Below are 72,089 nucleotides of genomic sequence, written 5' to 3'. Positions count from 1 at the left end.
GCTTGAACGTAGGGCCTTGATCCTGCCCAGTTTGCTTGTTCAGTAAGCCACATCTCCACTCAGTGATTTGTTCATTAACTGGAGATGTAACCCTTGGAGTTTACTGCCCTGTGTGGCCTTGAACCTCAATCTTCAGGCTCTCAGCTTTCTGAATAGCTAAGCGTATATACGTGAGCCACCAGTGCCTGGTGAAAATGGACAGGGGTAGTACGGTCCTCAGGTGGCAGACAGACAATAGGAGCACAGGTCAGGAGCTGTGGCTAGAGAGGGGTGGGGAGGCCGGATGGAGGGAGCCTTCCCTTTGTCCTATGAAGCAGGTTCTTAGGATTTTAAAGGGTGGCTGTCAATCCAAAATGGAGTGTGCCCTCTTGCCTACAGCCTCTTCCCTGTCCTGATTGAGCTGAATCAGCAGGGCATTGTGGAGTCCAGTTCCATGGATTCTGATTTGTCCTCCAATTAACTTCTCTCTTTTTTTTTTTTTTTGCCACTCCTGGGGCTTGAACCTGGGCCTGGTATGTCTCCGAGCTTCTCTTGCTCAAGGCTAGCACTCTACTACTTGAGCTGCAGAGCCACTTCCGGCATTTTCTGTGATTTCATCGGAGATCAGACGCTCACGGACTTTCCTGCCTGGGCTGGCTTCGAACAGAGATCCTCAGATCTTAGCCTATTGACTCTGGCTAACTTCTCACTCTGGACTGAATCAACCTGATTCTAGGATTTTTGTTCTAGGCTTATTCCGTGAGATGGAGGCTACTGACGGTCTGAAGCAGGGATCATATGAGGAGTGAAGTTTCTGGACTAGGCCAGCCCCTTTACCGGAATAAGGGCTCCTGACCTCATATTCTTAACCTTGTATTGTTTTCTTAGGGGTTATATTTCCTAAGCATCTGGGGGTTGGGGGCTCCATGCTGCTCAAAAGAACAGAGGCTTTGTTTTGGATGACTTGGAGTAGACAATATCCCCATTCAAGGGATCAAGGTGGCTGGGGAGGGTAATGCATCAAGGAAGAAAGGAATAGCTCAAGTGTGAAAATTCTGGGCCAGACAACTGCTCCAAGCTTCCTTCCAGTGGACCTGGCCCTTCCCAGAGAGATGCACGGCCTGAGCTGCAGCTCTGATGCTTTTGAGATGAATATGAAGCCTGCACCATTCCAGAATCAGCTTGGGGGCAGGCTTCTCTACGTGTGGCTGATCATCTCTTACCATGACGGGAGTGAAAAGAAGGCACCGGAGTTACTGGAAGATCTGCACCTACCCCCAGTAGACACCAATGTTCCTCCCCCTTTTTTAGCCTCTTTCTCTCGTCATTTCTGTCCTCCATCTGTCACCCCTCAACTCCCTAGAGAATGAGACACTTATTTGTGAGCCAAGGCCACCACATGTCCATTCTTTGAACACTGAAGAAAGCTTTTCTTTCTTTCCAACATTTGTCTGTGGCTTTTTTTTTTTCAAATGGGATAAGCTTCTGACCTTGGGTTTGGTAGCCTAAGGACTTTTCCAATCCTCAGGTTCTTTAGAAGAGAATGATTGATATTGCTGCTGTCATTCCTTCTATTTGGGGAATAGATAGGGAAATCCACAGAGATGAAAAGGAAAAGGATGATGTTCACAGATGGAGCACTGGGCGATTAGTATCAGAAAAGACAAAAGGGGAATTCAAGAGAAGGCAGGATTCTCTGCTCAGATTTTGTGTAAAGCTGGTCAAGGATGGTCTGCCACACACCAAATCAGTTCAGTGCCTACAATCTTGTGCGGCCTTCACAAGGCACTCTCCCAGTGTGCGCTTGCATCCTGATGCTGACTGCATTTCCTCCTATCTTAAATTATCTCCCATCTTTATGTTATCCATTAGGAAATAAAGATGTTCATCTATCAATGATCTCATGCTGATAAGCTAATTGCAAAGAGAAAAACACCCCATCTCACGTAGAAAAGGGCATTTTAACTGTGTTTCTATCTTCTAAGACACACTAGTCCTAGGGCTGGAACTCAGGGCCTGCACACTATCCAGGGATATTTTGTTCAAGACTAGTGCTCTACCACTTGAGCCACAGCTACACTTCTGGCTTTTTTTTTTTTTTTTTTGAGGAGTTCAAGAGTGTCATGGGCTTTTCTGCCTAGGTTGGCTTCAAACAAACCTCAATCTTCAGCTCCTCTGTATCACCTGAGCTACCCCCTTCAACAGTTGTCCCCTAGAATGAAACACCTCCAGAAACAACAGCCAAATTCATCTCAGAACCACAAGTGTCCCCTCATTATCCCTTGCACCCAACCCATACCATAGACTTTGTATGTTCTTCTGAGGACCATGAGAGCAGCTGGAAACAATCAGCCTAGGGAGACCAGAAGACCACAGGGCTCCAGGACACCAGCACCAGGGAGATGAGTGGTAGACTGAGGCCTGGCTCAGGCCCGAGGTGCTCAGGAGGCCACACAGCACTGCTGGGTAAGGCAGGGACATGGCTGAGCACCAAAATGATGTGCAGCATTTGCAATGCAGATATTAGCACGTGTGAGTTCAAATGCCATTTGGAAAGGTAAGTACACTCATCTGGGGAAAGCATAGTCTCCCCAAGTTACGCAGCAGCTTCACAGCAACTCCAAGACCCAAAGGAAGCACACATTCCTGGCATCATTGCAATCCTGGGGGGCCAGCCAGCCCGAAGGAGCTGCACCCCCCATCCTCAGTGACACTAGAGGAACTCCATGCTGCTGTGACTGACTACTACTTGCATTCATGTTCCTTCCTTCCTATTCTCTCTGGTGACTGATTGCTTTGGCTCCTGACACTGCCATTTTCTCCCCAGGCTGTCTTACTTCTCACTTCCCTCTGACACTTGATCCAGGCAGGAGAGTTTCCTTAAGCCTCTGCCACCACCCAGTTCTGCTTCGCCTGAAACTCTACCCATGCCCTTGTTTGGAGCCAGGGACAATCCCTGCACTGGGCACTTTCCTCATCTCAATTATCTGCTATTCTGTGTGTGTGTGTGTGTGTGTGTGTGTGTGTGTGTGCTGGTACCCAATTATCTGCTATTCTGTGTGTGTGTGTGTGCGCTGGTACCAGGATTGAACTCTCAATTATCTGCTATTCTGTGTGTGTGTGTGTGCTGGTACCAGGATTGAACTCTCAATTATCTGCTATTCTGTGTGTGTGTGTGTGTGCTGGTACCAGGATTGAACTCAAGGGGCCTTTTGCTTACTGGTCCCTCCCTCCCCCAGCTCAAGGCTGGTACTTTATCACTTTAAATAAGTTTCATGGGGCTTTCTGCCTGGGCTGGCTTTAAACCAGGATCCTCAGATCTCAGCCTCTCAAGTAACTGGGACTACAGACATGAGCGACCGGCACCATGCATTCCATTATAGCTAACTTCTGGCAGTCTTGCACAGTCTGTTCTACATGGATAGGTTTGAAACAGACTTCCGGTTGCCAGTCCTCAGCTTCCTGCCCTGTCATTGAGGTCACATGGCTACCTTCTGACTCCTCACCTGTCTTGCTGGTCTCCTCTCATCTTCCCAACTTCTAGAAGCGGGAGAGTCCAGGGTTGAGTCCTTAAACCTCATCTCTTCTTTGTCTTTACTTATACTTCAGGTGGTCTCATGAAGTCTCGAGGTTTAAGTGTCATTTATAGATGATGGTTCACGCCTTTAATCCTAGCTACTCAGGGAGGCTGAGATCTGAGGATCTGAGAGAGAAGCAAATGTTCTCTACGATGACATCTCCAAATTTCTAGACCTTCACTTCTGTCCTGCTCATTTCTTTCTTTTTCTCTCTTTTTTTTTTCTTCGAGAAAAGCCATCATAAAGCCCTTTTATTGCAATAAAGCTCATGTGTGGTGCAGGGTGGGGAAGTGGAATAAAGCAACAGTTTCTTTCACCAAATCACTACACCAGACTGTCCTGCTCATTTCTAAGCAGTGAATTACTAAGTCCAATCCATAAGTAATGGAATTAAGCGGTCCACCTCTGGAACAGAGTATGGAGGAATTCTGGCCATTAAATTTAAAAAATAGCCATACATTAGCTCACTAGTATTAGTGCTTTTCTTTTTTTTTTTTTTTTTTGGTTGGTCATGGGGGGCTGAACTCTGGACCTGGGTGCTGTCCCTCAGCTCTTCAGCTCAAGGCTAGCACCCTACGTATTAATGCTTTTCTAGTTATTACATTGTTCATACCTAGAAATCCTTTTGGTTTCAAGCCTGCCAGTCATTTCCCATAGAACAGCATTCCTTATACACCTAATGTCTTATTTCTTTAAACCCAACAAATTATTTTTCACTTTGTAACTGTTGACTCTAAAATATGAAGTCTTCATGATGTCTTGTTCTGATATGTTTTATTTTGATGGTTTTGACTAACAATATCATTTACCAGTTACTGATTTATTCAGTAAAAGCCCTCTGTTCCTTCATCCTTACGGCAGAAAGTAACTTCTTCCACATTTATGTTTCCATAATACTTTGATCACATTGGCATTCTAGTACTATGTGTGGAAAGTTTATCTATCACGACAGTATGACCTTTCCAAGAGTAGAAACCATACCATTTTCTTCTTTAAATGTCTAATCTTACTGCCTGGAGTAAGGAGTAGGTAAACAAATCATTGTTCACTCAATAAATCAATGGATGATGGATGCTATTGAAATATCATTTTCTAAAATGACTTTCATCAACAAGAAAAATAATATAAATATAACATGACCTTTGGCTCTAGAAAAAAAAAAAAAACCCCACTACAATTGTGACAATAAACGCAGGCTTACACTTCAAGAAATGGTTGTTTCTACAAAAAGAACTCCTATTCATGACCAGGAAGGAAGGACAAGATTTCCTTTGCTTACTCCTGGAGACCTCTGGACTTACTAATTGGTTTTAATGCTTGAGTCGTGGCTCCAGAAATAACCCAGTTTCTGGCAGCTATGTGGCTCATACGACCTTGGGAATTTTCAGAAAGGCTGAGCAGAGTTCTGAGGATGCAGTGGAGGTATCCTTGTTATTCTGGCAAGAGTTCTTTTGGACTTCACTCAAGCAGCATGGAGGGGCACACACACTGCCCCTGCCTGGGGCTGTTATCCACAGCTCCTGGAAGCAGGTTCAGCAGTGCCCAAGCCTGCTGCCAGGGAACAACGTCCTTCCTTCTGGTCACTGGACATATGGGAAAACAGAAGCTCCCTACAGATACATACATGCATGTATTCCCCATATTTAGCCAACACTTTTCTAACAAGTCTGGTGTCAAAAAAAATTCCTAAAAATGTATGTGGCTTCATTGATTCCATCCATAGGAAGTGTTGAAACGCTTTGATGTGATCTGGTTTTTTCAAGGCAGATCATCCGATAGTGTACGAGTTTGATAAAGACTTTGATTAGCCCCAAAGGTCTAGACTTGAGCTGTCTACAAGGAAACAGCAAGAAAGAAAACAGCATTCTCCAGCTGGGCTGATTCATGGGTGTGCTAGCTAAATGCTTCAGTATTTTCTAAGTCTCTAAGTTCATTGTTCATATCATTCTCTTTTGTGTATGTTGCTCAGAAGCTGGAGGCCAGGTAACAGAGTTATATTCCCTAACTCTCCGTTCCAATACTTGGCACACTTAAAAATCTCTAACATTTTCCCTTGGCCTGACGTGCCCGTTATCAACATGATAAATGAGTAGGTTTGCTGGTAGGAATGTGGAATGGATAAAAAACATATGCTTGGGTGGGGTGGGGTCAAGGGGAGAGAGGTAGACAAGAGAAGGGGAGAATACAGTTAAAACGCCAATGTATATATCCTACAAAATTATTAAGAAGGAAAGAGGAGGTAGGGGAGGGATGGGTGAGAATGTTGAAAGTGGTGACATTGATCAAGATATATTATATTCATAAATGGGAACTTGTTTATACAACTACCTAAAGATAATAAAAAATTTAAAAAACATATGCTTCATTATATTCATAGATGGAAAACAAAGAGCTATTTTAGAAGAAGAAAATAGGAGAAGATCATGGAAAGGAAAACAATGAAAAATGCTGTACAACTAAACAAGGAATACAATCAGGAGGGAGGCTCTAGAGACCAAAAGTTCTTATTCAGTCTTAACCCCATCCCCCCGCCTGAACTCCCACACAGCCTGCCTCCTGGTACATGGCCAATCCCTGGAAATGTTTCTGATCCTTAATGGAATCCTTGGGCCATTTTCCATTATTCATTTATTTCTTGCCATACCTTGCCAATGTGAGATGAGAGGCTTAGTGTATCTGTTTCTAATTGCTGCTTGTAACGTTACCCCAAATGTAGGGAATTAAGCCACACAAATCCATTAATTATTACTTTATGAGGTTTTGAATTCAAAGCTTCAAGCTTGCTAAGGAGACACTTACCACAAAGCTATACCTCCCTCCCTGATTTTTGTGCAGATACTTATCATGCCCCTTTTGGGTGTCTACTAGTGTTAAGTATAGAGGATTTAGTATGATTCTTATCTATACTGACAAAAAAGTATGAGAGAAAGGGAAATGCCATAGAACAGTGTGTTTATAAAGTTCTGTATCTCAGATGGCTGTGATTCCTATGAATTGACTAAAAAACTTGCAAATATGAGGACAGAAAATATGAAAACTAAAAAACACCTCAGCAGCATACTCTGTTAGGCTGCACCTGGAAGATGACATAGGAAATTATATCCAATGACAGAAAGGAGAACAAATCATTGCATTTTATTAAAAATTTCCAATTTATAACCAAAATATACAACCACTACATTTAAAATCAGTTGTACACTCACAGTTAAAGTGCTAAGAAAAAACAGTTACAAAAAACTTGACATCGTCTACTGTAAACAAAATAAATCTACAAGAGCAGTGTGAAGCACGAGGGCTGATGTGGAAGCTCCGCGCATGGGCCGTGCAGGCGCCAGTCCCGCGCATGCGCCCCACACGACGACGCTTCCCACCCATTCCCCACAGGAGCCAGAACCTCCGCGCACACGCGCACACGGCGCGGACGCACAAAGACCAACGCCGCCAAGGCCCAGGTCTCGGCACAGACACTTTCCAGCAAGGGGTGTGTACCATGAAGCAAGACGAAAACGAAGACCGGACTAAAATCACCTCAGCAACTAAATGCAGAACGGGGCTTTACAAAGAACATGGCAACGACCAGGTGTTTAGAAGTAATAGGCTGTTTTAAAAGATAAAAACGAAGAGCACTGTCTTTCCTACCCTTCTCGCTCTGTCTGAGGCCAGGTCTCTATGCAGCCCAGGCTGGCTTCACACCTATGAGAGCAACTCCGCTCAGCTCCTGAGTTGCTGGGATTACAGGTGTGTCCCACCACGCCAGCCACCCTCCTGTGTCCTCAAAAACTGTCTATGATGGCAACGTGGAGAACGACGCTTCTATACGAGCCTGGACAGCATTCCTCTGAAAGTTTCCTATTCTTGAGCACAGATGGAAGTAGGCCTACATGTGAAGTATGATGGAATGCGCGGGAAACATGGACAATCTTAAAAGAGGCCTGCCTCAAGAAGATCTAGGATGTCCCAGACAATCCCTTGACAGAAGAGAAAAGCATGAGTAGCCCAGACATCAGCAGACCCCAAACCACATGAAATTACATAGTACTGTCAGACAGCACCTGGCTTCAGGGAAAAGAGGCAAATTTCTAAGTCCTCCCAACACTAACAAGATAATTTCCATTGAGATTAAATTGATTTTTAACTTGTTTATGTGAGGTGAAAGGCTGTAGTCACTCACACTTTGAAATGAATTGGTTAAAGCAAGTATCTTTCTTCCTGCCACTTCATAGGGGTTGGGCTTTGGAAGTACTGAGAAGATTACTGGGGATGGAATGCAGGTGGGAAGGTTTGGGGGTTGTGGCATTTGAAAAACAGGTCAGATAGAACATGAATAAGGGCAGGTCCAGGGTACTGTGAGCTTTTCAATGAGGAAGTTTACCAAATAATTATTGTGTTCAAAGCTAATTTTCTCCAGTGTAAACATTTATCCAAAACCAAGACACCTAGAGTGTTTTAGAGTATACTAGGTACTAAATTAATAGCCTCTGTTGGTTTAGCTGTTATCTATTATTCTTAACAATGTAACTTACCTATATAGCAATATGGACTCTGATATTGGAAAAACCTAATTCACAACTTTTTAGATCATAAAACTGAAGTTTTCCTGTATATGAGTTTTATATTTTTATACTCTTCTTTATACTCATCTACTTTTATTCTTAGAACCTGAGATAGGTATAAAGAAAAGCTTTAAGTGGCATTTTATGGCAGATTTGTTGGCTATATTACAGAGTAGTCATTATTTTTTTTTAGTAGTCATTATTTTCAAAGCCTACCAAAAGAATAGAATTCTATAGTTAGCAAAATTTCAGTTTGTATTAAATGTAAAGAGGGAGAATTATTTTACCTCTAAGTGATATTTATAGACTAGCCCCTTGATAATAGGACAGTAGCTCAAGTTATAAAAACTTGAAAACCACACACAGACTCAGTGAAAGGCTTATAGACCATGTATTCCCTAAAGGCATTTGCTTTAAATGGATGAAGTATCTTTGAAAATGGAGAAATTTAGTAAGAAGACAAAGCAGTTTCTTTGAAGAAAACTTGTGATTTATATAGTTTTTTAAAAAGTTAATTTTATTTACTCTTTGATTATGTGGTACCAAGGATTGAACTCAGGGCCCCATGCATGTTAGGCAAACACTCTACTACTAAGCCACATTCCCAGCCCTGATTCCTGTAGTTTCTAAAAGCCTCTGAGAGGCTGGTAAGAAGAACTGGGATGAGCTCTTTACTTAAGCCATACATCCAGTTCTAGCCTTTTGCTGATTAAGTGGAGATAAGAATTTCTAGGATTTGACTGCCTGGGCTGTTTTTGAGCCAGTATCCTAAGATCTCAGCTTCCTGAATAGCTAGGATTATAAGCATGAACCATCAATTCCTGGCTACATTTAGTCTTTTTTTTTTTTAATTGCCAGTCATGGGGCTTGAACTCAGGGCCAGGGCACTGCTCAAGGCTAGTGCTCTATTACTTTGAACCACAGTTTCATTTCTGGTTTTCTGGTGGTTAATTGGAGATAAGAGTCTGGAGGGCGCTAGTGGCTCATGCCTATAATCCTATCTACTTAGGAAGTTAAGATCTGGGAATCATGCTTCAAAGCCAGCAAGAAAGTCCATGAGACTCTTATCTCCAATAAACCACTAGAAAACCAGAAGTGGGGTCGTGGATCAAATGGTAGAGCACTAGCCTTGAGCTGAAGAGCTGAGGGATAGTGCCCAGGCCCAGAGTTCAAGCCCCACGACCGACAAAAAAAAAAAAGTCTATGGACTTTCTTGCCGTGACTGGCTTTGAATCATGAGCCTCAGATCTCAACCTTCTGAGTAGCTAGGATTACAGGCATGAGCCACCAGCACTAGCATTATGGTCATTTTTAACCCACAAAACACAAAAAAATCTTATATGTTCAGAAAAATTTACCCGAATATATGCATGTAGCAAGAATCTTACTGGCCTGCTTCTTACTGGTCTGCCAAGAATGGATTGAGATAATAAGCTAACATATAGTAATGTAAAATAAAATGAAACTTTTAAAAAGCTTCAAAATCAGCTCATATTAATGAAATATGAGCTTTGGGTACTGCATAGTATAGCAAGTGAAATAACTAATCATTACTATTAATTGAAGACAATTGATTATAATTCTCTAAACTGACATCAGAATAAATACCAAGAGGTATTTTCTTAATTTAAAAAGTTAATTTTGAAGAACAAATTACCATACACTTTTCAAATAACAAAATAAGCCAATTTAATAGCTTTTGAGTGGTCAAATTAACTTTTCTACTTGGAGTTGGGGAAAAAGGGATGGTGGTGGTGATATATTTTTTCATGACAAAATAAACTATAAATCCTCCTTCATATTACAATACTTTTAAACTTCAATGAGAAAATAAAACTCAGAAACAAAATCTGGCAATTGAAGATAAACGCAGAGAATCTGTTTAAGTTGGTGGTAAAAAAATATGGAAAGCCAACTATGGTGGTATACAACTGCTAACTAGCACTCAGAGAGTGAAGGCAGGAGAATAGTGAGTTCAAGGCCAGTCTGGCCTACACAGCAAGGACTAGGGATGTAGCGTGATAGAACCTTGCCTAGGATGGGAAAGGCTCAGAGTTTAATCACCAGCACTGAGGCGTGGGAGAAGATGTATAATAGGTTGACTCTAGGGAAGTTAGATATTACAAAAAGATGAATGATAAATAATTCAGACTTAATCTAATTTATAGTGAAGAAAGATAGCACAAGATGACAAAAAAATTCTAGGCCAGTATTTTACACTGGAGACTTCTTTATGTAATTTTCAAAAGTTTAAATTCATCTATAAATTATTTCCAAGTACATATTCACCTCAGTTCAATGTATAGAACTACTGTGTTGGTCTGGTTTCATGAATAAATATTATTTTCAGGGGCAGGGCTAAGGGAAGATATTTGTCAAATTCTTTTCCAAAACTGAGCACAGTAGACAAATAGGAAAACAGTTAAGTGGATAAATACTAATAATTCTAGGATTATTTGATTTATCAAAACCCAGAAAATAAGAAAATTGGACCTCAGATTCAACTGTAATGAATGTGACAAAAAAAGACTTGCAGATGTAAGAAACTGAAAATAAATTTTCTTTTAGAGACCATCAAAATACCATTATAATGGTCACATTCTGCCAGACAAGGGAGCTAGCTTCTGGGAAATGGGTTGTTAGGCCATCTGGTCATGGTGCGAACACCAGAATGGCCTCACCACCAGGCAGACTCTCTAACGGGACCACTCTTGTATGTCCAGCCTGTCCACAACTAAAATACCATAACTGTATGTTATATAATATATGACCAAATAGGCTTCTATGAATGAGGAAGAACCTAATTTCTGGAAGCTACTGTAATCACCCAAGACAAGGAAGTAAGAGTAGTTGAAGAAATCACACGAGAAACCAGTACACCTTCCTAAGACAACTTTCCACTATCCTCTGCTCATCAGACACCAAAGCCATCACTTCCATAGCAGATCCACACACCAAAACATTCACGACATTGACAAGAGCTAATGAAGACAATTGGAGCCAAGACAATGACCTTTGGAAACAACAGGGGTTTTCTTGGCCTAGTTCTCGAGAACACTGTTAACACAGGAGAACCTTGTTGAAAGGATGGAATTATTGGAATCGTTGCATTTTATTAGTTAATAATTAAGAAGCCTTTATGGAAACATCTTCTGTGCAGCCAGAAAAAAATTAAAATAACAAACCATGTTTCTTTTGAACAATTATTTTAAATCAAGAAGACATTCAGATGCCCAGGGAAATCAGGCATTTTTTTTAAATGAATCTAGGATGCAGTTTAAGAATAGTTCTTGGGCCTGGGTCCATGTGGCTCACAGTTGTAACATTAGCTTCTCTGGAAGATGAAATTGAGAGGCTCATGGTTCAAGGTTGGCCTAAGTAGCAAAGTCTGAGAGAATTCTTCTCAGCTGAGAGCTGGGTACAGTGGCACATGCCTGTTATCCTAGTTAAGATGGGCAGTCTAGAATAGGTTGGTCATAGCCCAGGTGCATCTGGACAGGAAATATGACCCCATCTCAAAAGGAATCAGCACAAACAAGGCCTAGAGGCAAAGCTCAATAATAGAGCACCTGTCTAACATGAATGGGGCCCTAAGTTCAAATCCCAAGAACACAAAAAACCCCACAAAAAACACAACCCTTAAATGAGACAAAAAAAAAATTCAATCAATTCCTGTGAAGTTCCTTTAGATTTTATTATTATTATAATGTTGATAAGACCTCATAGTTTTTAAAATAAATCAGTGGGTCAGTGTTACAATGGATTTGTTCATTAATTTTATCTTGAATAGATTTATGTTTGGAGCAGGGGTCTGAATTCAGGGCTTTAGAGATATTATGAGCTTGAAAAGTCTTAAAAGCACTGCCTTGATGATCTGGGCACAGTAGCTCATGCCTATAGTTCTTGCTACTCAGGAGGGCTGAGACTAGGAAGATTGAAATTTGAGGCAAGTCTGGGCAAGTTCTTGAGACCCTCATCTCAACAGAAAAAAACTGGTACAGTGATACATGCTTGTCATCCTAGCTACAGCAAAAAGCATAAATAGGAAGATCCCAGTCCCATTGAGCTCAGGCAAAAAGTCAGACCGAAAGGGCTAGAGGCAGGGCTTCAGCAGTAGAGTACTGGCTCCCCAAAAAAGTACTGACTTTGCTAGTTACTCTTTAAGTTCTGAATTTTTATAAAGTAAAAAATATTTTTCTCTTATCATAGAAAACTTGTTGAGGCCAATAAAATGACTATGTTATGAACAATACTCGCATATACCAAAATATCCATGGAAAGGACACAAGAGACTTCCTGAAACAGGAGAGTATTTAAAATATACACCAAAAAAAAAGAAAAAAGAAAAAGAAAGAAACTTGAAGGAAATTATCCTCCAATGCATTTATATAGATTAAATTACTTTATCTTATTGGAGGCAATGTTGGACTAGTTTGGAATTTGACTAAAGTATTAGTGAAAAATTTTTATACTTACTTTCCAATTAGAGATCACAGAGTAAAAAAATATAACTTATAACTTACATTAATAACTTATAACTTACATTAACTCTGTGAATCAACTGAATAAGAATGTCTACAAAGATGGTTGCTGTGACTAGAATTTAACATTTTCTTTCCTGGTTTGATTACTGTGAGAAAATTATAATCCCATATCAATTCAATTATTAAAGAAGGTTAGTATTAAAATTAAATTCAAAAGTAAATGGAACCGCCAGGCACTGGTGGTTCACATCTATAATCCTCAAGAGGCTGAGATCTGAGGATCATGGTTCAAAGCCAGCCCAGCACAAAAGTCCATGGACTCTTATCTCTAATAAACTACTCCCCAAAAAGCTGGAAGTTGGAAGTGGTGCTGTGACTCAAATGGTAGAGCTTGCCTTGAGCTGAAGAGCTCAGGAACAGCATGCAGGCCCAGAGTTCAAGCCCCCATGATTGACTAAAGAGAAATAACAAAGCTGAAATGGAGCTGTGGCTAAAGTGGTAGAGCTCTAGCCTGGAGCAAAAAGAAGCTCATGGACAGTGCCCTGCCCCTGAGTTCAAGCCCAGAACCCAGCAAAAACAAAAAGCAAAAGAACAACAAAAAAAAACCAAAACCAGGGCTGGGAAGGTGGCTCAGTGGTAGAGCGCTTGCCTTGCATGCCTGAGGCCCTGGGTTCGATTCCCCAGCACCACATAAGCAAAAAGAAAAAAAGCCGGAAGTGGCGCTGTGGCTCAAGTGGTAGAGCACTAGCCTTGAGCTGAAGAGCTGAGGGACAGTGCCCAGGCCCAGAGTTCAGGCCCCATGACCAGACCAAAAAAAAAAAACCAAAGATGAAGAGAATGAAATTGTGAAGAACTATAAGTATTTTCGTATAAAATAGATCAGAATAATGTAAGAATAATTATAAAATTATATAGGTAGCAAGAAACACCCTTTTCCTTATTTTGTAATAAGAAGGCATAAAAGAAATTTAAAAGATTTGAATTATTTTATAAGCCTAGGTTCTATAAAAAATACTTTAAAAATTCATGTACATGTACAATTTTGCCATGATGAAAACCAAGTTATGGTAATTACCTCAGCAAAACCCAGTCACAATTGGAAAGTATTAACTACATAAAAGTTCGCAAAGAAAAAGGTAGAGGGGGGGGTGCTGGGAAGGTGGCTCAGTGGTAGAGTGCTTGTCTTGCATGCAGGAGGCCCTGGGTTCGATTCCTCAGCACCACATAAGCAAAAAGAAAAAAAGCCGGAAGTGGCGCTGTGGCTCAAGTGGTAGAGCGCTAGCCTTGAGCTGAAGAGCTGAGGGACAGCGCCCAGGCCCAGAGTTCAGGCTCCACGACCAGACCCCCCCCACCCAAAAAAAAAGAAAAAGAAAAAGGTAGAGGGCCTATATTCCTCTTTGTTTTTGCTTTTGTTTTTAATAAATTCCAGTCAGGCCAAGCAAATGTGCTCATATAATCCCTTATATATAAAAGAAACACAGAGGAGAGTCTCATGCATCTGGTGGAACTGACCTACAGACTCTACCATGTAAAATCGGAGTATATATTGTGGTGTTCCGTACCTAAGAGACAGAACAATAGAATAGAATCTCTACTCTTGAAAATCTTTTTAAAAACTTTTTTCAAATTTAAGATTATACCAATGAATACTAGTCTAATGGTTTAATGGTTGTTGATGTTAAAAATAGTTAGTACTGGGCTGGGAATGTGGCTTAGGTAGAGTGCTTGGCTAGCACGCACGAAGCCCTGGGTTTGATTCCTTAGCCAGAAGTGGCGCTGTGGCTCAACTGGTAGAGTGCTAGCCTTGAGCAAAAGAACCTCAGGGACAGTGTCCAGACCCTGAGTTCAAGCCCCAGGACTGGCAAAAAAAAAAAAAAAAAAAATAGATACTACCAAAGACCATCATCTTGTTTTCTGCAAGATACTGCTAATCCAAATTGTATCTGTATAGCAGCCCATGTTTTAGAGAGCACAGATACATGTTCTCTCAATTTGACCCTCACAGTCCCGAGAGGTGGGTAGAGACCAAAAATGACCTCATCCACATTGTATGCTGAAGAAGCAGAGTCCGTTCACATTATAATTGGATTCTAAGCCCAGTGGAATCCTCCTAAGCCATCCAAATATGATAGCACGTAAATGTTCCTTTGGCATGTCAAAAAGCAATATGAAAAGTACACTGAAATTTTGGTATATCAGTATCTTCTAAGCTCCAGTTTTATCATATCAAAGAATGATCTATTATTTTCAAAACAATGTAAGTATTTCTGTTTCACGGGACACAGGTTAAACTAAGATGGGTATGTATTTATTTTCAGCTATGAACACAAAGAAACTAATGAAGTAGGCTGAAATGCAGCAAATTTTTCTAATTTAAAGAGAGTCTCAAGAGTTTTATAAAGCTACTCCAAAGAGCAGCAGAGAAAAGTAAAAAGAATTGTTAAATATTTACTTGTTCAACTGGTGCACAGAAATGTATTTAGTGTAAGAGTAAGAGGAACTTTAATTACATCTAAGGATAGTACTGAGGGCCTCTTGTATGCCAGGTAAGCACTCTATCACTACAGCTATGTTCTAGCCCAGACTGACCTTGAACTAATTGTCCTAATGCTTTTAGCTTGGAGTAGCTTGAATTACAGATGCATACCACCACACCTGGCTTTAGAGTTAGCACATGCTTGCACATATATTTAATTTTTTAATTAAAATAGTAACATGGACTGTTAACCTAGGATAAATAAGCATCATGAAGTATAACTTATGTATATGTTATTCATTTGACTTAGTTTAAATCTTTCAAATTTCCTTAACATGGAATTCATTACTAGGACAAAAGCAAACTGAGTGGCATGAATTGTTCATTAACTTAAATATTTATTGAAAAACTTACTATGTGCTAAACCTTGCATTAGTTGTTTTGTTATTTCTAACAAATTGTTTTGAGCTTAACATTGTTTTGGATCTTTTTGTCTAATTACTAAATAAAACAATATTGCTGAAATCAAAGGACTTTACAAAACTCTTTTGATAACTAGATAGAACTATTATTTTCTCAATTGTCAATTTAGCAAATAGAACACTAAATGTTAGCATATGCCAATCATGACACAAATTAAACATATGGTATGAAACTGTCCAAACTTGTTCAAATTCATTTAAGTGAGCTGCAACTTAAAACTGCTGTTCTGCTATGCTCTGCAATATTTTCTTCAAAAAGAAAAACAAATTAACTTGGAGCACTAGTCTAGTAGGCCAAACTAAATACTGTTAGAGCAATGGACTAAGGATATTATGTAAATTTTGTGGGGCAAAATTAAGACACTGAAACTAACTGGAACATAGCATCCTATGTATGCAGCAACAATTAGTTTAACACAACAGATACCAATAAATATATAAAAATCTGGAAGCACAAAGTTAAGATTTTCATAGCAACGTTCACTTAGCTGTCAATACTTGGCCTGCTTGTACGCGAAACTACCGAACATTTTGGCAGTTGATAATGTAATGCAGATGGTGCTAGATGACAACATCTTTTAGCTCAAACTGGCACCTTTTATTTTAATTTCTTATTTTTGTTTGTGGATGTTTGTTTTGGTTCACTCATGCTGTTCTCAGGAGAGATTCTCTGACGAAAGCCTCATAAATTCTTTTTTTTTGTAGATAAGTGAATAGAGGAAGGATTACTAATAAGCTATGAAGAATTTATACTTCTCCTGTTTCAATGGTAACTCCAGTTCCAAGACTGAGGATAGTAGAAAAAAGAAAAAAAAACACTGGGCCAAATATTCAGATATATCTGACAAGGAATAATTCATACTAAGATATATGCACTTTGAAAGAAACATGATATTCAAATAAGTTAGGACTTTGACAAAAGTTGGGTAAAAGCTTATTTTCCAACATCTCGTTTCTTCATATCTTTAGTTTTAAAGGCTGAACAAGGAATGTACACATGAATTCAACATTGTCAAGAAATATACTACAGTAGTCCTAAAATGAATCTCTTAAATTCTCAATAAACTTAATCCCTTATATTTCATGATGCTATATGGTTTTCATATGGTTGTTTCCATTTGATCTTAACTGACAACTTTGTGAGGTAGGTAGAGTAGGTATGAATCTTCACTTTCAAACAAGGGAACCTAGACTCAGAGATGCTGACTTACTTATTAAAGGTTAAAAACTATCATATGGCAGAGCCAGGCATCTCTAGAATCTAGTATGTTCTTCTAAGTGTGGTTTTTGGATTATCTGCATAAGAATAACCTGTACTATTTTCATAAATACAGATTTTAGAATCCTACCACCTTGAATTTATTGAATAAAACTCTCTAGGAGTGGAGCCAAAATTCCTGCATTTTCTAACAGACAGTAACGTAGAAAACAATTGGATATTAGGTAAAGATGTAAAAGCATATCACTGATGCAACAGAGCTTCACATGATATCATGTGATGCCATCAGATGGTATTAGGGATAAAACAATAGGATGCAGGCAGGACTGCAAATTAGAATCACTTGGAAAGCTTTTCTTTTCCCTTATTTTTCTTTTGTTAAATAGCATTTCTCATCTGATAGGAAGGAGGATGCTGGGTATCACAACTTCCCCAAGTGATTCTTACCTGCACTCACGATGAGGATCACTTGTGTTTGCTATGTGACACATCAGCATTTTCCAGAAAATTTCTTTCTCTCCTGATCAATTTCATGCCTAATAAAATTCACAGTTCATACTGTAAATTACTTAAATGTAAAGATAAAATGTTAAATATTTTTGACTTTTTGATATTTTTAAGATTAAAACATATTCTCAGCAAGACTAATCATGCTCCATTTAGCTACAATGATCTCAAATACCCAATTTAATCACCACTTTGGACTTAAAAGTATATATAGTCAGCTGTCAACCACAATGATCCAGAAACTATGTTCAGAATAGGGTGAAAGCTGTATCTAACTGCAGCTAGCTGTAGCTACATGGCTCCTGGGCAATGGGAGTACACACAGTCAGCTCACCTGCATACCAAGGTCTGGTGGCTTTGGCAATGCCACATCTCACAACATGAATACGGAGAAAATAGTTCACCATTTTGTAACTGTGGTTACCACAAAAGACCTTACAATGTGTGATGCTTATCTTATTACATGCCTCCACGGAGCAGATCTGAAGAAGAAATTCTCTATGAATCAATACTGTTACTTGGGAAAAGATGGCTACCAATTAAGATTTTTCCATCATGCATATGGATAGTATAAAAACACAGCCAGTAAAAGTAATATTTACAAAAGTACTAAAAACAATACCAACTACAGGGGGAAAATGGCCATCTCTGCTTTTCTTTCATTGCTTAATCAAAATCCTGAATATCTCTGGCTGAGGACTATGTGGATAGAATTTTGAGAGATCCTCTCACAGACTAATCAGGCTCTTCAGTTGCATTTGTATCTTATTAGCTAAAATACCCTTGCTGATTTATCGAAGTCTCCTACAGTTGAAAAACAGTTCTTTTTCTCATGTAGTGGAAATAAAACTACAAAGTCTTACTATTCATCTGAGAAATAAGCCTTGCATAGAAAATTTCTTTAATTCTGAAACTTTGTTTTAGTAACAGAGCTACCAGAATGCTATCTCACAACTAGTTCATATTATTATATCAAAGTCACTACAAAGCAGTCACCACACATATAGGATTTTTCTAAATAGAAAATAAGTGGACTTATAAAAATGCTCACCAGACAAATAATTATCTCTTCACAACCTAGAAAGAATTATTTTTGAAATGCTATAACTCTTAGTGTTTTAGATGCCTTTGTGGGTGTTCCAAGTTGGACACAATACAAAAAGCAATAATCTACCTTCTCAATGGACTCCCTGCACTCAATTGAAAGCAGGATGAGTTACAGCAATCAGTCATGCGAAGGCAAAGAATAAACCTGCTTTTAACAGCACACGTTTCATCTTGGACGAGACAAATTAAGCACTAGTTCCATCCTCCTCGATGACACGATTCATGCTGGTGCCGTGGGTGATGTGGGTCATGGGATTGTTACTGAGATCTCTGGTGCTGCCATGTCGTGACTGCTCGTTGAGCCGGTGGGAGCTGCTGTGCCTGGAGTGGTCGGTCAGTCGTGACATGCTGCCATGAGGTAGTCTCTCTTCCATTCCTCGGTAACTGCAGGGCGTGTACCTGGTATAGGAGAGTGAATTTTGAAGGGGGTAACCAAACACACAGAAGTCTATCAATACCGATGCTGATGAAAGTATCTCAGTAAATAAAACGCTGAGGAAACCGCTCATCAGAGAGCAGTAACCCACCTTCTGATTGTTTATAGTACTTTCATTCAAGATGTAGAATTATCTGACCTGGCTAACCCACTCAGGCTCAGAATAAAGATCCCATTCACTGCAAAATGTTAAAAACTAAGATCCATTGGGCCGACTGATTTGGAGAGATACTTTTCTCACTGAAATAATTTCTGGGAAATAAAGTAGTTTAAGAGGAGGAGGAATAATAGAAAAAAATGGAGACATGAGATATGGCCTCAGGGAGGCTAGAAGTCTGGTTTTACTCACTAGCATGGCAAACTCAAATTTTACTAAGAAACCAATATTGGATGAGGAGAAGGTAAAAATCAATGGAGATGTTAGTGCAGCCTAACCCAAAAAAAATTAAAAGAAAAAGAAATAGTAAAGGAATGAATTGCTATGGGATGACCTCTGTGTCCATAGCTTCTTTTCCAATAGCCTCGTTAGCAGCTGAATTGACCATCCATAAATGACTTTAATTACTTTCCTTAGGGCTTCAGGTTGTGAAGACGCTAATTCAGACATAACATCTACTCAGAAGCTAATCCTATAGCAGCAAATTCTCTCTACTCTTAGCCCAAGACCAGCTTCCTGCACATTAGCTGGGCTACACAGCTTAGCGTGAAAGGCAGCAGTGGGGCTGTTCAATTTCTTTTGTTGCAATCCTGACTCACTGAGCTCCAACACAGGCAAGAATATTAAAAATTCCTGTCATAAGGAATGAGAAACTTAGCTCTAGGCCAGTCAAGGTCATGAAAACCAATTACATTTTTTAAAATTAGTTCTTTGCTTATAGAGCTAGTATGCTATTGATCAATCTTTCTGGCTTAACAGTGAGCTCTTTCAGGGAAAGGACCATATTTTATCTCTTAATTCCTAGTGCCTCAAGAAATGTCTAAAGTATCTTTTGTTCATACACGCAACAATACACTTTTTGGTAAAATATATTTAATTTAGGACAAAAACTGTTATAATGTATTAATGAATATATAGATTTTTTTGTTTTTTGCAATACTGGGGTAATGAGACCCTAAGCTATAATCCTTGCCCAAATATAATGTTTCATGTTATGTTTCTAAAAACAAACAGATCTAGTGTGACTTTAGAATCCCAGCCTTCTAAAAGCTGAGTTCAAGGCTAGCCTAAGCCGCACAGCAAGAACTTGTCTCAAAAAACTAAGAGCTAGGCTGTATGCAGCTAAGTGACAGATGAATGACCACTTGGGGAAAAAATGGTGGGGTGGCTAGGAATTGTAGCTTATTGGAATTTCCCTTGCCTAGCATGTGCAAGGCCCTGGGTTTGATCCTGGGTACAGCAAAAGGAAAGAAGGGGAGGAGGAACCCAGAATATAGCAGGCTTAAAAAACTGCTTTGTTTGGCTTAATTAAAATTAAGCACTTTTTGTTTTAAGTAAAATTAAATATTTTGTTTTTTCCCCTTTATGCAAACTGGAAACTTATGCATTAGGAATATTTTCAAAGGACTTCTCAAAAAATAAACAAGGCCTACATGCTGGTTTACGCTTATAATCCCATCTATTTAGGAAGCTAGGACAGAATCTCCATTTGAGATAAACCTAGGCCCTAGGCCAAAAGTTAGTGATGCCTAGCTACTAGTGTTGGGTGCTGCATAAACCAAGGAAGAATACACACACGAGTGTCATCTCCTCTCACTCACCAGAAGCTACAAATTTAACTGAGATAATAACAAAAAGAACAGGAAAAATAAAGGGTAGCATTCTGACCACTGAGAAAATTAGAATTATGCAGTCCTGAAAGGATAGGTCTGATTCTGACTGAGCACAACAGTAGAAGAGGCCATTCCTGGAAATCATGATACCCTCTGGCTACCATGACATGCATTAAGATCTTATTGCAATTTAAGTGATCTCACCATTTTAACTACCAACAGAAGATTATAAACTCCAATCCACTAGGATTACAATGAATGAAATCTATCTTTAGCTGCCCTTGGAAATTTTCTTCTCAATATTAACTTATCCCACGCCATCAAATCACCCTATTTATCTCCTCTTATATACACATTTATGTATCAGTCTAATCTAACCTTTCCTAAGGCCTTTAATCTATTATCCCTAATCTCCCTGTTTAAATTACATCCTGGCTTGAGCTTTTATGTAACTGGTTCATAAACACATCTTTTCCACAAGATTGTATATACTTAGAACATAGAAATTAGTTACCTTTTCACACAGAATTCCACAGGCATAAGAGTTGTACTCTAACAGTCATCCATTCATTATTGCAAAAGGTGAGGTCAGTAATAATGTCAATGCTGTTTATGGAGGGTGGTGAGAGATAAGTCTCTGATTCCCTCCCTCCTTATCGGCATCTTAAGTTAATACCCCTAAATTCATGGTCTTACTTTTCTTTCCTTCTTGCATATGCTAGTTGTCAAGTAATTCTCTTAAAATTCAAATTTGATTGTATAACTCCAGTGCTCAAAGTCTGTAAGAGTTTCCCACTGTCTTAGGGAAATATTCAAACTTTTCAGCATGGCTTCATCTCCTAAAATTGTCCAAACACACAAACTATGATCTAGTAAAACCTCAGTACCTAACTGCCTACATGTTTTGCACTCCTTGTTTCTGTGTTTGCTGTTTCCTGGCCTTTCTTTAATTCTCTCATGTCTTCCTTGAGTCCTATTTAAAGTTGAAGTGCCATCACTTGGGAAGCTGTCTCTGACTTTCCACGATAGGTAGCTGGTTTTCTTTGCTGGGATCCCAAAGCATCTGGCACCTATTTCTATTAAACATTTTAAAGAATTCTGAGAGATACTGTTCAGTGAGCTTTCAATTTTTGCATCCTTCGCGCTAAGAATACTTCTCCTACAAAACTGCTGAGGGGAAGGAAAGAAGCCAGCAAAGAGAAAAGATCTTTGGATGTGGTTAAAAAGATGTTAGAGTGCACAGCTCAAATAAGGAAGAGACAAAGACTAGATTTAAAAGGATGAAGGACAAGCCGGGCATTGGTGGCTCGCGCCTGTAATCCTAGCTACTCAGGAGGCTGAGATCTGAGGATCGCGGTTCAAAGCCAGCCCGGGCAGGAGAGACCGTGAGACTCCTATCTCCAATAAACCACCAGAAAACCGGAAGTGGCACTGTATCTCAAGTGGTAGAGTGCTCGCCTTGAGCTGAAGAGCTCAGGGACAGCGCCCAGGCCCAGAGTTCAAGCCCCATGGAAGGAAGAAGAAAGAAGGAAGAAAAAGGAGGAGGAGGAGGAGGAGGAAGAAGAAGAAGAGGAGGAAAAGGAAGAAGAGGAAGATATATTAAAGTCAAAGAAAGATTGGTGCTTTTTAAAATACAGGGTAGCAGATCAAGTTAGAAAGCAAAAAGAAGAGTGAGGGAAGGGGTGATACTGTCCAAAAAGACATGCATTCTTTTTTTTTTTTTTTGGGTCCGGTCCTGGGGCCTGAACTCTGGGCCTGGGCGCCGTCCCTCAGCTCTTCAGCTCAAGGCTAGCACTCTACCACTTGAGCCACAGCGCCACTTCTGGCTTTTTTCTATTTTCTTATGTGGTGCTGAGGAATCGAACCCAGGGCCTCAGGCATGCAAGGCAAGCGCTCTACCACTGAGCCACCTTCCCAGCCCCGACATGCATTCTTTATCTGACTTATGTAACTATAACCTCTCTGTATATCACCTTTATAATAATAAGTTTTTTTTAAAAAGGAAAGCAAAACAAGGGAGAAAGCCAAATCAAAAATTGATAGGAATGGCATTCTACACTAGGATACAGGGAAGAAAGAGAGAAGGCTCGACTGAGACCACCAGGATACAAAACTGCTTCAGAAGCAGATGGTCTAATGTGGGCAGAATGCTCCCAATTTTCCTTCTTTTAGTTTTCCAAACTAGAAATCTTAGAAAAGAACATCTCTGGGACATCCTTTCCCATAGTTACTAATAATAATCTATCACCAACTCCTATTATTGCTTTCTGCAGATCTTTCTGTTTGCTCTTTCTTCTCTTTTCACTGCCAAACTCTCCAATAAGCTCTGCAGGGAAGGTCTCCAAAGCTCCTAGGAAGTTTCTATTTTTAGTGTGGCAGACCTCAAATTTAACCAGAACAACATACAGCCAGACTTAGTCTCTCTGTGAAACATTTTCTCCCTCTCTTTCTTCCTCCCTCCCTTCCTTTCCTCTGCCCCCCCACCCCCTTTGTTTTGGCCTGTCCTAGGGATTAAACTCTGGGGTCTGGGCACTGTCCCTAAGCTTCTTTTGCTCAAAGCTAGTGCTCTACCACTTGAGCTGCAGCAATAGTTCTGGCTTTTTCTGAGTAGTGTACTGGAGATAAGAGTCTCATGCACTTTCCTGCCTGGGCTTGCTTGGAACCATGACCCTCAGGTCTCATCCTCTTGAGTAGCTAGGATTGCAGACATCAGCCACTTATGGCCGGCCCTTCCTTCCTTTTCTTTCTTTCCCTTCCATTCTTCCTCTCCTCTTTTTTTCTAGTACTGGGGATTGAATCAGGGTCTTGTGCTCACTAGGCAAGTGTTCTACCACTTGAGTCACACTCCTAATCCTTTTGCTTTAGTTTGATTTTCAGATAGGGTATAGTACTAACTTTACTAGACCACATCAGCCCTCAATCCTCCCACCTCTGGCTCTGAAGTAGCTATAATTACATGTATGCACCCATCTTGTTTTCAAGACAGCATCTCACTAACTTTTCTCCAGGCTGGCCTTGAACTGTGATCTTCCTGAGTAGCTGGGATTATAGTAGTGTGTACTACATACAGGAAGAAACATTTTATTAAATGTTCCACCTACCACCAGAATCAATCACTCCCTCCTCTGTGCTTCTACTATACCTAGAGAACAGGGCTGGCAAACAATGGCCTAATGGCCAACAATGGCCTGATGGACAGATCTGTGGCCTCTGGATTTTGTAAGCAAAGTTTGGATTCCTAAAACCCAGCTCAATGCCATCTTAATCTTACTAGGCCAACTCTTTTCATCCTGTCCCCCTACTCAGTATCTACAATGACTATTGCTTTTGCTTTTTAAAATTTTGTTTTATTTTACAATGAAGTATTTTAAATAAAAATCTCTACCTCTTATATAGCTTGGACCATGTGTCTTTGTTGGTTGAGATGAGGTCTTGCTAACTTTTTGCCTGGGCTGGCCTTGAACTGCAGTCCTCCTGATCTCTGCCTCCCTAGTAACTAGAATTGTACTGTGTGTTTAGCCCCTAAAAGTGATTTTAAGTTTCATTATCTGGAACAACTATCTAGCAAAGTTTGAAAGGCTTAATAGTGTTCAATTTATACTTCAGAATTGGCTCTTTTTCTCTCTTAAGCTGTATAATAATGTGACATATGAAATAAACTAAGCTAGGAACAGAACTTACCTGCCATCACGTGACCTGTGTAGGCTTCCATGGTAGCTGCTCACTTTGCTGTGGACACTCCCTGCTTTACTTCTTTGATCGTCCACCATAGCCAGCTGAGTTGAGGAAGCATGTGTGGAAGTTCCTTGAGTTGAAGTTCCCCTTGATTTTCTTATAATAGGTGTGTTTGGGTCCCTCAGGAGTGACTGCGCAAAGTCAGGTTCCTGTAGCACCTGTCGGCTCTCATTGACCATCCTACACAATGCAATCCAAGTTCAAGATATACATTAACATACTGATGACATAGTCAATAGTGCCTATATAGCACCATTGCTGTTCTTGAAGTCTAATGTTCTCTAGGTCATTAGGACTGATTTAAGGACACAGGAAAGAATATAACTAAAACACTCTGTCCCCTAACAGAAGCCTCTGTTATTATCAGGAAATCAGGATTGTGCTTCCAACTTTACCAATATATATTGAGGCCAATCATTATCCCTTCTTCCCATCATTTTCTTCATCTTTAAAATGAAATTATACAATTTCATCCCTTTTTTTGGAGATAATATCTTTCTGTATAGCCTAGGCTGGCATGCAATCATGATCTTCCTGCCTCAGCCTCCCAAGTTATCTGGAGTTATGGGTTTGTACCACTATGAGTGGCTAGTTTTGCAGTGTTTAACACTAAGACACACTATTGTACATTTGTCAAGGGCAGTTGACAGAATTTTTTATGTATGTGTTGAGGATCAAACCCATAATCCTTAGGTGCTAACTTTACACACATGACTACACCACCCAGCTTCTAAGTTTCAATCTTAGTACTACACAAAAGCCTTGCGCCAATGTGAGGTTTGTGAAAATTGTGAGACGTTATTAACTTACTCTTTTTTCCTACGGCCATGAAAAAAACTTGCCCATTCAAAGCAAGTCTTTTTGCTTCCAACCCAAAAAATAGAGGGGATGCCAACGATCAGAGCCATCAGGTATTTCATCAGAAAGAGAATCAGGTCCGGACGACTCATCTGAGTAACCTACAGGAAGTAAAGAAGACCAACTTCAATATAAAGAACTTTCAATTAAAGGTAATCATAAAACTCATAAACAAAATAAGCAGCAAGTAAAATAGTTCTACAAATGTGGTATTTTCATTTATAAGGTGTAGAGGTAATTTTCTTATTTTGTGGAAAAGTAACATTGCTGAAAGTTCGACAGTAACTTTACACTCTATGTACTGAGCCCTATGTTTCTCTTATTGGCTGATTTTCAATATCGAAGTTTGTTAACTTAGTAAATAAAGCATGACTAGGAACTGAGGGGCAAATACTGTTAGCTTCTTGGTCAATTTCACAATTAGCTGTTAACATTTCACTTCTCTTTTATTACTTATCATTTTCTACCTGGGGCTTATGAGTGGCACTCAGCACCATTCCAGCCCCTTCTTCTTATCATTTATGCCCTTCTGTCACCCTGCTTCATGTGCACACTGCAGGCTGTCTCAGCTCTCTCCTCGACAGCACATTTGCCTGTCACTAGTCAGGTGAGTTCTTTCTTTTATGGCGGCACCAGGCATTGAACTCAAAGCCTTACACACTTGCTAGGCAGGTGTTCTACTACTTGAGCTATGTCTTTAACCTCTTTTTGCATTGGTTATTTGCAAGGTGCAGTCTTACTTTATACTAGGCCAGCCTAAGCTATGATCCTTCTATTAGTGATTCCTCTTCTTGCTGGAGATAAACAGGTATGTGTCACTGTGCCCAACCACTAGAGAGTTCTTACAAACTTTTATTCTTGGGTTGCCCTTGAACCTTAATCCTCTGATCTCAAGGATTATAGGCTGGAGCCACAGAGCCCAGCCTAATCAGATGAGTTCTTTTAAAAGTTTGATTTTTTTCAAATGTATCGTGAACAGAGAGTACGGGATATTTTTAGCTACCTTACATTTTGGAGGCTTTAATTTTGAGATTTAAGATATAATTTTTATACGCATTTCTTCTGTGATCTAAAACAATACAAACACTATTGTGTCTATATGCTTTTGTAAGCTTTGGATTTTGAACCATTTGAATGCATTATGTATTTTGAAAGAAATGTGTAAGTGGCACTGGTATTTGAAATCAGAGTCTCATGTTTGCTCAGCTTCCTTGTTCAGCTGGCATTTTACCACTTGTGCCATATCTCCATTTCTGATATTCTGGAATTTTTAATAGTGTAGGTTATATATGCATAGTCAAACTGACAAAACCTTTACATGTATAACTAAAATACAAAAAGTTCCTAGATATAAACTTTATTATAGTAGATACTGACATATTTTCTATAAATTAATTGCTCTAAGACATTATCAACATGTAATCTGTAATGTAGTGAATACCATAAAGCTCTAGCAACAGATCAGTGATCAACTGGACAGAAAACATAATCATAAATTAACCAATACCTATAACTTATATTTTGTACTTTCACACATACACACACTTCCCTCCTTGCATTATCCAAAATGCACTGTCTGATATATATTTTTTGAGAGAGTCTTGCCCTGTAGCTGGGTTTACAAGCAAGTGCTACCATGCCTCGCTCAGCATACTTTTTTTTTTGTCCCAGACCAGGACTCAAACTCAGTATCTGATGCTTTAGCTAACTGGCAGGCACTTTACCACCTGAGCCACACCTCTAACCCCAGAATATTACTTCTTAAAGACAGATTAATATTAAGGTACACATTATATAGTATTAAAAAACAGGTTGCGCCAGGCACTGGTGGCCCATAATCCTAGCTACTCAGGAGGCTGAAATCTCAGGGTCATGATTCAAAGCCAGCTTGGGTAGAAAAGTCCTCATGAGACTCTTGCCTCAAATAAACCACTCAAAAACTGGAAGTGGTGCTGTGGCTCAAGTGGTAGAGTGCTAAGCCTTGAGCACAAAGAGGCTTAGGGATAGCACCCAAGCCCAAAGTTGAAGCTCCACAACTGACCAAAAAAAAAAATAAAAGGTTGAAACTAGGCACCACTGGCTCATGCCTGTATTACTATTTAGAAATCTGAGAAAAGATAATGGTGGTTCCAGGCAGCCTGGGTAGAAAAGTTTGCCAGACCCCTTCTGAACTCATAGCTGGTGGCACATAATTCATAGTATCATGTGCTTGTCCTCCTAAGCAACATATGTGGAGGCTTATTGGGAGGCCCATCTGGCCAGAAAAGTGTGTTAGGCTCCATCTCTGTGGAAAGAAGCTATGTATTGTGGCACACACCCATCATCTCAACTTCAGTGGAAAGCCTAACACAGGCAGATTGTGGTGTAGGTGAAACCACAGGCATTAAGTAAGAAGTTATCTCAAAACAAATGAGCTTGCTGGGCCCTGGTGGCTCACCGCCTGTAATCCTAGCTACTAAGGAGGCTGAGCTCTGAGGATCACGGTTCAAAGCCAGCCCAGGCAAGAAAGTCCATGAAACTCTTAGCTCCAATTAACCACCAGAAAACCAGAAGTGGCACTGTGACTCAAATGGTAGAGTGCTAACCTTGAGCTGAAGAGCTGAGGGACAGCATCTAGGCCAAGAGTTCAATCCCCACAACCAAAAAAACAAAAAAACCAATGAGCTAGAGGCTTATCACACAGTCATAGAGTGTCTGCCTAGCCAAGTGTGAGGCCTTTAGTTCACACCCTAGTACCACCCAGAAGAAAAGAACTTATGCTTAATACCTACTAACTGCTCAAAAATATGTTCCATAGAGCAGTACGGTCCTAGAAGATACTAACAGATAACCCACAATAAGTTATTCTGTGATGAAATTAATTAGGGATAATACAATCTTCCCATGAAGGGATTACACATTAGTATGCAGAAAATTCTGGAAAGTCCCCTGTTATCTCAGTTTTTTCCTAAGATGACAGTCACTAAGAAGCTGGAACAGTTTGTCCTGGTAGCCTACAAGCCTGCAAATCTGGGACAACTTTCTAGGGGAATGAGACACTAATTTTTAGGTCTAATTCTCCTATTTTCCCATTCCATGAGTAAAAAATATATATCACAATTACCATGATTATGTTTCTTAGCTCATGAGTCACACACACACACACACACACACACACACGAAGGTAGAGTGAGGCAAGAGGAAGAATGAGAGAAGTTTGGCTCCTATCACATACTTGCCTGCATTCAATAAACAGGCAAAAATGGACCAAGTGAAAAAGTATTTGTATATGTAAAGAGGAGACTTGCCTGAATAATAAGAGGAAGATAGCTAAGAACTTAGAGAAATAAACTAGTAAAACTGTAGATAAGGAGTGCAGAGGAATACTTCACAGATGATCACAAAACTGTAGGAACTGTGGCCGTGAACAGCACTGACCTGAGCAACGTGACCTGGTCAAAACACTTTTTGTAAAATAAGTGCCTTGAACTGACTACTCATGAACTCAGGATAAGACTTTCACCCAGATACAGACTCCAAGTTTAAGGAGGTGAACTGACTCACTCAAGGTCATACATCTAATAAATTCAGTCATTTACAGACAGAGTGCTAATCTCTCCAGGTACAGAGATGGAGCAGAAGATGAGTCAGAAAACTCCTTGTCCTTGTTGAACTTAGAGTGGTGGGAAAGGTGGAGTGCCATTACTATACTATAAAGAAATCTCAGCATTTCAGGTAGCAGTAAGAACTAAAGCATGATGTGTAACAGCATTTGGATAAAAATGGTGAGTAAAGGAGTAAAGATGTATCCACTAGGGCTGGGAAGATGGCTCAGTGGTAGAGCGTGTGCCTTGCATGCCTGAGGCCCTGGGTTCGATTCCTCAGCACCACATAAGAAAAAAGCCGGAAGTGGCGCTGTAGCTCAAGTGGTAGAGCGCTAGCCTTGAGCTGAAGAGCTGAGGGACAGCGCCCAGGCCCAGAGTTCAGGCCCCAGGACCGGACCCAAAAACAACAACAACAACAAAAAAAGATGTATCCACTGAAATGACATGTAAACAAGGGTTTAAAGTATATTTTGGAGTGCAGACAGTTGAAACAGAAACAACTACAATTCTGAGAAATTAAATCCTTTGTCTTTGTAGAGGTAACAAGATGGCCAGACTGTGGCTGGAACTAAGCACGAAGGGTGAGGTGTAAAGTCACCAAAGCAAGCAGAGGCTGGCCAAATGATACACAGCTCTACAGGTAATGGTAAGGACAGATTTTAGTATTCCTAACAGGAAGCCATGGGTGGGGGTTTGTCTGATTAAAGAGGCAGCAAGATGTCACTTGTTTTAAAAAGATCATTTTGACTACTATGGTTTGAAAGAAAGAGAAAGAGAGAGAGGAGGGAGGGAGGGAAGGCAGGAAGGAAAAAAGAAGGAAGGAAGGAAAACTGAAAAGAGTAAGATCAGGAGCAAGAAACTTACTGAGAGGACCACCGTGGAATTAGTGAGTGGCTTCACTTGGAAGTGGTGTGAAGCTGTGGCCTGCCTGTGAGGGCTGAAGGAAGGCTCCAGATTTGAATGTGAATACCTGGAGAATGCTAATACCATTTTTGGGGTCGGGAAGAACTGGGGATGGAAGACAGGAAACAGGATGAGGGAGTTTTATTTTATACAAGTTAAGCTTTAGATGCCTTGTAGACTATTATGGAATTTGAAAATGGGGCTAAGCTATACAGTCTAAACATGGGACTGGATATGATTATCCAGAAAGGAGAGAGAAAAACAGAGTTGGAGAGGAGAAATCCTATTTTCTAACTTCTATACTATCATGTTATAAACTGCATAAATTGTCTTTTGTAAATTAACATGGCTCACACTGGAGAAATGCTTAAATGAAGGAAATAAATTCTTTAATTAAAAACAAAATCAGTAATATCAAAACCAACAACCAATTGCATAAGGAAACTTATCAGACAGTTGGACAGCAGACATAACATGGAACATTTTGTACCATAAAGTTTAGTTAAAGCCAAAATTCCAAGGAAGACAAGTCAGTACTTGACAATGACACAGTGAGAAAGCAATTCAAATAATATGCTTTTGTGAACATGCCATAGGCAGGTGTTGGAGCCTAAGGGCAAAGATAGTGGGTTGAAAACATCTTAAGTTACCGCTATTTAAAAAGTTTCCCCTTATAAAGAAAAAATTATAAGAATATATTATCTTGCCAGGTGCCGGTGGCTCACGCCTGTAATCTTAGCTACTCAGGAGGCTGAGATCTGAGAATCGCGGTTCAAAGCCAGCCCGGGCAGGAAAGACCGTGAGACTCCTATCTCCAATAAACCACTAGAAAACCGGAAGTGGCGCTGTAGCTCAAGTGGTAGAGCGCTCGCCTTGAGCTGAAGAGCTGAGGGACAGTGCCCAGACCCAGAGTTCAAGCCCCATGACCGACAAAAAAAAAAAAAGAATATATTATCTTGTTATGAATCACACATTATCTTGTTATGAATCGGTAGGTACAACAGGATATAAACTAGCTAGAAGGGCAAAGCCTAAGAGAAATGCAACACGCTGCTCCTATTTTAAAATAGTCCTATAATGATCTGAATGATTAGATTATTTTAAGGAAAAAAACTTAACAAACAAATCAGTTCCTTGATTAAAAGGGACAAAAGAGAAACATTATTGTTTATAAATATCTTTGAAAACACTATATTCTTCCTGATGCTATAAAGTAAAACCTTAGCAGCTGAAAAAAAACATCATCTGATCCATTTCCTTGGCTCATCATCTGAGAAATAAGGAAACTCAAGAGGCAAGGAGAGAGAGACAGCATTTTTAAAGACTTATATTTTGATGACTGTCTTTTTCTACAACTGCATGGCTAAGTGTGAACAGCCTACATTCACTGCCTTCTGAACAACTGGTCTCCAGGAATACCATGCTAATTTTAATCAGGATCAGTGTGATGTGGCTTTATCCAACCATCATATGGAAAACCACCCATTTTGTTTTCCCTACCTAATTTCAATCTACAATCTACTGAAGCTGCTGGGGCTTAAATTCTTTTTAATTAAGTGGAAAAAATTACTCATGCTAAAGGGGGTGGCAGAAAATCCTTGAATAAAGAGAAAACCACCTAGGGCATATTTATGTTATTTGGTGGCTCAAATTCAATTCTTGTTTTTGAGATCTTGGCTTTTAATCAGGTTGGCAGAGTCCCGGCTCCTTTACTTATCAAGTGGAATCTATACTGATGGAAACATGTATTGCATTAGATTGTTTTTATTATTTTAAATATACTCAACTCTTCTATTAAGCCTGAGGTCATCAAAAGCCTGCATAAAAATCTGTTCATCAGGATCAGGCAGAATATGCATACGATTGATAAGAGACAAGTTTTGTTTGTTTCCGTAGTGCTGAGATGGAACCCAACTGCCTTGTCCCTGCTAGGCAAGTGTTCTACCGCCGAGCCAAACCACTGCTATCAATAGTTCTTCAACAGCGGCTTCATTCCAATTTTTGCACACAATTACATTGTTTACTGGTTTATCAGCTTTTGCTTTTATTATGTTCTAAAAAAAAGTCACCTACTTTCTGGGCACTTGTGGTTCACACCTGTAATCCTGGTTACTCCGGAGGCTGAGACCTGATGATCAGTGTTGAACCAGCCTGGACAGGAAAGTCTCTTATCTCCAATTAATTACAGAAAAAGCCAGAAGTTGTGCTGTGGCTTAAGTGGTAGAGTGCTAGCCTTGAGCAAAAGGAGCTGAATGACAGCGCCCAAGCCCAGAGTTCAAGCCGCAGGACCCGCAAAAAAAAAAAAAAAAAAAAAAAAAAAAAAAATATATATATATATATACACACACACATATATATATCACCTACTTGCCCAATCAGATATAAAGACTTATAATACAGTAATTAAAACAATATAGTATAGCAGTAAAGGAAGAGAATGAGGAACAGAATAGGAAAACAAGTTGCACATATGAAAATATTGTATATAATGAAAGGTCATTACAGATCATCTTAAAAGTTGGACTAGTCAGTAATTCAGTATCTATATATTTTGAAAATGGTTATCTCCTCTCATATCAAACAAAAATAAATTCTAAGCTGATTTTATGGTACACACCTGTAATCTTAACATTTGGGAGTCTGAGGCAGGAGCATTATGAGTTCAAGGTCAGCTTGGGATACAAAGAAAGTTCCAGACCAGACTGGAACACATAATAAGATTGCCAAAACAAAACAAGAAACTGAAAAAAAGACGAATAGATAACAAATATATATATTCTAAAAACTTATTGTATCAAAGGACACTATTTAAAAATACAGAATTATAATAAACTTATTATATATTTGTGTTAATAAACAATTTTTGTTTTTCTTGAGACAGTCTTACACTGTAGTCCAAGCTGGCCTTGAACTCTGATCCTCCTGTGTGTATCACCAACCAGGGCAAAAGCAACTATCGGAATAGCTAATAAATATAAGAAAAAAAATGACTTTCATGAGTAATTAGGGAAATAAAAATTTAAATAGAAAGGAGGATAGCAAATGAGACTGGCAAAATTAAAATACTAAGCAACAGTAAAGATGTGGAACAGTACAAATTACTTGTACTTTCATATGGATTCAAAACTGGCACAACCACTTTGCAAAGCAACTGATAACATCTAATAAAGTTGACCATCCTGTGAATTCCATATTTAGTTATAAATTCACACGCATGCACAAAAATATTCATTGGGGCTGGGAAGGTAGCTCAGTGGTAGAACGCTTGCCTTGCATGCATGAGGCCCTGGGTTCGATTCCTTAGCACAACATAAGCAAAAAGAAAAAAGCTGGAAGTGGTGCTGTGGCTCAAGTGGTAGAGCGCTAGCCTTGAGCTGAAGAGCTGAGGGACAGCGCCCAGGCCCAGAGTTCAGGCCCCATGACCGGACCACCCCAAAATATTCATAAAAAGCATTGTTTGTCAATGGAGGAGGTAACAATACTCAATAGGAAGCGTACACATTGCCTTGCTCATGTAACTGTAACCCTCTGTATAGTATCTTTACAATAAAAAAATTGAAAAAAAAACATTGTTTGTAATAAAAACAAATGAACCTATGTATATATATTACCATATAAAAATCTCATAAACATAATGAATGACGAAAACAAGCTGTAGAAAAGTTTTTGATGCTAAAAAGTTTTTTTTTTTAAATGTTAAGGCTGTAGTTGTGTAGGAATACATCTGTGAGTAAACTCTGGATAATGACAACTTGGAAGGGAGATGTGAAGGAAGAATTAGGATAAGGCTGAGCTGCAACTCCTAGTTTACCTTCAATTGCTGGAAGGAAACTACAAACTCCATTTTTCAAATATTTTACAAGTATTTTTTCCATAAACATAGACATCACTGTCTTAAAAGAATTATTTCTTATAAGAGTGGCTAACAACAATGAAGAATGAAGAAATTAAAGAACAAAAGGACTGTGAGATAGGGAAAGGAGAGAGGGGGCATTTTGTCAGGAGTTCTAGACAACTGATTTCTGATGCAATCTTAGCATCAAATAAATTCTGATCTAGATGTACATTTCCTTTTTTTTTTTTAAAGTTCCACTGGATCTGGAGTATATTCTATTTTTTTTTTTTTAAGTTGGTTGTGGGGCCTGAACTCTGGGCCTGGGAGCTGTCTCTGAGCTCTTTAGCTCAAGGCTATCGCTCTACTACTTGAGCCACAGTGCCACTTTCGGCTTTTTCTGTTTATGTGGTACTGAGGAATGGAACCCAGGGCCTCATGCATGCAAAACAAGCACTCTACCACTGAGCCACCTTCCCAGTCCTGGAGTATATTCTAAACTCACAAAGTTAGTTATTCATATTTTATAGAATCAATCCTTGATTAGCTTCACATATAATCAATCCTTGATTAGCTTTACATAATCCTTGATTAGCTTTACATACATATTTACATATATATGTAAATATCATCCCTCCACCATTCCTTCTGGGGTCTCATATACTCCTCTGAAATTATCTTCATTCTTGAAGTGTACTTCCGGTTTTATGGTTGTTAAATGGAGATAAGAATCTCAGGGACTTTCCTGCCTGGGCTGGCTTTGAACTGCAATCCTCAGATCTCAGCCTCTTGAGTAGCTAGGATAACAGGTATGAGCCACTGGCACCCAGCTTAGTACAAGTTTCTTGATGGTGAACTCTTAGCTTTTGTTCACAGGCAGATCAATTTACTTCATCCTGTTCAAAAGTGTGTGACTGGGATTGAATTCAGGACAGTGTGAATACCAGGCAGGTATCTCTACTGCTTGAGCTAGCCTTTTCTGTTCTTTTTTGTTTTTGTTGGTTGTGGGGCTTGAACTCTGGGCCTGGGCACTGTCCCTGCACACTTCAGCTCAAGGCTAGCACTTTACCACTTGAGCCACAGAGCCATTTCCAGTTTTCTGGTGGCTAATGATAAGAGTTTCGTGGACTTTCCTGTCTGGGCTGGCTTTGAGCCATGATCCTCAGATCTCAGCCTTCTCAGTAGCTAGGATTACAGGCCTGAATCACTGGCACCTGGCTTTGCTCTGGTTATTGTTGAGACAGGGTTTTGCTTTTTGTTCAGGCCAGCCTGGACTGGGATCCTATTTATATTTTCTGCTCTAGCTGAGATGGCAGGCAGCAACAGGCACATGCTGCCTTTTCTGTTCAGATGGGGTCTGCTCTGCTCTCTTGCTAGACTGGCGTAAAACCTTGCTTCTGAACCCTCTCTGTCTCACTGGAATGCCAGGTGCTTGCCACTGTGCCTAGCTCTTGGTTGAAATGAGTATCCTGTGAACTTCTGCTCAGGCTGGCCTCACACCTCGATCCTCCAATCTTAGGCTCCTGAGTAGCTAGAATTATAGGTGTGAGCTACCATCATCCAGCTCATCTTGGTTCTTGAGAATAAGGTTAAGTTCTCCAGGAGCCACAGGGGTGAAGTGTTGGTGGGAGGTATTTGTTAGAGAACATCTGAGAAGAAACAGGAAGCAGGACTGGACAGAGGAGAAAGTTAAACTGTTATGTATGAACAAAATTTACTCCACTAAATTGGTAAAAAGCTCTGGAGCAAGTAACCTTCAAAATGACCCATGTTAGGCCCGAACAGCCAGGCCTTTTTAGTCTTAGTAATTATTGGATGTGAGCTGCCCATGATGGCCATAATTACTGTTTCTATTCTGCTATTCTCATAAACTATTGAAATTATTCTTTAAATTCATATGGTGATACCTCCAAAGATTTACTGTTTTATTAACATGCTTTATAATCATGTGTTTAAAGTCATTATTTAGTATAGTGATTTTTATGCCCAATGTGCAGTAAATCAATGAGCTTCAAAAGTAGTAAAAAACGTTGACTATGATTATTTATGAGACAAAAAAAAGCCACAGGTTACCAACCACTATTATCAAAAGTGGTAGAAAATAATGGTTGATATTGATCAAGAACTGACAAATTATAGCCTGGAGGCCAAATATATCCAATGACTGTTTTCGGTTTCTTTTTTTTTTGGTCATGGGGCTTGAACTCTGGGCCTGGGCACTGTCCCTCAGCTCTTTAGCTCAAGGCAAGCGCTCTACCACTTGAGCTACAGTTCCACTTCCAGTTTTCTAGTGGTTTATTGGAGATAAGAGTCTCACAGAGTTTTCTGCCCAGGCTGGCTTTGAACCGTGATCCTCAGATCTCAGCCTCCTGAGTAGCTAGGATTGCAGGCATGAGCCACCAGCACCCAGCTGGGTTTTTTTGTTTGGTGGTACTATGGTTTGAACTCAGAGTCCTGAACTTGATAGGCAAGCACCATACTACTTGAACCATATTCTAAGCTTCCAAAGATTATTCTGTAAATGAAACCTTATTGGAATACTTCTTCCCATGTGCTTATTGTTTATGGCTGCTTTTGCCACATAAGAGCAACTGATCCCTTGCAACTGAACCACACAGCTCACAAAGCCTAAAACATTTTACTGTTTTTTCTTTTTTTTAGCTGGTCCTGGGCTTGAACTCAGTGCCTGGGCACTGATCCTAAGCTTTTTCATCTTGAGGCTAGTGCTCTACCACTTGAGCTACAGCTCCACTTCCAGCTTTTTTGGTGATTAATTGGAGGTAAGAGCTCTCAGACTTTCCTGCCCAGTCTGGCTTGAACTACAACCCTCAGATTTCAGCCTCCTGAGTAGCTAGGATTACAAGTATGAGCCACTGGTGCCCAACCTTAACTGCCATTTTTTTTGGGGGGGGAGGGAGAGGTCGGTCGTGGGGCTTGAACTCTGGGCCTGAGCGCTCTCCTTCAGCTCTTTGAGCTACAGCACCACTTCTGGTTTTTCTGGTGGTTTATTGGAGATAAGAGTCTCACAGAGTTTCCTGCCTGGGCTGGCGTTGAACCATGATCCTCAGATCTCAGCCTCCTGAGTAGCTAGGATTACAGGCGTGAGCCACCAGCGCCCGGCTTATCTGCCATTTTTGTAGGAAGTTGCTGTGACCTGTGGTAAATCATGACAAGTATACTTAATTATTTTTTAATGAGTGAACCATTTGTACAACAGGTATTTATGCAATTAATGCATAAATTAGATTCATAGCTTAAGCTATTGTTTTAGAGGACACAAACTGCAATGTTTATGTTTCAATTCATGTATCCAAAATTGCCAAGACAGTATTTTACAGACAATACTGTTTTAATAAATGTCTATAATATCCTACATTTCTATAATAATCTATTATTTTTTTCCTACAAGCGATTTAGAATAATTTTTCAGGAAATTCCAATAACAGAAACTAAACAATTCTGAGGAGAAATTACTTTGGTCTTAGAAAGCTATAGGCAAGATATCCACAACTTTATAACATTAGTAGCAAACACTAATCTTACAAATTATGCACTGTCTGTAATGATGGAAACATAGTGATCTTTTCATAATCTGATTCTTTAGAATTGAGATCCTATCAAAAAATGAAGCTAAAATAATAGAAAATCAGCTTTCACATTATTTTGCTATTTTTGTATTCTTCTAAATCAAGACTGGATAAACAGATGGGTTGTCTTGTGTGGCTGGAAGAATGTTTCTTTTTCTTTCTTTTTTTTTTAGAATTTTGCAAATGTTTCTAATGTCAATTTGACAGAGTTAAGCTGCTAGTGCTATGGTAACATATTTCTATTGCCGAAACAAAAGTTCTACTGTCAATATTCTTGGGACATATTGCACTGGATTAGATAGAAGACACATGATAAAATGAGGCAATTTATGAAAGAAAACATGTGCTTTTAAAAATCAGTATTTAGAAAAACTGAAGATACTAATTCAGACTATAACAGAGCAATAGCAATCTTACTCATTTGTCAGAATTAACTATTCTCTTGTGTTTTTCATTTTGTTATTTTTTATTTTTTGGTTGGTCATGGGGCCTGAACTCTGGGTCTGGGCGCTGTCCCTTTCCTCTTCAAGGACAGTGCTCTAACACTCGAGCCACAGCGCCACTTCTGGCTTTTTCTGCATATGAGGTGCTGAGTAATAGAATCCAGGGCCTCATGCATGCAAGGTAAGCACTCTACCACTGAGCCACCTTCCCAGCCCTCATTTTATTTTATTTTTGTCGGTTGTGGGGTTTGAACTCTGGGCCTGGGCGCTGTCCCTCAGCTCTTCAGCTCAAGGAGAGTGCTCTATCACTTGCACCACTTCCGGTTTTCTGGTGGTTTATTGGAGATAGGAGTCTCACGGTCTCTCCTGCCCGGGCTGTCTTTGAACTGCAATCCTCAGATCTCAGCCTCCTGAGTAGCTAGGATTACAGGTGTGAGCCACTGGCGCCCAGCTTTGTTTTGTTATTTTTTGAGACAAGGTTTCCCTAAATTGCCCAGGTTTCAATTGCTAGGATTACAGGTATGTGCCATCTTGTTTGCTCCATTTACTTTGGAGGCAGCTATGTAATCTAGTAAACACTTTTTTCTTTTCTTTTCTTTTGAGCTCTGGGCTGGGTGATGTTTTGGGGTTCCTTCTAGGACTCTACTCTCAAGTGTGCAAGCCACTGCACCACTTCCGGCTTTTTCTGTGATTAATTGGAGACAAGAGTCTCACAGACTTTCCTGAACCATGATCCTCAGAACTTGGCCTCCTGAGTAGCTAGGAATACAGGCATGAGCCACCAGCACCTGAATTAAATGCATTAAACAAATTAGGAAATATTGACAGCATATGAGTTTAACTTTCAAGTCAAACATTTAGAAAAATAGACAAGTAACATTAGGTGCAAAAAAAAAAAAAAGGGAGGGGATAGTTAAGTACCAGTGGCTTGCACCTATAATCCTAGCTACTCAGGAGGCTGAGATCTGAGGATCATGGCTCAAAGCCAGCCCAGTCAGGAAAGTCCCTGTGAGACTATTATCTGCAATTAACCCCTCAAAAATCAGAAGTAGAATTGTGGCTCAAATGGTAGAGCACTAGCCTTGAGCAAAAGAGCTCAGGGACAGAGCCCAGGCCCTGAGTTCAAGTCCCTGACTAACATCAACAACAAAATTGTATGTACATGTATATATAAATGTATGTGTATATAAAATAATATACATACTGAAATGAACTCCAAAGATATGGGGAAAGGACTTTTGTCATAATTTGACTCTATATTCTTTACCTTATATGTAGTGCATTCAGGTGCACATCTGCAGGAGGGCACAGAATCAGAGGAAAATGGAGATGAAGTACAGCAGTAAAGCACATTGGCTGCACTAGTCATTCATGAAAGTGAACTATGCAATTTGTGGGTGGAGAAAGGAAGGAGGGAATGGGAGAGAATGAAGGAACAGATGACACTATGCAAAAGGAAATGTACTTATGTAAAGCTAATCCTGCTGTATATCAACTCTAAAAAAAAACAATAATTTTTAAATAATTTTAAATAATAATTTTTAAAGTGCCTTAAGAATGAAACCCTGAACAAAGCAAATTAAAGAAATTGAAACTTGTTTTAGAAAACCAACTTGCCGCTGGGAAGGTGGCTCAGTGGTACAGCGCTTGCCTTGCATGCATGAGGCCCTGGGTTCGATTCCTCAGCACCACATAAGCAAAAAGAAAAAAGCCAAAACTGGCGCTGAGGCTCAAATGGTAGAGTGCTAGCCTTGAGCTGAAGAGCTGAGGGACAGCGCCCAGGCCCAGAGTTCAGGCTCCATGACAGGACCCCCAAAAAAGAAAACCAACTTGCCTTTAAAAATTTACCTCTTCTTATTTTGAAGATAGTAGGATAGAATTTTAAAGTAGATGTTCAACCCTTTTCAACTATTATGATACAAAGTTAGAAGCCAGCAAGGGACAAATCTGTTCTAATTTGCAGACAAGATTCTACAAAGAGTAAGACAATCATTAGAACAAAGAATCAGCAGAATGTCTAATACAAGATCATTGTTTAAATCCTTCAGTGGAATTTCTTTTTTACATCATCCAGTTTAATACCAACTGAGGTAAGATATCACTCACAATCGTTAAAAAACAAAAAATCATTTTTTTGTTCCTAGGTACAAATAAAAACAAAGATATCAAGGTTCAGTACTGCAAGAGGGGGCAATTTTCCTTAGGCTCATTTAGAAATAAAAACCAATTTCAATTTAAAATCTTATCAGTCTTTTCCATAAAAAAATTGATCTTAAAATTTACATAAAAGGTCAAAGTGTCACCGGACAAACACAGTAGAGGAAATGTGGAACTGACACATGGCCAAACAATTGGTCCAATGGAACAAAAGACCCTAAAATGAAACTTATCTCTGACACAGATATGTTATATTTCAGATAGGCTATCTGACAAATAGTGGTTTGTTGATATAGAAAATGAATGTCAAGGATATGCATCAAAAAGAAAATTGCAAAACCTGCAGAAAAATCTGGCAGACCACTTTTAGGACTGTAGAGACACGAAAAGTTCTATGAAACATGTAAGACAACAAAGTACAAATAAAGTTAAAATACATGCTACAGAGAAGATATCTACAATGAAAATAACTAAGAAAGACTACTGAGTTTGTTTATTAAGCAACAAAAAGCAAATAACCTAGAGCAATGGACAAAGGTAAAAATAAGCAAAAGAGGGGTTGGGAATGTGGCTTAGTGATAGAATGCTTGCCTGTCATGCATGAAGTCCTGGGTTCAATTCCTCAGTACTACATAAACAAAAGGCCAGAGGTGGCTCAAGTGGTAGTGCTAGCCTTGAGCAAAAGAAGATTGGGACAGAACTCAGGTCCAGAGTTCAAGCCCCAGGAGTAGCAAAAAAAAAAAAAAAAAGGCAGAGCAGTCAACAGATGTATGTAAATATTCTCAATCTTATTATTAACAAGGGAAACACAAGTCACTGAAGAACTGATACACTATTTCAAAGCTGGGCAAAAAAATGCCTAAGAGCATCACAATGGGGAGAAGAGGGAGGAACATATTCTAGTGTGAATGTAAATGAAACCAACCACTTGACATCTGTTTCCTACATGCAGTAATTTCATGTTTTGATGACCAATCTACAAAAATTCTTATTCAGATAGAAGGATGATATGAATATAAAAAAGCTAGAGCCTAAGAACACAGTTCTTAGTGGCAGAGTGCTTACCTGAGAGTTTCAAGTTCAATTTCCAGTACTGCAATCAATCAATAAATGAATCCATCAAGTGTAAAAAGTGAATTACAGAATGAAATTTTCCCACTTGTTTAATTTTTTATCCTATATTGTTTAAGCTTGAAAAATACCAATTTTATAGCTAAATACTCCTAACAGTGTAAAACACTAAGAGAATGGTAAATATCATTTGATAATGATGAACAGAAGAAACCAACTTAGATTGCTTAAAAAAAAAAAAAACTTGAAAACTTGTTTGAAAATGAAGGGAGGCGGGCGCTGGTGGCTCACGCCTGTAATCCTAGCTACTCAGGAGGCTGAGATCTGAGGATCGCAGTTCAAAGCCAGCCCGGGCAGGAAAGACCGTGAGACTCCTATCTCCAATAAACCACCAGAAAACCAGAAGTGGCGCTGTAGCTCAAATGGTAGAGCGCTCGCCTTGAGCTGAGGGACAGCGCCCAGGCCCGGAGTTCAAGCCCCACGGCCGACAAAAAAAAAAAAAAAAAGAAAATGAAGAAGGGAGGCTAACGGCTAGAGGCATAGGTTCTAGAGAAGGGTTAAGATGAGCGAGATAAATATGTGACACAAACACCTCCGAAAAATTTCCTTGACTACACTGCTCTTCTAAGACTGAACCCAGCTGGTTATTTACTCAGCATGAACAAGTCACTCAATATTCCTAAGCTTTGAATGAGATTTTTAAGAACTTGAGACTCTCTTTCAAATAAATTCTTAATCCAACCATCAGTAAAATTTCCACAAAAAACAGTGCCTTGCTTAAAATCAGAGTTGATGCAGTGTTTCCCCCTACAAACCTCAACATTTGAACAATCGATAAACTTTGCTTAGTGCTAATAGAAATAAATTGCTTGGAAGTCCATAGCTTTGCTTTATGACTTACAAATCATCATTTAAAATATCTGTACAAACAAATGTATACTTAAAGTGTATTTGTCAATTATCTTCAGTTGAAAATTTTAATGTGTAAGTTAAAAGCTCAAAAGCAGTTAACATTACCCTTTACAGTAACATGCCTTCTTTTCAGTATGCCACATTCTGAAATTGATAAGGAGGTTTCCCTTACCTGATATGGACATGGAATGTGATATTCTCTGCAGCGTTCTTGTATCCAAGTTGTTTCCCAGATGCCACGGTAAGCTTGCTCATAAAAGTAGCATCCAATTACAACCAAGAGTGGCACGAGATAAAGAATGCTGAAAACACCAATCCGGATCATAAACTTCACTAATTTATCTTGGTTCTCCTTTTCTAAGGGAATCTCAATCCGCACCCTGTTTAGGGAAATAATGCCGGCTAAGAGGAGAGAAACCCCAACTACCACATACAGGCAGAGGGGAGCAAGAACAAAGTATCTTAATGCATCAACATCGTAGAGGCCAACAAAACACACGCCACTAATATTGTCACCTTCAATTTTATTCATCGCTAAAAGGATGATAGTCAGTGTTCCAGGAATGCCCCATGCACTGGCGTGAAACAGCAATGCTTTCTTCTCAATTGCTTCACTACCCCACTTTGGCACAGCTGCTAAAAACCATGTGATGGTAAGAATTACCCACCATACACTGCCAGCCATAGTGAAAAAATAGAGTACCATGAAAAGCATGGTACAGGCTTTATTATGAGATCCTTGTGTCACTGTGGAAGCCTTATACTGGGCAGGGATAGATGCATTGCAGGCTACTCGATCCTCAAGCAAAAACCCAATGAAGAAAATTAATGATACCATCATATAGCAGACGGCATAAAATATAATAGGCCTTTCAGGATAACGGAATCTTGTGACGTCAATCAAAAATGTTAAAAAAGTAAACAAGGTGGCAGAGAGGCAAATGATTGAAATCAATCCTATGAAGTAGCGTGCAAACGACAGTTCTTCTCTCCTGAAGTACATATTTGGACAAGGTGGTGAACAATCCCGCACGTGCAAAAAAGAATAACCAAGATCAGGGTCGATTTTCAACTCTCGGGGACACCAAAAACCATAGTCCCTCTGCACTGCTACTGGGGCTCCTTCAGTGGGATCTCCAACTAAATTCAGATCCACAAGTCGAGGATATGGCTCGTCACAATCTGGAAACCTAAAAAGACACAGATGAAAACCATTTTTACGTACAGGACAATCTACTGCTATCTCACACTTGGTACTCCCCAATTCAGCGCCTATGGCCTTGTCTAGTCCTACATCCTGGCAACTGGGTAAGTGGGAAGAAACAGTGATGTCTTCTATATAAGCTACCTAAACAGATGACAGAACAACAACAAAACAGTTTTTTTGATTGTTTTTTGTTTGTCATGGGGCGTGAACACTGGGCTTGGGTACTGTCCCTCAGCTCTTCAGCTCAAAGTGAGTGCTCTACCACTTGAGCCACAGTATCACTTCCAGTTTTCTAGTGGTTTATTGGAGATAAGAGTCTCACGGACTTTCCTGCCCTGCCCGAACAGGCTTTGAACTGTGATCCTCAGATTTCAGCCTCCTGAATAGCTAGGATTACAGGCGTGAGTCACCGGCACCCGGCAACAAAACAGTTTTAAACTTAATTTTGTTCTACCATTATAATCAGTAAGTACTCTTAATTCAAATGTACTCAAAAGCAGTCATCAATTACAAATAGCATATATAGGGTATTTATTTAAAGCACATGATTTAAGAATATGATTTCAAAATACAGCCAGGCGCCAGTGGTTCACATCTGTAATTCTAGCTGCTCAGGAGGCTGAGATCTGAGGATCGTGGTTCAAAGCCAGTGGGGTAGGAAAGTCCGTGAGACTCTTATCTCCAATTAACCACCAGAAAAAAAAGGAAGTGGCACTGTGGCTCAAGTAGTAGAGTGTTTGCCTTGAGCTGAAGAGCTCAGGGACAGCGCCCAGGCCCAGAGTTCAAGCCCCACAACCCCCCACTCCCCCACCCACACTTAAAAAAAAAAGTGTGTGTGTATGTGTGTATAGAGCTATAACAAAAATCTGAAACCTAGAGTTAAAAGTCTTTCCTAGGAAAAAGGGAGGGAGAATGAAGGGGGTGAATGAGAACAAATATGGTCCATACAGTTTCTTTGCATAAATGAAAATGAAACAGTGGCACCTGTTGAAAGTGCTTTAAGAAGGAGGAGTGAGAGGAAGAGAGTGACAGCGAAGGACAGGGATGACTAGGATACACGTATACGTGTGTGGAGACATCATAAAGGTAATGTGTGCTAATTAAAAAAAAATAAGAAGGGGCTGGGAAGGTGGCTCAGTGGTACAGCACTTGCCTGAGGCCCTGGGTTCAATTCCTCAGCACCACATATAGCAAAAAAAAAAAAAAAAGCCGGGAGTGGTGCTGTGGCTCAAGTGGTAGAGAGAGCTAGCCTTGAGCTGAAGAGCTGAGGGACATCGTCCAGGCCCAGAGTTCAGGCCCCACGACCGGACCCAAAAAAAAAAAAAAGAAAGAAATCTTTCCTAAATGCATGGTCCAAGGTGCTATGAATTACTATCTTTTAAATATCTTTACAAGTAGCTCTGTTTTTAGGTCATCTCTTTCCATTTCACATTTATTCTAAATTATTATTTTTTTGCAATGCTGGGAATCAAATTCACAGCATTGTACTCTTTACTACTAGGCTAGACTTTCAGTCCTTCCTCTGCTTATTTCATTGGCTACAACTCTTTAATATCACCTTGCGCTTCCATTCCTGATTTCTCCCTAATTTCTGTATTTATCTCTAATACAGTCATTTTCAAACTTTGATGTATATAAAATGTGGGGATATTTTAAAAGTGTAAATTTTTACATGCCTGTTAACCCAGCCCTTGAGAAGTAGTAGGTAGTAGGAGTGTGATTTGAGGCCAGTTTGAACTACCTATCAAGTTTCAGGTCAGCCTACATTACATAGTAAGACCCACAACAAATCATATTTCAGAAAGTTGATGTTAAAGCTTAGAATTGTGCATTTCAACAAGTTTTCCAAAGGAAATGATCCAAAGACTTGAGAAAGCCTCAGGACAAGGTTAACAAAGTTATGCTGCAGACATACTTGCATGACTAAGAATTCTCTTTTTTTTTTTTTTTTGTCGGTCGTGGGGCTTGAACTCTGGGCCTGGGCGCTGTCCCTCAGCTCTTCAGCTCAAGGCGAGCGCTCTACCACTTGAGCTACAGCACCGCTTCCGGTTTTCTGATGGTTTATTGGAGATAGGAGTCTCACAGTCTCTCTTGCCCGGGCTGGCTTTGAACTGCGATCCTCAGATCTCAGCCTCCTGAGTAGCTAGGATTACAGGCATGAGCCACCAGCGCCCGGCTAGAATTCTCAAGAATTCTATTCTCAAGAATTCCCTTCATGTTCACTTGTCTTGCCAATATCAAATTATAAGTCTTCCAACTTCCAGCAACCAGCCCTTTACTCTTACTGGCATCAGTTTCAAAGAAACTATAAATGATGTTAAGTTACCATATACATGAATAACCATAGTTGATAAATATCTTCAAACTTTTTGTTTGCTAATATAAACCATTTTCTTCACAGGACTTGAAAAAAAACTACAGAAGTTTATTGTATTTAATTATTATTGGAATCCTGGAATATGCCAGGGGGTGAAAAGACACATCCCTGTCTCCTCCCAATCCCCCCCCCAAAAAAACTCCAACACATCTATCTTTGAGTAGAGGAGCAGTCACAAACTTGTAAACATAATACTCACAAGGGAATTAAAGTCTATTATATACCCCTCCACTGCATTTTTTTTTATTTGGTCAGTTGTGGGGCCTGAACTCTGTGCCTGGGTGTTGTCCCTCAGTTCTTCAGCTCAACACTAGTACTCTGCCACTTGAGCCACAGCACCACTTCCGGCTTTTTCTGTTTATGTGGTGCTGAGGAATCGAACCCAGGGCCTCATGCATGTGAGGCAAGCACTCTACCATTGAGCCACCTTCCCTCCACTGCATTCTACTTTACCATAGCCATGAAGCACAGAGCCAGCTGGCCTTGAGGTGTAACCTCTGAAACTAGGAACAATTAAATCATCCCTTATACCTTGTTTTCTCAGGTATTTTTTATAGTGATTAATACTAACAGTGACATTATCTACCTGTTTGTTATCTTCCTCCCTTTATAACCATTACTAGGATCCTAGCTTCTTAAGAACAGAGACTCTATTTTGCTCACTGCATATTTCAGCATGTAAAAGTGTCTAACACCACAGCCATTCAACTAACATTTGTTGCACTAATGAACTTGAAATGAATATATTCATATACTTTAACCTAGACAATCAAAAAAAGAAATATGAGCAATGCAGAAGACAGATCTGAGCTGGGGAAAATGGGGGCAAGGGATAAGTTGGAACATAATAAAATTTAAAAACAAATACTTATAAAAAAGGCAGATATGAAAGTTGTTGGATAAAAGCAACAGAACAGCACTGACTGAACGCAGGGATTGAGGTCAAGGAAGAATAGAATACGACTGCCAAGGAATAAAGAAAAACAAAGGAATCCATTTCAGAGGTGTTGAAACTAATGTGCTGGCAACAAATTCAGGCCTGGATTTCCAATGGCTAATGACTATATAAGTTTGGAGTTTAAGATGGAGACAAGGCTACAGATTTGGGTTGAGAGTCATCAGTACATAAATAATAGTTAAAATCAGTGAGATGAGACTCTAGGGATCACAGAACTCTCAACTCTGGGAAGCATCATTACACAAGGGTCAGAGAATGGGAAGATCCAAGAAGGAAACCAAGAAAGACTGGCCAGAACTACAGCAGATCATAGAAGCACCTGTATGAGGGTTTTTACCCATAAGGACAGCAGGCTAGGATGTTAAGTGTAAAGTCAATAGTGTAGATTTTGCAACAGTGCTGAGAAACAAACAGAAATTTCTCTCACCAAGACAAGTAGTTACAAATAACAAAGGATCATTATTGTTTGATAATCATTAATATACAGCATAATTAATTTGAAGAAGTTGGTTAGATCAGTACATTTAAAATCTGAACACATTCAGTGAAAGGAATGAGTTGGGGCTGAGCATGTGGCTTAATGATAAGAGTGCTTGCCTATCATGCATGAAGCCCTGGGTTCAATTCCTCAGTACCACAGAAACAGAAGAAGCCAGAAGTGGCACTGTGGCTCAAGTAGTAGAGCACTAGCCTTGAGCAAAAGAAGCTCAGAGACAGTGCCCAGCCCCTGAGTTCAAGTCTCAGGACTGGAAAAAAAAAAAAAAAAGAGTAAGTTGAACTTGCTAATCTTTTTTTTTTTTTCCACATGACAACGAAGCTGACATTACATAAAGAAATAAATGTGATCAGGGAAGAGGCTATTGAGGTAAAAAAAAGATCAAAAAGCCCAGAGTCGGTGGATTACGCCTATAATCCTAGCTACTCAGGAGGCTGAGATCTGAGGATTGAGGTTCAAAGCCAGCCCAGGTAAGAAAGTCTGTGAGACTCATCTCCAATTAACCACCAGAAAACCATAAATGGCACTGTGGCTCAAAGTGGTAGAGTGCTAGCCTTTAGCAAAAGAGCTCAGAAAAAAAAAAAAAAGAGCTCAGGAACAACACCCAGGATGTGAGTTCAAGACTACAATTGACCCCCCCTACCCCATCCCCCAAAAAAGAGGAAAAAAGATCAAAAGTCTGAGATGGTCCATAAAGTTGAAGAGTGGGTGCTATGGTCTGAATATCCCCACAAAATCATGTGTTGAAAGTTAATCCCAATGTGTTAATATGAAGCAGATATGCAGGGAAGTGAATAAGCTTTAAAGGCACATCCTTTACATATAGCATCCTGATAAAAAAGGCTTCAAAGATAGAATACACACCTCTCTACTCTCAGGCCTTTCAGCCATGTGAGAACACAACATTCTTCAACCAGATACTGTCAGCAAAATTACTTTTTAAGATGAAGAAAAAATGGACCAGCCACTAACATCTATAATCCTAACTATTTTGGAGGCTAAAATATGGAGGATTGAGGTTCAAGACCAGTTAGGGAAGAAAAATTTAAAGACCCCTTTTCAGTACATAGTTAAGTAGTGGTTGAGACTGTCGTTCCAAAACTACATGGGAGGCTGATGTTAAATCTGCGATTCCAGACCAGCCTGGGCAGAAAAGTCTGTAAGAGAGAAGCTGTAAGCAGTAGAATGAGCCTTACCATTAACAATGGTAAATCTAAATTAGGTGGATCATAGTCTGGACATGCACCTAGGAGGGAAGCAAGATGCTATCCCAAAACAACCAGTGAAAAACAGGGCTACAGTGGAGCACCAGTGGCTCATTCTTGCAGGAATGAAGATGGGGGGAGAGGAGGGAGAGGAGGGAGAGGAGAGAGAAGAGGGAGAGGAGGGAGAGGAGAGAAGAGGAGGGGAGGAGAGGAGAGGGGAGGGGAGGGGAGGGGAGGAGAGGAGAGGAGAGGAGAGGAGAGGAGAGGAGAGGAGAGGAGAGGAGAGGAGAGGAGAGGAGAGGAGAGGAGAGGAGAGGAGAGGAGAGGAGAGGAGAGGGAGAGGAGAGGAGAGGAGAGGAGAGGAGAGGAGGAGAGGAGAGGGACAGGAGAGGAGAGGGACAGGAGAGAGGGGAGAGGGGAGAGAAAGGAGAGACAGGAGAGATGGGGAGGAAGCAAGGGAGGGAGGGAGAGGGAGAAAAGGAAAAAGAAGAGGGAGAGAGGGAGAGAGAAGGGGAGAGAGGGAGAGAGAGAGGGGGAGAGAGAGGAGCACAGAACTTCATGTATAGATATAGCATAGAAACGAAGAATGACACCACAACTTCAGTCATTTGCACATGTAATCAATGATTACCTCAACAATTATTTTCTTCTTTGTATTTCTAATTTTTCATTAATAGTATTACTCCTATAACCTACTTTAAAGGGACAAAAACAATGGAATGTTTTGGTTACATAATTCTTAATTTTTAAAGTATCTTCATGAAAAAAAATCTACCTTTTTCAATTCTTCCAAAATATAATTCTGAGAATATGAAAATGCTATTAAAAGTTAATGACTAATACATACAAAATTAGTCTCAAGACAGCTTTTTAAAGTGGATGAGGAAGACAAGAATTTTCAAATACACTGTGGCATATGAAATGACCTATGAAAGTCTGATTTTCCTACCTACTGCATTCCATATCTTCAGGCCAAGGAACACCAAACATCTCCATGAGCTTTGAGCACTCGCTGTAGGCCCGTTGACACAGCCTGCGGCAGGGAAGTGTGACGCGTCCATATTCCATACAAATAGGAGCATAGAGTGCACAAAGAAATGGCCGGAAATCCCGGGAGCAATCCAGATTCACCATGGGATGGAATGGCTAGGAAAAAGTTAAAATTGAGAAATTAGATAAAGATCTGTATACCAGTACTCATACTATTTAACATTTCCATTTTCTTTTTTGTAGTGCTAGGGATAATCAAGCACTTCAACTGTCTTTTTTTTTTCCATGTAGCAAACCTGAGGCCTTAAGTTCAAACCCTAGAACTTATACAATAAATAAAAATAAAAAGGAAAACTGAGGGGGGGGCAGATGGGAAGGGATGGGAAGGGGAAACAAAGGAGGAGGCAGGGGCTGGGAAGGTGGCTCAGTGGTAGAGCGCTTGTCTTGCATGCCTGAGGCCCTGGGTTCGATTCCTCAGCACCACATAAGCAAAAAGAAAAAAAAACTGAAAGTGGCGCTGTGGCACAAGCGCTAGAGCGCTAGCCTTGAGGGACAGCGCCCAGGCCCAGAGTTCAGGCCCCACGACTGGACCCAAAACAAACAAAAAAAAAAAAAAAGAAAGAAAAAAAAAGAAAAAAACCAAAGGAGGAGGCAACAGTGCTTGATAAGAAATGTACTCATTATCTTGGCCATGTAATTGTAACCTCTCTGTATGGTATTTTCACAATTAAAAAAAAGGAAAACCACCTCTGCAGGTTATTAAAAATTCCTTTTTCTTTTTTGTCGATCGTACTAGGGCTTGAAGTTGGCCTTGCACTTGCTAGGCAGGTGTTCCACCAAGTATGTCATGCCCCTGGTAGGTCATGTCCTTTTAATAGTTATTTTTTAGATAAGGTCTCATGTTTTCATTCACAGCTGCCCATAGACCATGCTTCCAATCTATAGTCTGCCACATAGCTGTGATTACAGGCATGTACCACCATGCCCGACTCGTTGAGATGAAATCTCAATTTTTCTCCAGGCTGGCCTCAAGTTGCAATCTCTACTTTCCAAATAGGTTAGTAAAAATTTCCAAAGAGGAGCTTTTTAAAAAAAAAAAAACAAAAAAACAAAAAAACATCCTCTCAGCTATAGCCCTGACTCAGATTCTGACTTGGTTAAGTATAAGGTATATCTCAGAGTCTCTCTGCATACTTTAAGTATTTCAGGTGATATTAATAGTCTGAGAACCACTAATAATAACATAGAATAATAATGTAACCCATTTTACGTAGAGAAAAAGCCACAATCCATAGGCACTAAAGCTCAAAAGGGTAATTTATTCATTGTTTTACTCATTGATGGTGGATCAAAAGGGTTTGATTTTCTTTATGTCCATTCCCACATTTTCTTCAATTCATGTACATCAAAAAGAGAGGACTAGCAGTGAAGGAGGGCAGGAGAGGGAGAAGGTAAGTAGTTACAGGTAACAGTTGTTCAGAGGGTTGGGTGAGAGAAAAGCCCTCACCTTTGGCTAAGTTTCTCGTTCTCTTTCACATTAAACAAACAAACAAACAAACTTGTAAACAGTGTTCTGAACTGAAATCAAATTACTAAGCACTGGTGGCTCACACCTGTAATCTTAGCTGCTCAGGAGGCTGAGATCTGAGAATCACATTTAAAAGTCAGAGTTCAAGACCCACTACTGGCCAAAAAAAATCTGAAACCAAATGCTATAAATACAACTTATACTGTAACTTAATATTAAGGCAATGAAAAAAGTAATCCTGAACATAAAACCGTGCTTAAATAACCATTATAATCACAGGAGTAGATCGAATATCCCAGAAATATGCATTTTTTGACTACTGAGTATTTTTCCCTTGCATTTGTATAGTAAGACTGCTGATTTTAAACTGGTTATAGATATTCTCACCACCTAGCCTTTCTGTGGATTAAGACTTAATTAACTTGTTTCTACACTGATGTATAATGAAATTCCTCCGCACAAGGACCAGGCAAGCAAGCTAATGGGAAGTCCGTATTCAGGCTTCAAACCCCACTATCGATCGGCAAAAACTATCTACAAAGGCTCATAGCAGCTTTATTTGTAAAAACAAAGAGCTAGAAACCACACAGATGTCCTTCTAGGGGAGAAAAGACTAAACAAATTATGGGTCATCTATAAAATGTTGCTCAGCAATAGAAATAAGTAACAACTTGGACAGAAAAAAGGCACATCTTAAAAGATTCCATACTGAATGAATACATGTTGGTATGGTGTGAATGTATTCTCCAAAATTCCTCTGTTGGAAATTTAATTGTCATTGTTACAGTATTAAGAAGTAGGAGCCCGCTAGTAGCTCAGGCCTGTAATCCCAGCTAGTTAGAAGGCTGAGATCTGAGGAGAGAGATTTGAAGCCAGCTGGGGCAGGAAAGTCCATGAGACTCTTATCTCCAATAAAGCACTCAAATAAGCCAGAAGTGGCACTATGGCTCAAGTGGTAGCATTAGCCTTGAACAAAAGCAGCTCAGAGTCATTGCCTAGGCCCAGAGTTTAAGTCCCAGGACTGCCCACTGCTTTTTTCCCCCATCCCCCCAAAAAAAGGAATAGTCAGGCACTGGTGGCTTACTTGTACAATCCTAGCTACTCAAGAGACTAAGATCTGTGGATCATAGCTGGAAGCCAGCCCAGGCAGGAAAGTCTATGAAACTCTTTATGTCCAAATCCAGAAGTAATTCCATGACTCAAGTGGTAGATGGCTTTGAGTAAAAGAAGGTCAGGGACAGTACTCAGGTCTTGAGATCAAGCTCCAGGTCTGGCCTGCATGTGTGCATGTGCACACACACCCACACACCACACACAAAGTAGGTCCTTTAAGAAGTAATTAAGCTCTGAGGTATCTGCCCTCCTGAATAAATACTGTTATTATACGAGAGAATTCGTATTGTGGAGTGGGTTCCTTATAAAAGGCCAAGTTTGGCTCCCTTTTCATGAGTGTGCGGGGTACATGATCTCTTTCTTATTATTCTTTGTTCTGAAGAAAGCAAGCCCTCACCAGATGCTAGTACCTTAATCTCAGACTTACTTCCATGGTCCTTCCAGGACCATGAAAAAATAAATCTGTCTTTAATACTCAGTCTGTGATAGCCTGTTATAGCAGCACAAGATGGCTTAAGACATTTGTACATAACATTCTTGAAATTACAAAATTATAAAGATGGAGAAAAGATTAGTACTTGTTTGCAGTTAGGATGGGAAAGACTAGTGAGAAAGCATATGAGAATTCCTTGGTCATAACAGAGTTTTTTTTTATCTTTACTATAGCAGTGGCCACAGAAATTTACACAAGTAATAAAATGATAACAGCAAGGCCTGTACACACACTCTCACACACATAACTACATACAGACAAATGAGTGCATATAAAATCTGGTGAAATATGGCAAGGTCTATAGACTGAATCAATGTTTACTATATTCTACAGTCATATAAAGTAGTAAGATTGGGGCAGGAAAGATTGAACACAGAACCTACATAAACTATTTTTGAAACTTTCTGTGAGCCCAAACTTACTTTAAAATTAAAAGTAGAATATGTACTAAATTCACATGCTGATATACGTACATCTATCATGTACACACATATATAACAAGTCTCAAACATGTTTGGTATTAAACAATAGGCAAAATACCAATCAGATAGCATTAATATGTTAGCCAAATCTCCAACTGGAAGCCCCATCATGAATTATAAAATTGATTTGAGTGCTGTGTACACTGAACCTAAAGATACAGAATAATACCTCTCTACTCACTAGCTCTAAGAAGCCTGGGCTACACTATACATGATCTCATTTCAGTCAAACAGCAATTCCATAATGTTACCAATTCCATTTTAATATACATGTGAAGAAAAATCAGACATAGAAAGCAAGCTAACTTGTTTGAAATAACATAGCTTCAAACTCCAGTAGGGCAAGGTGAAGAGGGACCCCTAGAAAATGTGACCCATAACAAGAGAAAGCAGGTGAGAGGCTGTGGGAGCAGGAGCAGAGAGGAAGATGGGCTGCAGAAGGGGGTGATGCAAGTGTTCTGGTGCCATAGAGCACAAAACCCATCAAAAGGAGCACTCTAAATGAGTGCAGCCTATAGTACAAACCTTACACCTCAACAAATATAGAAGCAAATGTTAACATTTTTCATAGTAAGCAAATATAGAAACAAACGCTAATACTTTTTGAAGTACACAGTTGCCTTGATTTAACATTAATAATTTTTTTTTTTTTTTTTTTTGTCGGTCGTGGGGCTTGAACTCTGGGCCTGGGCGTTGTCCCTCAGCTCTTCAGCTCAAGGCGAGCACTCTACCACTTAAGCTACAGCACCACTTCCGGTTTTCTGGTGGTTTATTGGAGATAGGAGTCTCACGGTCTCTCTTGCCCGGGCTGGCTTTGAACTGCGATCCTCAGATCTCAGCCTCCTGAGTAGCTAGGATTACAGGTGTGAGCCACCAGCGCCCGGCTAACATTAATAATTTTAACAAGAAAAATCAAAATTAAATGAGACAACGTGAATATTTAAAAAGTTGAGAGCAAATAACAACAGCTAGTTGGCAGTGACTCGCACCTGTAATCCAAGCTACTCAGGAGGCTGAGATCTGAGGATTGCAGTTTGAAGCCAGCCCAGCAGGAAAAGTCCTTTAGACTCTTACCTCCAATTAACCATCAGAAAACGGAAGTGGTGCTGTGGCTCAAAGTGGTACAGCACTAGCCTTCAGCACAAAGAGGCTCAGGGACAGCACCCAGGCCCTGAATTCAAGCCCCATGTCTGACAAAAAGAGAGAGAGAGAGAGAGAGAGAGAGAGAGAGAGTGTGTGAGAGAGAGAATATTAAAGTTCTGTGCAGCAGAAAGAGGGAAAGTCTTACTGATTGTTTCCATGAACAGAAATACTTTCATTCACTAAATCAAGACCTGAATATGGGAAGTTTGCAAACTGGAGTGTAACTTTTGAAAATTAAATTTCTAGTTTCTACAACAAAGATACACTACATGGAACCCTAGAGTCTTTGTCTAAATTCAAATCAACCAAGCTTTTGTGTTTCCATTCTTCTTTTGGATTTCCATTCCTGTTACCATAGGAACCTGCTAGCTGACAAGCCTTCAAGCAGAGCAACAGCCTGCGCTTAGCAAGGGCTGTGAAAAGGGGACAGAGTCAAAGGCCAATATTTGACTCATGAGAATCAGAATTCCAACCTCTGTCACTCTACAAAGGGTCTGGTAACCATAGAAACTGTACCCTCCTGGGTTTGGGAATATCCTGACTAAATTCACTAAATGGGTAATCAGATGCTGAATAAATGGCCTTGAAAACTCAAAAATGGTATCCATAGCTATTTCAGATCTAAATTTAAATAAGAAATTATTCCAAGATGCTCTAGAATAATTTTGAGTAAAAATAAGAGGTTTTTAAAAACTTTCTGTAACAAAGTTTCTAATAAGAAAAAACTGAAACTTTAAGAATTATTTTGTATCTAAAAAAGAACCTCTCTAGATTTGTAAAAACAGTTTTAATCCTATGGATTTCTTTCCTTTTTCATATCTGAATTTTTAACACATCATGATCCCATGTTAAGTACTTTGCAGTAGTCTTTCAGGAAACTGATTTGCACAGATAATCACCATTATTAAAGGAAACTATTCACCTTTGTATGTGGAGTGCCCGGGCAGTCCCTAAGTCTGACTTTGCTTTAGTAGTAAGTAAACTTTTAATATTCTCAATAGCCTGTCTCAAAAACACCACTTTAAGCTGGGTGCCCATGGCTCACACCTGTAATCCCAGCTACTCAGGAGGCTGAGATCTGAGGAGCGCGGTTCAAAGCCAGCCCGGGCAGGAAAGTATGTGAGACTATTACCTCCAATAAAACCACCAGAAAACTGGAAGTGGCGCTGCAGCAAGTGGTAGAGCACTCGCCTTGAGCTGAAAAGCTGAAGGATAGCGCCCAAGCCCAGAGTTCAAGCCCCAAGACCAACAAAACAAAACTCATGTTTCATGATTAATGATATTCCTCTGAAGTAATTTATCACATGAGAAAATCAACTCAAAATTTTTTAAATCACTGCTTCCCCTCCTCCCAAAAAATCACAAGTGACTAATTGCAATTAATTCTTCACTACTTGTATATGCAATTTTCCATTTAGGAAATTCTTATTTCAGGTTGGTTTACTTTGGTCACAAAACAGGCTGCTAATGCCATTTTAGAGTTGGTCCATAGCCACAGTGGTAAGCACTCACAAGAGCACATGAGAACCTGGGCCAATGCCCAGCATCACAAACCATCATCCCCAACACCACCAGCACCACCATCATCATGCAGAAAATAAAGCAAAATATAGCTGCTTTACATGGTTTGTTTAGAGGAAATAACCTTATAAACATTAAACGAAAGGTCAGAGGGAAAGTGAATCTGCTGAATGATGCATGTATTTTAAACTCATGAACTGTAAGAATAAAACAAATTTAATTTTCTAAAAAATTTATAAAATTGAATAATTCCTATTATATGATACTCAAGCCACTCTTATTTTTTAATTTATTAATTTTTGGCCGTACTGACATCTGAACTTGGTGTCTCACTTGATAAGCAAGAGCTCTACCACTCAAGCCACACTCCCAACTTTTTTTTTTCCTGTTATTTTTGCTTAGGACTGGCTGGCCAAAGGCCTCAATCCACCAACCTACGCCTCCCAATGGCTGAGGTTACAAAGGCATGCACTGGCTTATTTGTTGAGGGGGAGGAAAGGAAAGTGGGGGAAGAGTCTCACCAACTTATAGTTTGAATTGTCCTAAAATGCAGTCCTCATGATCTCTACCCCCACATAGCTGGGATTACAGGTCTATCACCACCTCTGCCAGCCCATTACCTCTTAAAAAAAAAACAAACAAAAAACCGTGTCTGACATTTGAGGGTTTTTTTGAAAGTCCTTCTGTAACTTGAAGACTTTCCTGTTCCCTCCTAATACAGACATTTCCTTTTTTGTGTGACACAGGGTCTGGCTTTGGGAGCGTAGATTTGGCCTCAAACTCACCATCCTACTGCCCCATCTATAAGTGCTGGGATTATAGGCACGTATTACCATGTCCGGCTTGAGGTTTTTCTTTGTGAAAGCATCTTATGCCCTACTGATGACATTTGCCGAGTTGTTCCTTATAAATTCAATTAAAATATTAATAAATACTAAATTTTAGGCTTTGCACTTGCAAATAGACAAAAAAGGAAAGCTTTTAAACTAAGAATTCTTTACTAATTTTAGGGTTTTTTTTTGTTTGTTTGCCAGTCATGGGCTTGAACTCAGGACATGGGTGCTGTCCCTGACTCTTTTGCTCAAGGCTACCATTCTACCATTTTGAGCCATACCTCCACTTCTGTTTTTCTGGTGGTTAATTGGCAGTAAGAGTCTCACAGACTTTCTGCTTAGCTGGCTTCGAACTGTGATCCTCAGATCTCAGCCTCCTGAGTAGCTAGTATTACAGGCATGAGCCACTGTCACCTGCCTAATTTTAGTATTTTTAAGCACAATGAATGGGCTGGGACTGTTGCTCAATGGCAGAGCACCTGCTCAGCACATATGAACCCTAGGTTCAGGAAAAAAACAAAGTACAATATGTTTCTTTACAGAACAATTAGAAATACACATTAAGCCTTATGGACTGAGGCTAGAGCTCAGTGAAAGAGCACTTCCCTTGCACAGGGAGTCCCTGGGCTCAATCCTTAATACTTCAAATAAAAAGAAAATTACAAACACTAAATGAAGAAAGTAGCAAAAGAAAGCCAATTCAGGAATAACCACTCTGGCCTTAGAGAAACCCTATCAGATCACTTCTCACTGCTTGGCTTTATTACATCACTAGTAAATGCAAGCATGCAATGTAATGTCCCAAATCACTTTGAAAGAAAGCAACCTACAAGTGCTCACAGGTGTGTGGTAACCTTGGACCTGTGATACTACCACCATTTACTCCAAACTATTCATTACATCCCCAGGAGATTAAGAGCTTAGGTATAACACCAGAAACATAATCATCAACATTGCCATCTCTAAGGGATTTACAGTGTACTTAATTCAAACATTTATTTAGCATTTACTGTATGTGAGGCTCTGTTAAGTACTGGGCATACAAAGATGAATTAAGGATAAGCTGGGACCAGTGGCTCATGCTAGTAATCCTAAGGAGGCTGAGATCTGAGGATTGAGGTTCAAAGCTAGCCCAGGCAAGAAAGTCCATGAGACCCTCCAATTAACTACCAAAAGGCTGGAAGTGGAGCTGTGGCTCAAGTGTTAGAGTGCCAGTCTTGAACAAAAAAAGCTCAGGACAGAACCTAGGCCCCAAGTTCAAGCTCCAGAACCAGCTCCAAAAATAAACACTAAAACAGAGGTACATAGAAAAAACAATAGTAAGTATGACAGTCACTAACTGAGAATCCCAGGTTTCACAAGGAAGTAATATCTAAGCCAGACCTGTACACTAAGTAAGATATCACCAAAAAGGGATATTGGAAGACTCTCAAAGACAGAATTTGCACAGACTTAGCGGATTTAAGGAATGCTAAGAAGTTCAGTGCAATTGAGATGAACTGAGGAATAATAAGGCAAGGAGAAAAAGAACCAATTTCTGAATGTCTATCATGCTTTGCATTCAAATACCATGGACAAAGATTGGCACTAATATTTAAAAATTTTTCACATATCTTATTTGATCCTCATACCAATTCTTTTCTAATGACAACACAAGGAGACTAACTTTGTCACTATCACATAATTGAAAATTTCATACTTTTTTTTTTGGTTAGTCATGAGGCTTGAGCTCTGGGCCTGAGCACTGTCCCTCAGTTCTTCAACTCAAGGCTAGCACTTTACTACTTGAGCCACAGCACCACTTCCAGTTTTCTGGAGATAAAGAGTCTCACAGGCTTTCCTGCCCGGGGTTGGCTTTGAACCGTGATCCTCAGATCTCAGCCTCCTGAGTAGCTAGGATTACATTTGTAAGCCACTAATGCCCAGAGAAAATTTCATACTCTGAACAACAGTATAATGAATCCTTGTGTATCAATAATCATGAAAGATGCCGGGCATGGTAGCCTACATCTGTCATCCTAGCTACAGTGGGAAGCCTAAAATAGGAGGATGGCAGTCCAGGCATGTTCCTGGGCAGGAAATGAGACCCTATCTCAAAAATAGCCAATGAAAAAAAGTGCTGGAGGCATGGTTCAGTGGTAGAGCAAGCAAGTGCCAAGCCTGAGTTCAAACACCAGTATGACCAAAAAAAAAAGTTATCCCTCATATCAAAACGAAACATATATGCCATCTTTGTATTTAGCTTAATCATGTGGGGAAGAAATAGTTAAGTGACTTTAAAACAATAATTTTGCTAAGTGTGGTGACACATGCCTTTAATCCCAGCTTCATGGAGGTTTATATAAAATGTGAGAACACCCAACTTGTGATTTGAAATAACCCAGTTTCTGGACTTTTCTGTCATCCTGTCCCTAGCTTGTTTTTGTTTGGCTCATTTTTTTAAGACAAGATCTTATTATGTAGCTCAAGCTGGCTCAAGCTCTCCTGCCTCCCCTCCCAAGTGCTGGAATTACCTATATACACCACCAGGCAGCACCCTGCTTTATTGTTCATATACCATCCTGGTTCAAGCACTTGTTTTGAATCACAGGGAATCTCAGGCAAGCTTAAAGCCTGGGCCTGCTAGTACTACACAAAGCTAACACTCATGCAGCTCATCCAGGTTTACAGTGAACACTCAGGAGTGTGCTAGGGTTATCTGCTCCAATTACTCTTTGAGGAGCTGGTAGATTCATTTACAAAGTTCTTAAATGAGTAGAGGGAGAGAAGCAAAGCTTTATTAATAACTATCGGCATGTTGTTGTCTGAATTTTCTCATCCTTTAGTATGATAAAAAAATTTACATTCAAAAACTCTGTCCATCAGTAAGTACCATCAATGTCCAGATCATGCAACAAGCATATATCTCCAACTTTACTTCAAGTCACTGGGGCCTTCATCTAGAAATTATTTCCTCTTTAGAAGCTCTCCCAAGAATCACTAAAATTCACACAATGGCAAGCTCATTGCCAAAACAATATCTAGAGTAAGAAGGCAGAGAAAGCCTGCCATGCCCTCATTACAAATAACCCATGAACCTAAAACTAAGGATACAAGTTCATTTGAGGCAAATACATCATTTTTCTAGATAATGTAGAATAGAGTTAACATTTACAGATATCTTTGTACCATGCATTGTGCTAGCTACCTTTCCAGATATTTTTATTCATATTACTTTTTGACAAATTAAGAAAAACAAGTTCAAAAATGTTAAGTAACTTGTCCAAAATCTTAAATCTGCTCCTTGGCTAAGTCAAAAGTCGCAAACATACATAATTTAAAGAAAATTGTCGTCAGGCACCGGTAGCTCATGTCTGTGATCCTAGCTACTCAGGAGACAGATCTGACAATTGCGGTTCAAAGGCAGCCTGGGCAGGAAAGTCTGTGAGACTCTTATTTCCAAGTAACCACAGAAAAAGCCAGAAGTGGTGCTGTGGTTTACATGGTAGAGTGCTAGCCTTGAGTAACAGAAGCCTAAGCCCTGAGTTCAACCTATGACAAAAGGGAAGAAAGGAAGGAAGGAAGGAAGAAAGAAACAAAGAAAGAAAGAAAGAAATTGTCCACACAGAAATGGAGAGACAAGGGAAATGTAGCAGTGGTATTTATTTACCAGCCATTACTTTGAAAATGAACTATACTACTTGTAGGTAGGAATGGAGAGAGGGAGCTTGGGAGAGTGAGGGGAGGGGTGATACTGTCCAAAAAGAAATGTACTAGTTACCTACTTGTGTAACTGTAACCCCTCTGTACATCACCTTTATAATAACAAAAGAATTTTTTAAATAAAAGCATTGTCCTTTATTATTCCAGAAAAGATGAGTTTTATAATCCTTTTCTTCAATAACATTTTATCAGATCAAAGTAGAAAAGAAATTATGAAATCATGAAGCACATAAATAAAAATTGGAGCCAGGCACTAGTGGCTTGCCCCTGTAATCTTAGCTACCCAGTAGGCTGAAATCCAAATGATCATGATTTTTTTTTTTTGGGGGGGGGGGGGGAGGGTCGGTTGTGGGGCCTGAACACTGGGCCTAGACGCTGTCCCTCAGCTCTTCAGCTCAAGGCAAGAACTCTACCACTGAGCCACCTTCCCAGCCCCAGATGATCATGATTTAAAGCCATCCTGGGCAGAAAAGTCTGCTCATCTCCAAATTCCTTTGTGAGCAAACAAGCTAAGGAAGTGTGGCCCCGAGTTCAAACCTCTGTAGAAAAGTTGAACTCAAGACATCTTTATGATTTGTTTCTTACTATGATCATAATCTTTCCACAAATTTTCCCAGATAGAACATTAACCTACCTCCAAATAATAAAGTTGTGGGTGGGCAAGTGGCTCAGGTCTGTAATTCGAGCTACTCTGGGGGATGAGATCTAAGGATCTCAGTTCAAAACTAGCCTGGGCAAAAGAGTCCACGAGATTCTTATCTCCAATTATCTTATCTCTTATCTGAATTATTCTTATCTCCACAAAAAGCCAGAAGGGGAGCTGTGGTTCTAGTGGTACAACATTAGTCTTGAGCAAAAAAGTTCAGGGACAGCGTCCAGCCTTGAGTTCAAACCCCATGACTGACACAAAATATAAATAAAAATTCAAGTTTTACTATAAAATAAAAAATTTCCAAAACATGTAGGCTTCCATTTGCTAAAAGCACTGTACAAATGAATCAAACACCATAGGATAAAACATTATCTTTATAAATGGTAAAAATGAAACAAAAAAAAACCCTATCATAGATTAAATATATGCCAAGTATTTTATGAGTATATTTTTGGTTTGAATTACAAAAGCCTGTATGGTCATTATTAGATTTATTTTATAAACAAAGAAACCATGATGGGAAAGTTGAAACTTGGGCAATTTAACATTGCTAGAAAGTGTTCTCAATTCTAAAATCATTACACAAGTATACATGTATTTAAACCTACTATTGACTACATCCATTAATGTGCATCATTTCTGAAGTAGAATCATTAAGGAGTCCCTGAAGAATTATTAGAAAAATTCAAATAAGGCAACAATTTTCATAAAACTCTGAGAGGCCAAGAACAAGTAATATAATTATTTTATTGTTTGAGTCATCACTTTTCTTTTCCTTTTTTTATTGTTATTAGAAAAGTGATATATATAGATATAGATATATGCTACATATAATATTACATACACACAGAGGGTTACAGTTACAAAAGGGAATTACTCGTAACTGGATGTGAACACTATAACTAGGAAATTATCTTGAGTACTTAAGATAATTGAAATACTATAAGCCTAAGGGTTGACTAACGGACTCATTTTCTTAAAAAAAAATCACATTATATTCAACATTTAATGACTGAGCTGCACTTCTTAGTCTGTTCTTTTTCCAAAGGTTCAGCCAAACAACAGAGCTGTAATCACATCACAACTTGCACAATTTTAAACTTCTGAATGGCTATTATCTCTTGGTCTCCAGTGTTTCAAATTCCTCTGTAAAAACACAATGTCTAAAACAATAGATCAAGGGTAGCAGTTACCAAACATGAATTTTTCGCTCTATTACAGTATGAACCAAATACATGAATTTTCAAATGTATAAGATTCCATTTAAAATAGCGTATTTTCCTGTTGTTTATGGAACGCATCAAATTATAAGCAATTATAAGCTATGTCAAAAGGCAAATCAGGTCTTACCTCCATTGCTAAAGCTGCTGTCTGTTGGTCGTAATGATTTAGAAGATTAGGCATGAAGGTAGTATTATAAGGCAAATCTTGACACATCCTCAAGGTAATAGGTTCACACGAAAACAAACTGTGCCCACCTATATGCCCCACAAACATGGTCAAGAGCCAAAGATAGAAGATGATCCAACTCATAGCCATTCTTCCTGGATCAGAATGAGATTTGGATGACCAGGCCTACTCAATACATATTTTAGAATAATATACACCTTCAGGTCTCAGTATGAAAGCACTTCTTCGGTATCTTACTGTTAAGTTCTTCAAACATTTAAACGCTCTTTGCTCTGTCAGAGGTTTGTTAGCTTGGTCTCACAAAAGGCATTTGTTTTTGGTTTCACAATATGGGAAAATGACATCATCTTGTCTCTTCTTTTCATTTTATTATATAGGGCACATTTGGCCAACATATCAAGTTGATCAACCACATTCCCAAATCACAGATTCCATCTTAGGAGAAGAGCTATTTCTTCCTTGATTGAAATATCTGAAAAGCATTATTAAGAAAATGAGAGAAATTAGTCATTTCCTCTTATAGACTTGACATTAAAATCTTTGATGAGACATCAAACTGACCTAGTATAAAAAATACATGCATACTTCACAGAGATAGTTTTCATATATATAATATGTACATATATGATATGTAATAGATATGCCAATTGGTCCTTAAATAACATTCAAAAGACATTCAATTTTCTTTCCTTAGCTATATGTGTGTGCATATATACACACACATATATATTCGATACCTCATGTTTTTTTTTTAACTTCTGATCTTGCAACTATTAAACAAAGGGAACATTATTCCCCATATAGCATCTATATGACAACACCAAGAATTTTTTTTAAAAAATCACTTAGCTTAATCTCTCAAGTGCTTATGTGTTTCATATTTATGGTTCAAAGAAGTCTACTATATAAAACTTAAAAAAAAAATACCTCATTTGAGTGTTTAAAATGATGTGAAATGCCCCCTTATCCTTCTGCTTGCCTGATCTATCATATCTGATTTTTTTATTTGCTAAAGACACAGTTGATTCATTTTGAAAAATTCTTACACTTTTGTCCTAAACTATATTTAAATATTTGTTGTACCAAGTGCCAGTGGATCACACCCATAAGTCTAGTCACTCGGAAGGATGAGATCTAAGGATCTCAGTTAGAAGCCAGTTCAGCTAGACAAATCTGAAAGACTCATCTCCAATTAACTACCAAAATGCCAGTTGTGGTATGGCTTAAGTGGTAGAGTGCCAACCTTGAGTAAAAAAACCTAAGGAAAGCTGGGCGCCCGTGGCTTACACCTATAATCCTAGCTCCTCAGGAGGCTGAGCTCTAAGGATCTTGGTTCAAAGCCAGCCTGGGCAGGAAACTCCGTGAAACTCTTATCTCCAATAAACCACCAGAAAACTGGAAGTGGCACTGTAGCTCAAGTGGTAGAGCGCTAGCCTTGAGCTGAAGAGCTGAGGGACAGTGCTCAGGCCCATAGTTCAAGGCCCACAACTGACAAAAAAAAAAAAAAAAAAAACAACTAAGGAAGAACATGAAGTCTTGAGTTCAAGTCCAATAAATATAAAAATATTTTTGTAAACTAAATTATTGGATTTTAAATTTCCTATGTGTGCCTTAGTCTTTTAATACTACGCTAATTGATTTAACAGGAAACAACTGCAAAGGTCTGAAAAGTAAACCAAAAGATAGCTTTAAGCCTCTTTCTAGGTTTGTGAATATAAATAAATCACTAAAAAAAAAAAGATAATATATATCACTTAACTTCTTTGAACCCACAATTTTTCTTCATGAAAAATGATTCCATCACCATCTCTCATAGGATGACATATACATGCATTATGAGATAATACATGCAAAAGTACTTTATAAATGGTAAAGGAGGGGCTGGGAAGGTGGCTCAGTGGTACAGCGCTTGCCTTGCATGCCTGAGGCCCTGGGTTCGATTCCTCAGCACCACATAAAAAAAAAAAGCCGGAAGTGGTGCTGTGGCTCAAGGGGTAGAGCGCTAGCCTTGAGCTGAAGAGCTGAGGGACAGCGCCCAGGCCCAGAGTTCAGGCCCCACGACCGGACCCCCCCCCCCAAAAAAAAATGGTAAAAGAGTATTAAACAGATCTTTGTTACTGAATTACAGTTGATAGCACTGTCTCTATCAATCAATACTAAACTGACAGAGGGTCTAAAACTATTATCCCAGTATTGCAACTTCTCAGATAGCACAAAAATAAATTAATACAGTAGAAGTAGCCCTTGAATTACAAATATTTAACCAACAAATGGTCATGAAGCACAATCTGACTGCAGAAAATAGAAATCATTCCTAAAAGCATACAACAGGAATAGGAATGGTTGTTACTATTTCCACTGAGAACCTGACTTGTCCCTATTTTCCAAGAAGCAAAAAGTGTGATTCTCAATTTGGGCTGGAAGCTGATGGGTAGAATGGAAGGCAGGTCTGATATTCTAAGCATATTCTGCATATTCTAAGCTATCTTACTCTGATCTGGTTTACTAACAAACATTACTTTTGCTTCTACTAAATTTTGTTTCTTATTTATACTCCTATTTCAGGATTTGTTGTAGATGACCTAGGTTGAGAAAAACATATTAGAAATTTAGGTTCAGAAATTCTCAGAGATCCAGGTTAGTAGAACAACTCAAATGTTAGCAGCCTTGGTGGCTCACACCTTGAGACCTGGAACTTAGTTGGCTGAAAAGCAAGGAAAATTTCTATCCAGAGCTTAACTACCAGTGACTGAGACCTCTGTTTCCCCAGCTTTCATTACTAAGCAGAAAAGTAGTTAAAGAGAACAGAAACAATGGCTATACCTTCCCAATTTCTAGTAGATGGCCTTGATTGGTGGAAAGGAAAAGAACTCTGTGGCATTCCCTGTTTCAAGAGTCTCAATCTCACTACACCAGATTTGTGCGACAGCTTGTCGGCTGTATTTTTTCCCCCTCCTTCAGGTAGTCTCAGAAATGTTGAGATCTGGCTATAAAAAGCTGACATTACATACGGTTAAAACATATTTAATTGTAATTACCTTGTAGCATGGTAACAATTATACATGTGACTAAATATTTGTCAAGTAACTGTTGAAAGCTTTGATTACAGTATTAAAACATCCAAGTCAGTTCAGTCTTTGTAGTCTACAGCTTATGACGCATGTTTACTCACTTGCAACTAAAAAACAATCGAAGGGAACATTATTCCCCATAAAGTATCTATACAACACCACCAAGAATTAAAAAAAAAAAACTCACTTAGCCTAATCTCTTGAGTGCTTATAGGTTTCATATTTATGCTCCAAAGAAGAATACTATATAAAACTTAATAAACAGGGGCTGGGAAGGTGGCTCAGTGGTAGACTGTTTGCCTTGCATGCGCAAGGCCCTGGGTTCCATTCCTCAGCACCACACAAGCAGAAAAAGCTGGAAGTGGTGCCATGGCTCAAGTGGTAGAGTGCTAGCCTAGAGCTCAAGAGCTGAGGGACAGCGCCCAGGCCCAGAGTTCAGGCCCTATGACAAAAACAAACAAACAAACAAAAAACCACAACTTAAGAAACAATACCTCATTGAGTGTTTTAAATGATCTGAAATGCCCCCTTATACTTCTGCTTGCTTCATCTATGATACCCAATTTCCTCTCACTTACTCCTTTTGGCTCCCTTGCAAGTGAAGCTTCCCACTTTCTTTTTTTTTTTTTGCCAGTCATGGGGCCTGAACTCTGGGCCTGGGTGCTGTCCCTCAGCTCTTCAGCTCAAGGGGAGCGCTCTACCACTGGAGCCACAGCACCACTTCCAGCTTTTTCTGATTATGTGGTGCTGAGGAATCAAACCCAGGGCCTCATGCATGTAAGGCAAGCACTCTACCACTGAGCCACCTTCCCAGCCCCAGCTTCCCACTTTCTTATAGCTGTTTCCTTATATATTACTGCAACATCCAAATTACCTGTATCAAAGTGCTTTTATAAAATCTACGTTGCACAAAGACAATAATGAAAATGGCAAAACTGTCGTTTGTAAAAGGGGGAAACAACAATAGAATGCAGTGAGAAAAAAATAAACGAAACAGGCAGATTAAATATCGCAGCTAAGGAATTTTCATTCCCCCCACAACACTGGTTCTTTAATTTAAAAGTACAACTGATTCAGGCCTAAGAAATAAGAATCCTGGAAGATAATATATATTCTATTCATCTTCCCAGGTTACAAGTGCTGCCTAAGTTGGGTTTTAAGAAGTGCTATCCTAAATCTGAATAATTAAAAGTATATAATAGTAATACGTATAACATGAACTTTAAAAATAAAGACATATAGTAGATGAAGGTATGGCTCAAATGGTTGAGTGCCAAACTCAAGCAAAAAAGCCAAGAGAGCATGAAACCTTGAGTTCAAGCCCCAGTATCAGTATTAAAAAAAAAAAAAATCAAGGGAAGGGGAAACAAAGGAGGACGCTACAATGCTTGATAAGAAATGTACTCATTATCTTGCCCATATAATTGTAACCCCTCTGTACAGTATTTTCGCAATTTAAAAAAAAAAAACCTGCCAGGAACCAGTGGCTCAAAAAAAAATCAAATAGAATAATAGAATAACCCAACAACAACAAAAAAGCATATATTGCAGGGCATCAGTGGCTCATGCCTGCAATCCTGCCTACTCAAGTGGTTGAGATCTGGGGAAGGAAAAGTCCAAGAGACTCTTATTTCCAATTAACCACTAAAAAGCCAGAAATAAAACTGTGGCTCAAGTGGTAGAGTAGTATCCTTGAGCACAAAAGCTCAAGGATAGCACCCAAGCCCTATGTTCAAGCCCCAGGACCAACACAACAAAACATGTAAACTGGGTATTGGTGGCTCCTTTGTTATTGGGAGGTTAAGAATGGGAGGATCTTGGCTTAAGGCCAATCTAGGCAGAAAAGTTTAAAAGATCCCACAATAGTGTGGATCCTAAGCTGCAAGGGAGGCAGAGAGACTGGAAGGATTGCCATACCAGGCCAGTACAGGCAGAAAAGTCATCAAGTCTCCATCTCCACTGGAGGGAAGCCAGCCCTGGGCCTACACATGTGAACTTATTTGGTTAACATCTCATTAGAAAAAAAGTGGGACTAATGCTGGAGATGTAGCTCAAGCTAAAATACTTCCTAGCTTGGGTGAAGCCTTAGGTTTGATACACAGAGCTGGAGAGAGGAATAGGGGAACTAGATATTTTAAGCTTCTGTGATATTTTTACAAATGTACAATGTCAAGAATCTGATATTCCCCTATTATTGTCAGTTTTCTTCTTCTGTTGAAAGAGTTCAAGGGCAGTGCTTAGGCACTGAGTTCAAGCCCCCCAACTGACAAAAGAAATGAGTAAAAGATCAGTGTTTGTCCTGAGGGACAACCATAAAACAATATAAAGGGACAGGAAGCACCTCTGGAAGATTTTTCCCACACTATAAAGTCAGACACAAAGAATTCAGGTGGAAAAAAGTGTGACTCCCAGAAGAACAAATAAATTTTCAAAATATTGCCTAGCTGGACACTGGTACCTGTACCGTAAATCCTAGCTACTCAAGAGGCTGAGTTATGAGGATTGTAGTTGGAAGATAGCTCAGGTAGAAAAAAAGTCCATGAGACTCTTATCTCCAATTAACCACCAAAATAGCTGGATGGGGTGCAGTGACTCTAAGTGGTAGAGTACTAGCCTTGAGCAAAAATGCTAAGAAGCAGTGTACAGTCCTTGAGTTCAAGCCCCATGATTGACACCAAAAAAACGCCTCCCGGCTGTTTTTTGCTTTTTGGCAGTCAGTCGTGGGGCTTGAACTCAGGGTCTGGGCATTGTCTCTGAGCTATTTCACTCAAGGCTAGCACTCTCTCATTTTGAGCTGAGCTACAACTCCACTTCTGGTTTTCTGGTGGTTAACTGGAGATATGAGTCTCATGAACTTTCTTGCCACAGGGCTGGCTTTGAACTGCGCTCCTCAGATCTCAAGCCTCCTGAGTAGCTTTCAGTCATGAGCTACCAGCATCCAGCTCCTGGATGCTATGTTTTTAGTGTTTATATTGGCTTCTTACTTAATATCTCTTTCTGATCTTTCCTACTTTGATTTTTAAAGTCCACCTTGTCATCTACACATTACAACAAATAATCAAAGCTTTCAGTGAGTTGAGTGATAATGGCTTAAGAAAATAAACACGGGAAAAATAAATACTTGTTGGTTCATGATTAAAATTAACAGTAGGCATCAAAATTCAGTCTGGGATTCAATATTAAGAGTCCAAAACTCTATGATCTTTTTAAATTAACCTAGAAATAAAACTGAAGGGAAAAGATGGATCTGGAATTTTAAAACAAAACAAATTCAAGCACAAATTCCAGCCAAGCTTCCTTTTCCAACTAAGATCTGTTCATCAGAAAATTCTCCAGATTTTCATCAGAAAATATCAAGACCTTGCCCTCTCCCTTAACAAAATTGAATGTCTCATATGTTGTAACTATAGAATTGTTTCAGTGAGACAAAACGTGGGGACTAGAATTTGTTCTTACTAACACACATTTGTATATTCATCAGAAACTTCATTTGCAATGCATTCCTTGGATTCAAACTATCAATAGTTCTCAGCATGATGAACTGGAAAGCCAAGAGGGAATTCATTTTTGGCACCATAGTTAAAACGCTTTCCTAGCTAGTCAGGAACTGTGATCTTCAAGTGTCTATTCCTAGCCTACAGAAACACTGCTACTGAAAACCTAATTTTCTTTATTCAGCATCCTGACACAGATCTTTCTTAGTACGTATTTTTAGTATGTATTTACTTTGGGTTTTTTTTTTCAGCGTTGGGGTTTGAACTCAGGGCCTTGCACTTGATAGGCAGACATGGTACTGAGCCATACCTCCCGTCTTGTTTTTTGCTCGTCGTTTTTAAGATAGGGTCTTACTTCCTGCCTTGATATGCTAAACTAGACTTGGTTCTCTTCCCACCCACAATTCTCTCTCTTTTGTGGGGTGATGGTATGGGGTTTGAACACAGGACATGGATCTCTCTAGGCTTACTTGCTTTCTTGGTGGTACTCTACCTCTTAAGATATTCCTCCAGCCCTGTTTTTGGTCAGTTATTTTGTAGATGGAAGCTAGCAAACCTTTATATCTGAGCTGGTGGCACATTTCAATCCTCAGTTTCAAGCTTCAATCCTTCAAGCTTCCTGAGTAGCAAAGATTAAAGGCACAAACCACCTCACCTGGCTCTCAAGTTCTAGAGTATGGAGGGATTAAAACCTGCAGCTAATACTATTCTTTTAAGAACTGTTTCCCATCACTCGTCTCCTAAAGAAAACAAAGTCAACAGTATCCTAACATAAACTAATAAGTTTCAAAGTTTGGAGTATAACTTAGGAGTTTTACTAACAAACTAATATAAAATGTTAAGTTGCAATGGTATTTTTCCCCAGAGGTCAAGTGGAAAAAATATATTGAGGGTTAAAAAAAAAAAACCTCCTCTCTCTCCTAATAAAGCTTTCACATTGTACCACACAAAGAAAGAATGTGCCCTTTGCTACTGAATTCCTTGCAACCCACTATACTTCAAATATCTCAGATATGTAACTCCCAAGAAAAATCACAGAACAAAATAAAGCTGAAAGACATACAGTCGTTGAAATGAAGAAACGATCTTATAGTCCTTTCTCCTTTAATGAGACACGGTTAGATTTGAGAGAGAGATGGAGATAGAGAAGATTAGTAGTGGGTAAGGGGAAAAGAAAAAGAGGAGGAAACACAATGGAAAGACAGACTTTAGCCAAAATTCACTTATTTTCTTAACAGTTTCAAAGCATCTGGGGATGAGAGAGCCCCATGCCGTGTTTGCTACAGATAGGGCAACAAGGTAAAGGGGAAAATTGCATCTCACATTTTATCTATAGTTCTAGCCTTCCAAGCCCACCCAAACATTTATGTCTTTCCTCTGCTCCCTAACTGAATCTTTTCGATAATGCAAGCACATGTTTTTGTTTGTTTTCCGAAGGAAAAAAAAATATTGATTTAATTCAAAGCAAGAATGGGAAGCCTTATCTGCTGGAGTAGCTGCTTAATAACAGAACTCAAGTTTTTTGTTGTTTTTTTTTTTTTTTATTTTCCTATTCCTTCTTTTTTTTTTTGCCTGTGATGCCACCAGCACACTGTTCAGGGCTCAAGAAGGCTGAGGGAGGAGGCAACATCGTCAATGTCGGTCAGGTCTTTGTTTGCTGGCTCCTTAGGTGTGGGCTTCGCAAAGTAACCCAGATCCTATTAATAACACATCCTGGGTGTAAGAGCGACTTTTCGAACCGCAGGCTTTCGCGGGAATACCTGTCTGTGGCACCGTCTCGGAGGCGGCTGGTCGGTGCTGAGCTGCAGCTACCGGATAGTTACACGAGATGCAACATTCCGGGTGTTATTTCACAACAAAAACCCCGGGCCTCCGGTGTGTTTCTTCAACTTTGTCTCCGCCCGTGGCTAAATTAATGGCATGTGCTTTTTGTTCCATACCCCCCCCCCATTTTAAATAAAGAAAACCCCTTTTTCCCTCCGTGGAGGATTGGGGCTCGGGAGAAGCGCGGGGACGCGGAGTGCAGCCCCAGCCGGGTTAAACGCGGCTCGGCTCCAGACCGGGGGGCCTCGGCCACCCCGAGGCCGGCACCCCGGGGGCGGCGCTGGACCCGGCCAAGGGCCCGGCGGGAAGGGACAACTTTGTTTTAGGCTCAGGGCCGCAAAGGTCGGCCCGGGGCTGGGGGGGGGGGGGGTAGGGAGGTGGGGAGGGGGACCCGGGGCGCGGGGCGGCGCGGGAGCGGGGCGCATTGTCCTCCACCCCCGGCCCCGCGCGCCCTCCCCGCCTCCACCCCCGGCTCGGCGCCCTCCCGCCCTCCCTCCCGACGCAGGTGGGCGCGAGGACCCGGCCCGCCGCGGCCACACTCGCACAGGTTGCCCGGCGCCGGGGGGCGGACGCGGCGACCGCCTCCCCCCGGGCATCTCCCCGGGGCAGCCCGCGGCCCCGGACTCGCCGCCGCCGACCCCCCCGGCCCCCCCAGAGCTCCGGGCCCCGCTCGCTCCCGAGGAGCCGCCCCGACCCCGCGCCACAGCCCGGCGCCCACGGCTTTTGTGTTGGCCGCGACGCGGAGAACGATCCCTGAGGAGGCGGCGGCTCGGCACCGGGCGAGGCGGATCCCCGCCGCCGCGGCGTCCCCGGCCCTCCAACGCTCGCCGCTCCTCTTCCCGCCCGCCCGACTCCGAGAAACCGCTCGCCCCGGGGTGGGGGGGGGCGCTCACCTCACAGCCGGGAGCCGGGCTCCCCGGGGCTGCAGCGCTGGCCGCTGGTCGCCGCCGCTGCCGGCCGCGCAGGTCCTCGGGTCCCGGGAGCCGCCGAGCAGCGCCGGCGCGCGCGACTGAGCGACCGCGAGCTTCTCCGTGCGCGCTGGCGCGCGCGCCCGGACGACGGGGGGGGGGGGGGTAGGTAGGTGCGCGCGCAGGGACTGCGCATGCGCCTGGCGCACGCTCGGCCGGGGCGGGGAAACCCGAGCCGCGACGTGCGGGCCAGAGCTTCGTTGTTCTCAGCCTGGCGGCTGGGTGACGCTGGGAGCTGCCCCCGCACGGCGTCGTGGTTCTGAGTTCTAGAAACGTCTATCGTGCAAAGCCTTTCTCTCGCAAAGCATTACGGCACAGCGGGCACTCGCAGGCTCCCCAAGCCGGGAGGCTGCCCTGGCGCGCCGGCCAGCCGCCGCCGGGGGAGCCGGGGTGCGGGTCCCCGGGGAGCCGAGGGGCACCCGCGCCGGTGACTGGGGTGCAGGCGTGCGTTGGGGTACACCCGGCCGCCCGGAACCGGGTTCGCGCCCGGGGAGTAGTGCATGTCCTCTTTGCCAAGAGCCTGTGGGGCAGGTGAGGCCCGCGGGTGCCGGCGGCCAGCTCCGTCTTCCCCGGAGCAGACGCGATTGGAGAGCCGATGATTTACACGCGCGCGCGCGCACACTACCCAGAAAGGTCAGAGGTCAAGTCAGTGTGTCGCGACGGGGCAGGCAGGTGGCAGGTGGGAGAAGTCTCTGTGTGCCTTGATGTTTTCCAGGCCCCTCGTGGCTCCGAGATCCGGCGATGTGCGGCTGGATGCGTTTATTTATTTGCTCGGTTAATTAATTTACAACACACCGGCCTGTGAGGACTTGTCAGGCTCGGCGCACGTCCGGAGAGGAAAAGATGCAGCCATGGCCCTGGGTGGTGGACGTGGCTCAATCCGTGGCACACACTAGTAAGTGGCAAAGCAAGTTACAAGATACTAGCAGCAATACACATTGTGTGTGAG

At 40.3% G+C, this 72,089-nt stretch overlaps 1 protein-coding gene across 3 annotated transcripts; it reads right to left on the bottom strand.

The window, feature by feature from the left end:
- Positions 1-15,601: 15,601 nt before the first annotated feature.
- Fzd3 (frizzled class receptor 3) lies at positions 15,602-71,150 on the bottom strand. 3 transcript variants are annotated; one of them, XM_042699836.1, is made up of 7 exons: positions 71,066-71,150; positions 61,724-62,255; positions 48,866-49,062; positions 41,846-42,863; positions 25,137-25,285; positions 24,273-24,506; positions 15,602-18,784 (listed from the first exon to the last, which is right to left on the bottom strand). In XM_042699836.1, the coding sequence occupies exons 2-7, from the start codon at positions 61,910-61,912 to the stop codon at positions 18,571-18,573; spliced, it is 2,001 nt and encodes a 666-aa protein (XP_042555770.1). In that variant the 5' UTR covers positions 61,913-62,255; positions 71,066-71,150; the 3' UTR covers positions 15,602-18,570. The 3 variants fall into 3 exon arrangements, with proteins under 3 accessions (XP_042555770.1, XP_042555771.1, XP_042555772.1); XM_042699837.1 differs by lacking the exon at positions 71,066-71,150 and adding an exon at positions 64,607-64,650; XM_042699838.1 differs by lacking the exons at positions 61,724-62,255; positions 71,066-71,150 and having other exon boundaries at positions 48,870-48,957.
- Between the last annotated feature and the right edge of the window lie 939 nt (positions 71,151-72,089).

This window comes from Dipodomys spectabilis, unplaced genomic scaffold, assembly GCF_019054845.1.
Source record: "Dipodomys spectabilis isolate Male_0828 unplaced genomic scaffold, ASM1905484v1 ptg000263l, whole genome shotgun sequence".
Lineage (NCBI taxonomy): Eukaryota > Metazoa > Chordata > Mammalia > Rodentia > Heteromyidae > Dipodomys > Dipodomys spectabilis.
Note: the sequence above shows the minus strand (reverse complement) of the source record. Positions and strands in the feature narration are given on the sequence as shown.

Excerpts from the sequence above, each read along its gene's own strand:
- Fzd3 (XM_042699836.1), bottom strand. The coding sequence starts at position 61,912 with ATGGCTATGAGTTGGATCATCTTCTATCTTTGGCTCTTGACCATGTTT. Across the intron at positions 42,864-48,865 it reads GAAGATATGGAATGCAGTAG|GTTTCCAGATTGTGACGAGC; the intron begins GTAGGAAAATCA and ends GTGTCTTTTTAG. Across the intron at positions 18,785-24,272 it reads CACAGGTCACGTGATGGCAG|GTACACGCCCTGCAGTTACC; the intron begins GTAAGTTCTGTT and ends CTCCTATACCAG.